Consider the following 72,089-nt stretch of genomic DNA (forward strand, 5'->3'; position numbering starts at 1 on the left):
ACACACACACACACAGTCCAACCTGGGCCCCTTGGCTGGGCCAGAAGATAGTCTGTTGTGGTCCTGCTGTATTGTTGGTGCACGTAGGGGTGGGGTGGGGTGAGTTGAAACTGCTGGATACCAAGGGGGCGTTGGAGAGGGGGGACACCTCCCGTTGTAGAGAAGAGAAGAGAATGGTGGGGGGGCTCGGCCGTGCTTCCTCTTAGCTTGCCTCACGAGTCCAGTCTGGAGCGAGAGGAGAACCAGCCTCGTCCTGGGTCACCTCTCTGTCGACTAGTCCGTGAGCGCGTGCAATTAACACTCGTGCCTCGCGCTGTCCACTTCCCTCGCAGCAATGTAGCCACGATAGCACACAACTAAAGTCTACAATGTTCAAACTCGCTCTCCAAACAGTAAAACAGTCACAGGGGAGAGTGTCTCCTAAATAAACTTAATCAAAACGTGACTGAACCTGGCGTTCGTGAAGTCACTTTGCAGAAAACAAACACAGGTGCGAGCTGCGGTGAGCTAACTAGCGGTTAGAATGCGCTTCACCTCCTACTGGCAACGTGAAGCGCCCAAATGTCCTTAAACGTAAACTAATGTACTATCTGTCACTTATGACGCACTTAAAGAAGCATAGAGTAGTTACTTCTTCGATCTGCAACTATGGTGAACTCTATCTCCCGTGTAATACTACCGACTGCCTGTCAATGCTGGAGCTCTTTTAACGCTTTTTTTCTACCTGCCGGCGGAAACGGAACTGCCCGTAACCATGGCAACCGTAACCGTAGCAACGGTTAAACAACTTCAAGAAAATACATTTCACCTTCCCAAACAACACATACGAAATAGAAATAAATAATAATAATTAATCCCTTAACAGAAATTATCTATCTATAGAACTAAAAGGGACAATTTACACCAATATGAAAACCTTCAGAACACCTATCAAATACACAGTAATGAAAACACAGTTGTTCTACTAACTGTACTGTGTGTTATGAGAGTAGAGTATGTGTGTGTGTGGCCCTTTAATAGGTGACAGCATGTGAGGTGAGTGACGTCAGTGAGCGTGTGGGCGAGAGAAGAGAGGGAGCGGGGTAGCGTGAGTGCGGGGAGGGACTAGTTGGTTTTGTGTTGGATTGGCTGTGTGCAAGCAATCAATAAAGCAAGATTTGCAACTAATCGCTGGACTCATCATTCACCCTAAAGTCGTCCGCTGTGGAGACCCACTGCCGGGTAAGGTGAAGGGTGTTGCCCCGAGCATACATCGGCCCTGGAGAAGTGTCTCCCCTGCGCTCTTCGACTACGGTCTCGTTCTTCTGCTTCGTCTCCTTGTGTGCGCACACTGGACTCAGGTCCGCATGGAGCTGGAGGGGGCGTGGCCTCCAGCTCCGGCTGAATTCCGGGAGGTTTTCGGGAGAGGCGCTGAATTTCGGGAGTCTCCCGGAAAATCCGGGAGGGTTGGCAAGTATGTGTTAAGGTGGTATTCTTAAATAAATGTCGGTGTTGAGCAGGACCGATAATCAGCATTTCCGTTTTCTTGGCGTTGAGTTGCAAAAAGTTAGTTGACATCCATTGTTTAATTTCATTAAGACACGCCTCCAGCTGACTACAATCTGTTGTGTTGGTCAGCTTTAGGGGCATGTAGAGTGGAAAGGAAAGGAAACTAATATATATATATATATATATATATATGTAGTTTCATTTCTTTCTTCCCATGAGTTGACTTTCCAGTCCGGTCAAAGTCCTCTGGTTTAGAAATGTCAGCTGCAGACGATTGAACAATCTTTGGCTTTAAATATCTGCTCCCGAGTGCTGCTTCTCATACATGACTTATGACACATACCAATACGGTAAAAAAGGTTAAATAATTAATTACATTTCATACAATTCATATATCACAAGATCAAGATGAATATGAAACCAAGTTTGTTGAATACAAATGAAATAAGGTCTAACTTTATTTTCACTAATTCTTATTTGGACTTCTTGTCCTTTTGCATTATGATTTGAAATATAACAGTGACGTTTTGCCTCTTGGTTAAGAGTCACAATATTATTTATCTATTCTGCTTTACATTATTCCATTCCTAAATATTGCTCAGCAGCTTCCACCACCGTCTTCATCATCATTCTTTATTTCTCGTCCCAACAATATTTCTTTCATCAGCGCCAATGTTGTTTAGTGCATTTCAGTCTTGTAACTTTGCACTTGTTTAACATGTTTTTGGACAGCACGTCCCACATGTGCAGCACTATGCTCCCCACCCCACTTAAAACACATTAGCTTAGCATCTTTAGCACATTTACCATAAGCATGTTTGTCAGGTTCAAACACCGATGACATCTATTAAACAAGACAAGAAGCAAGGAATTAAACAGAGACAGAATTACATTTGGCTCAATTGAGGAGAGCGCGTACACCTGTACCCTTGTACAGTGTTCCAACACGGTCTGACGAAAGATTGTACGTCTCTTTTATTTGTATTTTCCCTGATTACATGGCAACAGCTGTTTCTAAGGGAGTGGGGTCGTAAACAGCTATCGCCTTTGATTACAGAACAGTTCAAAGAAAAGGGCGCCTGGAGGGGAGTCTGGTCCTGCTTCCTCTCCGCTTTGTAGTTCTCGGGTCAAGACGACATCTTTCTGTGGATTACAATACATCAAAGAAACAGAACACCTTCATGTTGCTTCCCATTCTACACAGTGGAGTTTTACATGCCTTCTGCTTGGTAAGATCAAAGACAACTTTTGTCTGCTTGCCGGGAACTCATGGCCACACAATGTTTTGTGATAACTTGGATACAATTATTCTGACAATGTTCTCCTCCACACTTTGCACATCTTTGTTTCCATTGACATGGTTGTATTGTGTGTCCACTTCTTTCAGATCTAAAAGGAACCGTAGCGTTTGTGGGATAGATTCCCTCACTTTGTCATTCCTACATCACATTCACTAACACCAGTCAAATAAACTGTCACTTCTCCCTCCTCTTAAAGTCTCAAGTCTTTTAGCATCTATTATTTTCACATCTTTACTCTTTTTTTCCCCATTTCGTCCATCTCTTCTCTCACGATCTGCCAATAAAAGCTTCAATCAATCAAAAAAACATTTCTAGATTTGAAATGAACCCTCTGAATACTGCTGCTGTTTGAAATCGGTATTAGTTTATTTTGAACATGCATGTAGAGTAGCTACAATTTCACATTACAATATGTCCAAAAAAGGAGTAGGAAGAACTAATAAAAATAATACATGCACTTGACTGGAAGCAAAATACAAAACAAAGACAATGTAATCTAGAAATGGTTGAAGCATATTGACATGATTGTGTCACACACGTTACAAGTGGTGATGTCATTAGAATGTCAGCGTTATGACAGTTTATTTCAAATCCTGCAGCTTCATTTGCTGTTCTCACCAGCACACTGTTTCTTACTCCGGTTCTTTCTCTCCTGTGTGTGTTCTCAAGTGTCTTACAAGCGATTGTCCTTCAGTAAAACCTTTGTTGCACCTTGAACAGGAATATGGTTTTTTTCCAGAGTGTATTCTCATGTGTTTTTTCAATGGGGATGTTGTACAAAACCTCTACCACACACTGAACAGATAAAGGGTTTTTCACCAGTATGCCTTCTTGTGTGTATTACCAAGTCTTCCTTTCGGATGTATCTTTTATTGCAAATTGAGCACATAAATGGTTTATCTCCAGTGTGTATTCTCATGTGTACCAGAAGGTTTGCTCGAAAATTGAAGCTTTTGTTGCACCTTGAACAGGTATAAGGTTTTCACCAGTGTGTAATCTTGTGTGTATTTTCAAACTTTGCTTTACACAGAATCTTTTGCCGCAAACGAAAGGTTTTTCTCCAGTGTGTGTTCTCATGTGTCTTTGAAAATCTTTATTCTCTGGAAAACCGTCACGGCAAATTGAACAGAAAAAGCGTTTTTCGCCTGTGTGTACTCTTGTGTGCCTTTTCAGATGACAACTGTATTGAAACGTTTTGTCACAGTAAGAGCACTTCAATGGTTTTTCTCCGTTGTGTATTCTCATGTGCAGTACAAGGTCGGCTTGTTGAGAAAAGTTTCCGTTGCATTTTAAACAGGCGAAAGGATTTTCAGCAGTGTGTCTTTTCGTGTGTCTTTTCGTGTGTCTTTTCAAAATTTTCTTGTCAGAAAATCTTTTATCGCAAACTGAGCAAGTGAATGGTTTTTCTCCAGTGTGTATTCTCATGTGTTGTACGAGCGTTGACCGTTCCGAAAAGCTTTTTTTGCAGTTTGAACAGGAAAACGGTTTTTCTCCAGTGTGTGTTCTCATGTGTCTTATCAAATTACATTTTGCTGTAAAACCTTTACCACAGATTGAACAGGGAAAATCTTTTTCCTCACTGTGTGTTCTCATGTGTCTTTTCAAAGTATCTTTTTGTGTAAAACTTTTACCACAGATTGAACAGGGAAAATCTTTTTCCTCTTTGTGTGTTCTCATGTGTCTTTTCAAATTATCTTTTTGTGTAAAACTTTTACTACAGATTGAACAGGAAATATGTTTTTCTGGACTGTGTAATTTCATGTGTCTTTTCATATTATTTTGGCGATTAAAAGTTTTGTCACAGTGAGAGCATTGAAAGTGTGTGTGGTCAGTGTCACATGTCTTAATATCACCTTTAGAATCTTTATCATCACCTTTGAACTCGTCTTCACTCTTCACAGTGACACCAGTCAATGGCATCTTGGGGACATCAACTTTCTCCAGTTCTTCAATATGCTTTTCCTCTTGACTGATGCTATGTTCCTCCTTTTCTTCTTTAATGTGCGGGTCTTGAGGCTCCACCTCTTCCTCTTTGATGTGGGGGGGCTGTGGCTCCTCTTGCTTCATCCTGGAGGTCCACTCCTGCTGCTCAGGGAGATCTGCAGGGCACAAAAAGACAAACACAGGGTTTAGAAAAGTTGTCCCGCACCAGAAAACAAAAAAACAAAAAACAAAAACAAAATAAAATAAACAGCAGTTAACCCTGACATACAAACAAAGAAAGCTGCTCGTACACCTGAAGGACAAAATTGAACAGGACAAAAAATGTAAATATAATTGACGAAATCCTGTGCAAATCGTGTAAGAAATCAAAAGTGGGAGAAACATAAAGGAGGTTCATTACAAAAGAGAAATAACTGAACCACTCACAAGAAACCAATCTTGCAACATGCTTCAAAAAAGCTGGCACAAGTGGCAAAAAAGACTGAGAAAGTTCCATGAAATGCTCAGTCATTCACAAACAAGGATGGGGCGAGGGTCACCACTTTGTCAACAAATGCGTGAGCAACTTGTCGAACAGTTTAAGAACAAAATTTCTCAAAAGCCCTTGCAAGAATTTTAGAGATTTCACCATCTACGGTCCGTAATATCATCAAAAGGTTCAGAGAATCTGGAGAAATCACTGCACGTAAGCCATGATATGACGGACCAGGCGGTGTCTAAAATGTTCATACCGTGACATCCCTACTCCAAAACCAGGAGGGTGTGCCTGGGCTAGGATGATTTCACCCTATCGTAGTGAGGGGAAAAAAGTGTTTACCGTATTTTCCGCACTATAAGGCGCACCTAAAAACCACAAATTTTCTCAAAAGCTGACAGTGCGCCTTATAACCCGGTGCGCTTTATATATGGATAAATATTAAGATTCATTTTCATAAAGTTTCGGTCTCGCAACTACGGTAAACAGCCGCCATCTTTTTTCCCCGTAGAAGAGGAAGTGCTTCTTCTTCTACGCAAGCAACCGCCCCCATAGAACAGGAAGCGCTTCTTCTTCTACTGTAAGCAACCACCCGCCCGCGTAGAAGAAGAAGAAGCGCGCGAATATTACGTTTCATTTCCTTTGTGTGTTTACATCTGTAAAGACCACAAAATGGCTCCTACTAAGCGACAGGGATCCGGTTCATGAAAAGACGCAATCTCTCCATCCGCACACGGATTACTATTTCACAGCAACTGCCTAAAGACTTTCAAGAAAAGCTGGCTACTTTCCGTGCATATTGTAAAAACAAGATAGCTGAAAAAAAGATCCGGCCAGAGAACATTATCAACATGGACGGACGAGGTTCCACTGACTTTTGATATTCCTGTGAACCGCACTGTGGATACAACGGGAGCACGTACGGTGAATATTCGCACCACAGGGAATGAGAAGTCATCCTTCACTGTGGTTCTAGCTTGCCATGCTAATGGCCAGAAACTTCCACCCATGGTGATATTCAAAAGGAAGACCTTGCCAAAAGAGACCTTTCCAGCCGGCGTCATCATAAAAGCTAACTCGAAGGGATGGATGAAGAAAAGATGAGCGAGTGGTTAAGGTAAGTTTAAGTTTACGCGAAGAGGCCGGGTGGCTTTTTTCACGCAGCTCCGTCCATGTTGATATACGACTCCATGCGCGCCCACATCACGCTGGTTTTTAATATATTATTAAAGTTTGACTGACCTATCTGACTGGTTTTTTGACATTCCTTTAGCGCAGTTAGATGCGGCTTATAACACGGGGCGGCTTATAGGTGGACAAAGTTTTGAAATATGCCGTTCATTGAAGGTGCGGCTTATAACCCAGGGCGCCTTATGGTGCGGAAAATACGGTAGATGCAAACGAGCAATCCTACTGTCAAAGCCAATGACAGACGAAGTGTAATTTCCCCTCGTTAGCATTGAGGTATTGTGTGGAAGCACGACTGCTGTGGATCGACTACCACCAGTCCAAAATAGTCGGAATCCCCCACGTCAGCATTCTATTCAGTTGTAAACAAATGGCACAAAATGTCACAGAAGGTGACCAGAATGTGTTTAACTCCTGTAATTTGTTGGAAGCTAAATTGCACAGTATTTTAAGAATGGTTGAAAGGACAGTGTTGTATGTGGGAGATAGGTGACATGGCTAAATCTATTGGTGGCATGTGAATCTCTCTACAGCACTAATATGTTGAAATAAATGACACACCGGATGTGCTGAAGGAAGTTTTAAGAGGAAATATATTTTCATATTTTGCTGGGTTGCAAGTGATGTCACGTCCGTGCTCGGACTCAAGCACATGAAGGGCAAACAAAGACATTTTCTAAAAAGAACAATTGAAATCAGAGTGAAAATGTTGCATAAATGTGCTGTTCTTACTCATAAATCTCTCGTAGGCTGCCTTATTCAAAGCACAGACATACTGTATCTTGATAACGAACACACGCTACAACAAAACACAAATCCATTCCATGTGGAGGTTTCCTAAAGAAAAGTGTTGATAGAAAAGTAACTACATCCAAATAAACATTGATGTTATTTTTTCCATGATGTCTGGCTTGTATATTCCCCACTAAACCTTTCAAATACACTCACATGCCATATTGAATGTTTGCCTTCATCTGACCATGTGATGTAAGGCAGTGTTTTTCAACCTTTTTTCAGCCAAGGCACATTTTTTGCGTTTAAAAAATCCCGAGGCACACCACCAGCAGAAATCATTAAAAACCGAAACTCAGTTGACAGTAAAAAGTCGTTGTTGCAATTGTTGGATATGACTTTAAACCATAACCAAGCATGCATCACTATAGCTCTTGTCTCAAAGTAGGTGTACTGTCACCACCTGTCACATCACGCCATGACTTATTTGGAGTTTTTTGCTGTTTTCCTGTGTGTAGTGTTTTAGTTCTTGTCTTGCGCTCCTATTTTGGTGGCTTTTTTTATTTTTTGGGTATTTTCCTGTCGCAGTTTCATGTCTTCCTTTGAGCGATATTTCCCGCATCTACTTTGTTTTAGCAATCAAGAATATTTCAGTTGTTTTTATCCTTCTTTGTGGGGACATTGTTGATTGTCATGTCATGTTCGGATGTACATTGTCTTTGCTCCACAGTAAGTCTTTGCTGTCGTCCAGCATTCTGTTTTTGTTTACTTTGTAGCCTGTTCAGTTTTAGTTTTGTTCCGCATAACCTTCCCTAAGCTTCAATGCCTTTTCTTAGAGGCACTCACCTTTTGTTTATTTTTGATTTAAGCATTAGACACCTTTTTACCTGTACGCTGCCTCCTGCTGTTTCCGACATCTACAACGCAATTAGGTACCGGCTGCCACCTACTGACATGGCAGAGTATTACACGGTTCCTCCAACAACAACACATCATTTGCAGACTATAATTACTGGTTTGCAAAAAATATTTTTAACCCAAATAGGTGAAATTAGATAATCTCCCACGGCACACCAGACTGTATCTCACACAGTAGTTGAAAAACACTGATGTAAGGGACACGGCCTGTAGGTCACATTGTTGCAACCCAGCAAATTCATTGTTGTTGTTAATGAAGCATTTTTATAATGGTTGTGTTAAAAAGCAAGTATATCTCCACCTCTAGAGAGAAAATGGTTGACCCTGGATGAACATCAGTTACAAACATTGTATTAGAGGATATGTGGATGTTGTGCTTACTTGGACTGTGATGAAGCCGTGAGGACTCAGGTGGTTTCTCTTCATGGTCTTCGGTCTTTACAGAGACACCAGTCAGTGGAAACTTGGTGAGATCAGCCTCCTCCTGCCCAAGAAGACACTCTCTCTCCCCTTCTTCTTGAATGTAGGGGGGCTGTAGATGCTCCTCTTCTTCAATACCTTGGGGATGCTGTGTATCCTCCCTTTCCTCTTTAATATTAGGGGGCTGTGGATCCTCTTCTTCTTTTACATGGGGGGGCTGTGGATAGTCGCACTCCAAAGTGAAGCTGCCCCCCAGCAGAGGAGGGAGACATGTTACTTGATGTCCAATCAGCTGATGGATGTCTACAGGACACAAACAAAACACACATTTTAACTCATGCATGTTACATGTCATATAAGGTTGCAGCTATTGAATATTTTGACTAACAAATGTATTCAATTAATCGAGTAATTGGAAAAACATATTTGCTTGATTAAAAAGCTAGTATAAATACATAAGAGAAAATAAGGAATTACTCCTAATATTGAACCCTTTTAAAATGACTAAAACTAAATGACAAATTAAAGTATGTTCATGGATTTGCATTTATGAACCCTCAACTTAGAACAGCTTAATAGAAATTAGATAAATATTGGCCGCAAGATTGTTTTTGCAGCGTTCAAGCAAAAACAAAGACAATTACCGCATTAAAGCACATCAGACATTACTTATTTATTATTTTATCATCAACCAAAAGTGAGACAAACACTTCTTGCTTCAGTCAGTTGTCTCCGAGTAATGATAAACCATTGATTCATGAAAAAATAGTTTATTTTCCATCTCTTTAACATCCGTTACTGATACGGAATTTATATGAAAAATAGCAAAAGTCGTATGAATTTATAAGACTGGAGACAAACACCAATTTACAAATTACAGACCTCCTTCTTTATTCACAAAAAAATGTTAAGTATTGAAAACTTTTTAACAAAAAATTGGACAAATTCATAAATAAAAATGAAACACTCACAGAAAATCAATCAATCTAATTATTTAATCGAAAAAACAGAAGAGATCACCAATGCAATATATAGCGAAAAGTGTGCTGCTGTAGTGTTTTAACAAAAGCATTTGACACAATCAATTATAATATCTTAATAAATAAATTAGAACGTACTGAATGTAGGGAAGCAACGGTAAACGGTATAATGATAAACCGTGGTAAAAATCCAGATGGTTAGTAATAAATACAGTTTTAATTAGGAATGTCCGTTAATGGCTTTTTGCCGATATCCGATATTGTCCAACTCTTTAATTACCAATACTGATATCAACCGATACCGATATATACAGTCGTGGAATTAACACATTATTATGCCTAATTTGGACAACCAGGTATGGTGAAGATAAGGTACTTTAAAAATATATATATAATAATAAAATAAGATAAATAAATTTAAAAAAAATTATTGAATAAAAAAGAAAGTAAAACAATATAAAAACATTACATTGAAACTAGTAATTAATGAAAATTAGTAAAATTAGCTGTTAAAAGTTAGTACTATTAGTGGACCAGCAATCATGTGTGCTTACGGACTGTATCCCTTGCAGACTGTATTGATATATATTGATATATAATGTAGGAACCACAATATTAATAACAGAAGAAACAACCCTTTTGTGTGAATGAGTGTGAATGAGTGTAAATGGGGGAGGAAGTTTTTTTTGGGTTGGTGCACTAATTGTAAGTGTATCTTGTGTTTCTTATGTTGATTTCATAAAAAATAAAAAATAAAAATAAAAATAAAAAAACAATACCGATAATTTCCGATATTACATTTTAACGCATTTATCAGCCCATATCGGCAGGCCGATATTATCGGACATCTCTAGTTTTAATTTTTAATTGCAATAATGGAGACGGATGCATTTGTCTCACACTAAAAGTATACAGTGAAGGAGAAAAAATCAGCTGCTGTGACAGAGTTAATAATGTGAGGAAACATGCAGCAGGCGATGTGTCGGGAACGTTGTCACAACTTGTTTATAAACTCTTTAGTTTGTTTACTGGGATCCTTTATTTAACTGCAAGCTTTATTAGTGTTCAAATAACAAATACTAGCTAAAATGTTTTGTCATCTCATCGAATTGAACGCATGCTGAGAAAATTGTGTATTCGATGTGCGAGGTATCACTCCTGTTTATTTTTTGTAGGCCAAACTGTGGGTGTTGTTGGAGAAGAACAAAGCTTGTTTATTAGACTTTATTTTCATTAGCCAAACTGTTTTGTTTTATTTTGATATCAAAAAGTAAACAATGCTTTTTTGACATTACTGGTGTTTTTTTTATTTCATAAAGTTTGTATTTTAAAAAACATTCATGTCACTTAGCCGGTTGTTAATATTTTATGGTGTATAGTTAATTACTATACGACATATTCCTGCTGCTAATATACATACATTAGTACATATAAATGTACTAGGGGTGTAATGGTACATGTATTTCTATTGAACCGTTTCGGTACGGGGGTTTCGGTTCGGTGCGGAGGTGTACCGAACGAGTTTCCACACGAACATATTAAATAGCGTACTGCACGTTGTGTAAACAATACTCAAAATGTCGGACATTTGAGGCATTTAAGAAACTCCGCCCGGACAGCCCCGCAAAAGAGGACATGTCCGGTGAAAAGAGGACGTATGGTCAGTCTATCCTAGCCCGGTCGCTGCTAGCATGCTAGCAAAAGAGGACATGTCCGGTGAAACTGGGCTAGGATAGACTGACCATACGTCCTCTTTTCACCGGACATGTCCTCTTTTGCGGAGCTGTCCGGGCGGAGTTTCTTAAATGCCTCAAATGTCCGGCATTTCGAGTTATGGTTGTGTGTATTTTCAATGTACGTTCAGGGTTAAGAAGGGGTTAAAAACAAAAAATTGTGCGGGCAGCAGCATTGGTGAGGGAGGGGCAGAGACAGAGAGAGTGAGAGAGTTATGATAAACGCGCATGCGTCGCCAGGCTCTGCTTTTTATCCATAAATTTATCAGATTTAATTTTTTAATATCTATAACAGGGGTGTCAAAAGTGTGCCCCGGAGGCCATTTGCCGCCCACAGCTAATGTTTTAAAGGCCTACGGCACATTCTAAAAATACTATTAAAATAAACAAAAACAAAACAAAAGTGAAATAAAAAAGCTTGAAGGTTAAATGTAATTTAGAAAAAGTTGCAATGTTGACTAATAAAACAAAGCTGTTTTCTTTCTTTCAAACTGTCATTGCTCAAAACTTAATATTGAATCAAAATCAATGTTATTATGAATTATTGACCTATCCAAGGTTCCGATTACTTCATATCAAATATTCCACTAAGAAAAATATTTTTGGTGGAAGATTTTGCAAATTTGGGAAATAAATAATCCAAAAATGTATATTTTGTTGTTTTCTTACTGTACCGAAAATGAACCGAACCGTGGCCTCTAAACCGAGGTACGTACCGAACCGAAAATTTTGTGTACCGTTACACCCCTAAAATGTACATTACCTCTCTCTATCAAAATGTAAAAATAGAGGTATCAAGTAATGAGAAAAAGATGACATGTTGATACTATTATGGAACAAAAAACAAATACTTGTCTTTAAATATATAGATAACGTTTATCTATAACCTTTTTATTAGACATTACATGATGACATCGCGTTGACACCCCACCCAACTCTGTTTTACCTAACATAATGAATAATCATGATATGAATATTGATAAAAATAACCTTAATAATATTTTGGCATAATCGTACAGTTCTATGTGTAAGACTAGATTTCATACATGAACACTATTTTTGTCTATATGGAAAAAGTGCAGTTACATCTTATGGCCATCAGATGCCACCTTGCAAAATTCTTACATTTGTTTTTTTTTTACCTCTTATGTCCATAAAGAGCTATCTTGCACAATTTTCACATTTATTTTATTTATTTTCTACCATATTACTTTGCTTGTAATGTTTGTGTTGCATTCATATGCACATTCAATTTATACTTGAGGTCCATGAAACAGTGTTTTTTATCTACAACGATGTTTCGTCTACAAAGGAAATCAATGTGTTGTTTTTTTTATATATAAAAGTTGGTTTAAAAGATTTCAGTACTTTTTGAACATTTTGAGCACATTTAAAAATACCGGGATAATGATGATAACCGTGATAAATTTGGTCACAATAACCGTAAGAAATGTTCATACCGTAAATGTTCATGTTGCTGCTGACGTTTAAACGTGTCTTTTTAAACCAGGGCTCTTTATTTCACATGTTGTTCTTTGAGGTTTGTTAGCTAAAGGATTTTGAGCATAGCTAAATATTTTTCAAAGATTAGAGATTTTAAATATCTTATATTATTTAAGGCTTTTTTTTTTCTTATCTCAAAACACCTCAATGTGGGAACCTATAATGTAAAACCAACTTTTCTTAGCTGTTGGTACCGTTGTTTGTGTATTTGGGATCCTCATCAGGCCCGAAAATGTTAAATGAAGGCATGGTGGAGCTATTTAGTTATTTCGATGGATATTTCCATTTATGGGTTAGTTTATGGACCAAGCTATATATCGGGATATGAGTTTTGATCCATATCGACCAGCCCTACACTAGTGTTACCGACAGTGCTAGCACAGTTTAGGGATGTTCTGTTCGTAATTGAGCGTTACCGTAGGCCTAATGATGGCAATATGTTGATATGTATGAGTGCACATGTGTACCTTGTTTGAGTGTTCATAATGAAATTGTGATATTTTGTATTGCTCCTAATTTTTCATTTTAGTAGCACCGTGGCACAGTGGAAAAAGCTAAGCGTAGAGCCCTGATTCCGCTTTGGCAGTTCTAGTGGATCTTCTCAGGTCGGCACAAGCGGCGCTGTACAACGCCCTGTCACCTGACATGAAGGCGGAGTCAAGGCCTGGCTCGTCTTCAAGGGCTTCTGATTAGGGAACACCCTGGATGCACTTACCCACAATTCTCAAATCAGTACTTGATGCAACAGTCCTGCGTCTGTGAAGGACTTCATGGTAGAAGGCATCCCACTGTGTATATTGAAAGGAGTCCTGCAATCGGGGGAGGGCGTCCTTGGGCCAGGCGATGATGGTCCTCTTTGTGGGCTTTGTTTGTTGAATGAGGGGGGTTTATGCAAGGATGGGGAGTAGGTCTGACCTACCCAGGTGGGGGAGCAGTACAGCTTTGTAGGCATGCTAGATGTTTGAATACACTGGAGCAGTGGTTCTTAACCTTAATGGAGGTACCGAACCCCACCAGTTTCATATGCGCATTCACCGAACCCTTCTTTAATGAAAAATAACTAATTAATGGTGAATATGTTCCCCATACTAAAGTGTTACCATGTTTTTTTTACTTGTGCACAAAATGAACCGTGCATGAACATCACCTTGTTCAAACAACAAAACCAACACAGTGCATAAACTCACAACAAATTACACACCTGCAAACCAGTCAGCTGTTGCTGTATCCGTAATACACCGATAGGGAGAAGTTTGTATTTACACGATGAGTCGGGTGTGTTTTGACCTCCGCCGAAACCCTGAGGCCGACTCACCGAACCCCTAGGGTTCCATCGAACCCAGGTTAAGAACCACTGCACTGGAGTATACGCTGGGCATTTTATGTGTTAAAGGGGAACATTATCACAATTTCAGAATGGTTAAAACCATTAAAAATCAGTTCCCAGTGGCTTATTATATTTTTCGAAGTTTTTTCAAAATTTTACACATCACGCAATATCCCTAAAAAAAGCTTCAAAGTGCCTGATTTTAACCATCGTTATAAACACCCGTCCATTTTCCTGTGACGTCACATAGTGAAGCCAACACAAACAAACATGGCGGAAAGAACAGCAAGCTATAGCGACATTAGCTCGGATTCAGACTCGGATTTCAGCGGCTTAAGCGATTCAACAGATTACGAATGTATTGAAATGGATGGTTGTAGTGTGGAGGCAGGTAGCGAAAACGAAATTGAAGAAGAAACTGAAGCTATTGAGCCATATCGGTTTGAACCGTATGCAAGCGAAACCGACAAAAACGACACGACAGCCAGCGACACGGGAGAAAGCGAGGACGAATTCGGCGATCGCCTTCTAACCAACGATTGGTATGTGTTTGTTTGGCACTAAAGGAAACTAACAACTATGAGCTAGGTTTACAGCATATGAAATACATTTGGCAACAACATGCACTTTGAGAGTGCAGACAGCCCAATTTTCATCAATTAATATATTCTGTAGACATACCCTCATCCGCGCTCTTTTCCTGAAAGCTGATCCGTCCAGTTTTGGAGTTGATGTCAGCAGGCCAGGGAAGCTAGGGTTTTAGCTCGCTCGTCTGCGGGAACAAACTGCCGCCATTGCTTGCCGTGCTACCAAGGTCCTTTGTCCCTGAATTGCTCACACACTCCGACAGATTCAATGGGGATCTGGCGGCAGATTTCTTTGACTTTATCGTTGGAAATGCATCTGCTTTGAGTGTCTCAGGATATCCACACATTCTTGCCATCTCTGTCGTAGCATAGCTTTCGTCGGTAAAGTGTGCGGAACAAACGTCCAATTTCTTGCCACTTTCGCATCTTTGGGCCACTGGTGCAACTTGAATCCGTCCCTGTTCGTGTTGTTACACCCTCCGACAACATACCGACGAGGCATGATGTCTCCAAGGTACGGAAAACAGTCGAAAAAACGGAAAATAACAGAGCTGATTTGACTCGGTCTTTGAGAAAATGGCGGATTGCTTCCCGATGTGACGAATATTAGAAAGGCTTTAATTCGCCAAAATTCACCCATTTAGAGTTTGGAAATCGGTTAAAAAAATATATGGTCTTTTTTCTGCAACATCAAGGTATATATTGACGCTTACATAGGTCTGGTGATAATGTTCACCTTTAATAAAATGTTGGTAATACAGTCTTAAGATTTACTGTATTAAAGTTTCCTGCAATAATATGGACGCTGTTGGGGTGATAAAAGGGATAAAGAAATGTCATACATATATTTTAAGACAAATCTTTTGTATTTTAATTAATTTTGCATAACAATTCAGTTTTTTGTCATTACATTACGACTTTTAAATACATGTTTTCACTTTTGCTGAGTTTAAACATGGTAGTGTTATTTAATGTATCACCTATCGGAGTGTATTTTGAAGAGAAATTTGACGGCGAGCAGCAGTTTGAGTCTCCTCACTCATCTTTGCACCGATGCATGCATTGACCTGATCACTGAGGTAAAGCAAACTGGGTCGCCTTTTACGTAACCATCCGCAGTTAAGTAAAGGAGAATGTGCGCTCAAAATAAATTGAGTGACTAATGTACAGCTGCAGATAACGATTATTTAAGTATTCGAGTAATCTTTTGAATATTTTGTTCGATTAACAGGAAAAACCCACTTTATAGCCTAAATGCGTATGTCGGGTATCAATACTTTAAATCTGGGGCCAGCAACCTGCGGCTCTTTAGTGCTGCCCAGGACCATTTTTAAAAAAGGATTGAAAATGCTAAAAGACGGGGGGGAAATTATTTTTTCGTTTTAGTATGTTTTTTGTTTGAGGACAAACATGACACAAACCTTCCCAATTGTTAGAAAGCCCACTGTTTAATATGTTTGTGTGTGTATGCTTCACTCATGAGAGTATTTGGTGGACATCGTATTGTCCTACTAATTTCGGCAGTTCTTGAACTCACCATAGTGTGGACTGTGTTGTTTTTACATGTTTGTTTAACATGTAAAATCTTCCACTCCTCCTTTGTCTCATTTTGTCCACCAAACGTTTTACGCTGTGCGTGAATGCACAAAAGGTGCGCTTGGTTGATGTTATTGACTTGTTGGAATGATAATGAGGCATTTTTGGTCACTGCATGACTGCAAGCTAATCAATGCTAACATGCTATTTAGGCTAGCTGAATGTACATATTGCATCATTATGCCTCATTTGAGCTCATTCAATATCCTTTACTTCCATCCTCTTTGTATATAATTTAGTTTGGAATGTCTCATGACACATTATCTGTATGTAACATTGGCTGCATTTCAGATAGTTGTTTGTGTGCCATGTTGTTCCAGACCACAGCAAACATTACCTAGTTTGCCAAAGATTGTAATAAATCTATTAAAAGAAGACCGTCTGCCGTTTCCTTTAACTTGGACACACACATCTATACCTTTGGCCATTAAAAGTCAGTCATTTCCAGGAGTTATCTCACCTTTTGAGTAGCCTCTGATTTACTATGTAATGTTGTAAAAATGTGTAGAATAAATACTACATTTCAACATTTCTGTCAACGAAGATTTGCTTCAGCCTGCGACACATAGTCATTTTGATAGTAGGCTATTATGGCTAATATCATACTTGCCAACCTTGAGACCTCCGATTTCGGGAGGTGGGGGGTGGGGGGCGTGGTTAATATATATATATATATATATATATATATATATATATATATATATATATATATACACACACACACAGGTAAAAGCCAGTAAATTAGAATATTTTGAAAAACTTGATTTAATTCAGTAATTGCATTCAAAAGGTGTAACTTGTACATTATATTTATTCATTGCACACAGACTGATGCATTCAAATGTTTATTTCATTTAATTTTGATGATTTGAAGTGGCAACAAATGAAAATCCAAAATTCCGTGTGTCACAAAATTAGAATATTACTTAAGGCTAATACAAAAAAGGGATTTTTAGAAATGTTGGCCAACTGAAAAGTATGAAAATGAAAAATATGAGCATGTACAATACTCAATACTTGGTTGGAAATCCTTTTGCCTCAATTACTGCGTTAATGCGGCGTGGCATGGAGTCGATGAGTTTCTGGCACTGCTCAGGTGTTATGAGAGCCCAGGTTGCTCTGATAGTGGCCTTCAACTCTTCTGCGTTTTTGGGTCTGGCATTCTGCATCTTCCTTTTCACAATACCCCACAGATTTTCTATGGGGCTAAGGTCAGGGGAGTTGGCGGGCCAATTTAGAACAGAAATACCATGGTCCGTAAACCAGGCACGGGTAGATTTTGCGCTGTGTGCAGGCGCCAAGTCCTGTTGGAACTTGAAATCTCCATCTCCATAGAGCAGGTCAGCAGCAGGAAGCATGAAGTGCTCTAAAACTCGCTGGTAGACGGCTGCGTTGACCCTGGATCTCAGGAAACAGAGTGGACCGACACCAGCAGATGACATGGCACCCCAAACCATCACCCAACCATGCAAATTTTGCATTTCCTTTGGAAATCGAGGTCCCAGAGTCTGGAGGAAGACAGGAGAGGCACAGGATCCACGTTGCCTGAAGTCTAGTGTAAAGTTTCCACCATCAGTGATGGTTTGGGGTGCCATGTCATCTGCTGGTGTTGGTCCACTCTGTTTCCTGAGATCCAGGGTCAACGCAGCCGTCTACCAGCAAGTTTTAGAGCACTTCATGCTTCCTGCTGCTGACCTGCTCTATGGAGATGGAGATTTCAAGTTCCAACAGGACTTGGCGCCTGCACACAGCGCAAAATCTACCCGTGCCTGGTTTACGGACCATGGTATTTCTGTTCTAAATTGGCCCGCCAACTCCCCTGACCTTAGCCCCATAGAAAATCTGTGGGGTATTGTGAAAAGGAAGATGCAGAATGCCAGACCCAAAAACGCAGAAGAGTTGAAGGCCACTATCAGAGCAACCTGGGCTCTCATAACACCTGAGCAGTGCCAGAAACTCATCGACTCCATGCCACGCCGCATTAACGCAGTAATTGAGGCAAAAGGAGCTCCAACCAAGTATTGAGTATTGTACATGCTCATATTTTTCATTTTCATACTTTTCAGTTGGCCAACATTTCTAAAAATCTCTTTTTTGTATTAGCCTTACACAATATTCTAATTTTGTGACACACGGAATTTTGGATTTTCATTTGTTGCCACTTCAAATCATCAAAATTAAATGAAATAAACATTTGAATGCATCAGTCTGTGTGCAATGAATAAATATAATGTACAAGTTACACCTTTTGAATGCAATTACTGAAATAAATCAAGTTTTTCAAAATATTCTAATTTACTGGCTTTTACCTGTATATATATATATAAAGCTAGAATTCACTGAAAGTCAAGTATTTCTTATATATATATATATATATATATATATATATATATATATATATATGTCTTAATAAGGTTATCCAAAAAATAGTGCTCGATACCGTAGTAGAGCGCAATATATGTATGTGTGGGGAAAAAAAATCACAAGACTATTTCATCTCTACAGGCCTGTTTCATGAGGGGGGGTACCCTCAAATCTCCTGACGATTGAGGGTACCCCCCCTCATGAAACAGGCCTGTAGAGATGAAATAGTCTTGTGATTTTTTCCCCCCACACATACATATATATATATATATATATATATATATATATATATATATATATATATATATAAGAAATACTTGACTTTCAGTGAATTCTAGCTATATATATATATATATACATACACATATTTTATATATATATATATATATATATATATATATATATATATATATATATATATATATATATATATACACACACACATATGTATAAATAAAAGAAATACTTGAATTTCAGTGTTCATTTATTTACACATATACCCACACATAACACTACTCTACTCATTGTTGAGTTAAGGGTTGAATTGTCCATCCTTGTTCTATTCTCTGTCACTATTTCAGAACACACACATTATACAAATATACATTATAAAATCAATAAGAAAACGGGAGCTCTAATTTGGGAGTCTGAATTAGGATCAGAAGTTCCTATATAAATATTGCGTACTCACTTCGCCATTTTGTATTGATTACTGCAGCTGTACACTGCATACTACAAATACAAACTACAACTCACAAACACTTTAGAGTTAGGCTCCACCATCAGAATGTGTACTTAAACTTATAAAGATCACATGGATATTATTCAGTGAGTTGATTCACCAAAACTAACCTGTTATACAGGAGGAAAAAGCACACAATTGTTTCAATTGTTCACAGACTGGTCGCTCTCATCAGAATGACAAGACACTTCCGGTCTGCAGGTGATAGCATTCAATTGGGAAGAAACGCCCTACTGCCCCCTACTGACCAATGTGAATACTGATAAATGTGTAATGACAGCTCCAAAAACGCATTCAAACCACAAAATAAACTAAATAAATCAACACAAAAATGTGACACATTATGGGTGGGTCACATGTGCATGTACAACAGGCTGTCAACACGTCACTCAGGTCCTCCGCCTGAATTCCGGGAGAAAATTTGTCCCGGGAGGTTTTCGGGAGAGGCGCTGAATTTCGGGAGTCTCCCGGAAAATCCGGGAGGGTTGGCAAGTATGGGCTAATATAGACATTTGCATCATGTGTTGCCTTCATTATAAGACTTATGTACGGCTTTTAATTTTTAGCGGCTCCAGACAGATTTGTTTTTTGTATTTTTGGTCCAATATGGCTCTTTCAAGGTTTTGGGTTGCCGACCCCTGCTTTAAATAAACAATGATTTGTCTCCTTTCCTGAAACTGTCCTGTTTGCATGAACAATATAAAAACAAAGCAGTGCAACATCCTCACAAAACAATAAACAATCAATCCTTCTAAAGACATAAATATTCAAGCATTGTGTTAATAAATAAACATAAAGCTTGCAAACACGTGAGAGTAAGAATGAAACAAACCTGTACTGAGTAAGACAAGTTGATGTTTCTTGAGAACCGCGTCCAGTAGTTGATGTTGTTTTGTTGAAGAAAGTTCCTCCTCGTACTCTGCTATCATTCCTTCGCACATTTTCACACAATCACGACACTTTACACTCACATTTGATCTTTATAATAACCCCCGAGTCTCTTTGTTAGCAGCTAGCAAGCTAAGCTAACTAGCGCTAAGCTAGCACGTACGTAACGTATCCAAACACAAACTATCATGAACGACGTTTAACTCCATTAAACGACATAAGTGTACACATTCGAACGGATTAAGAACGCAGGACTCTAAAGACTACAATAACGTCTTCTTCATCAAGCGCCATTTTGACTTACCCTCGTCCTGTTTCATTCGCGCGCTATTGTCAGATCTCGCGAGAAAGCCCAAAACGCCCTCCAGCACTGCGCATGCGCTCTTCTTAAAGCGACAGTACGACATATCTGGGGGACATCGCTACACATTTCATAACGTTTTTTTGGTCGGAAAAACAGTTTTTAATTCACCTGGTTACTGACACACATTTAATTATATGATAGCGCTGGTGTTATGATCACTTTTATAGTCACAGAGCGCCTCCACAGCTGAACTACATGAACTCCGCCACATGGTGGCGCCATTCTTTGAATAGCCGCTTTTGAAACATTGAGAAACTTATTTGGGTCTAAAAAAAAAAAAAAAAAAAAAAGAAAGATGCACCAGATGCAAGGTTTTACTTCCAAAGTTCCGTGCATCAATCAATCAATCAATCAATGTTTACTTATATAGCCCTAAATCACCCAATGAGATGACAATGAGAAACCTTGGAGGGGACCGCAGATGTGGGCTTACATGTTAAACAAGTAAAATTAATGTGTTGGGCATTGTTTTATCCAGACGCATACATTTGTCCAAACGTGGCCAAGTAGACACATTGTGGGTTTCCTGGACGTCGTCTACATCGCTAAAAGAAAAATCTAAGTAAGAGAATCCCTCTGCCATCTTCCACTATATTTTAAAAATATATATAAATCGCCCGCTTGAATATTCCCTCTTCTCTCGTCGTCATTTGGGATGTGCATGTCTGTTGTGATTTCCCTTCCTGGTTCGATGACCCGTCCTATCTTGCCTCTGATGGATTTTTCCCGTATATTTTGTCCCCTGCCTGCACGAGTCCGGGGGTCAGCAACCCGCAGCTCTAGAGCCGCATGTGGCTCTTTAGCGCCGCCCTCTTGCAGAGATGTGTGAAAATGGAAAAATATGAAAAAAATATATTTTTTGTTTTAATATATTTTCTGTAGGAGAACAAACATGACACAAACCTCCCTAATTATTAGAAATCCCACTGTTTATGTTACACATGCTTCACTGATGAGAGTATTTGCCAAGCCCCGTTTTGTCCTACTAATTTCAGCGATCCTTGAACTCGTAGTTTGTTTATATGTACAACTTTCTCAGATGCTGCCAAAGAAAGACGTGTTTTGTGCCACTCCTTCTTTGTCTCATTTTGTCCACCAAACGTTTTATGCTGTGCGTGAATGCACAAAGGTGAGCTTTGTTGATTTTATTGATATGCTGGAGTGCTTATCAGACGTATTTGGTCAATCCATGACTACAAGGTAATCGATGCTAACATGCTATTTAGGACATATTGCATCATTATGCCTCGTTTGTAGGTATATTTGCGCTCATTTAATTTCCTTTACTTATGTCCTCTGTTTATTTATTTATATTTGCATGTCTCACGACACATTATCTTTGTATAATATTAGCTGCATTTCTGATAATTGTTTGCGTGCCATGTACGTTGTTCCAGACCACAGCAAACGTTACCCAGCTTGCAAAGATTGTAATAAATCCATTAGAAGAAGACAGCCTGCAGTTTCCTTAAACTTGGACACACACATCTATACTTTTGGCCATTCTGAGCCAGTTAATTTCCAGAAGTTACCTCATCCTGTGAGAAGTCTCCATTTTACTAATGATTTCCAATGTTGCAATGTGTAGATGAAAAATTTAAACACAACATTTCTGTCAACAAAGATTTGCGTCAGCCTTTGATAATAGGCTATTATAGGCTGTTATATTTTCATTCTTATTGTTGCTTTTTATTTTTATTCCTATTGTTATATTTTCTATTTTATTTCCATGTATACCCCCCAAAAAAATGTAAAAAGAGAAAAAAAAATTATTAAATTGTTAAATGTATCCAGTGATTATACTATAAAGTTATTTTCCATTTAACTTCACCAGTTTTCGATTATTTTTATTCAAAATCGCTGATCTTTCACATTTGCCGTTCAAAAACTGAGAAGAGATGGTGCGGTGAACAGCAGCCAGTTGAGGCACGTCACTCATTTGTGCCTCACCATGGATTGCAGACTCGGCTAACTGCTGGCCTGCTGTGCAGTGAGACCGTATTGCTATATGAATTATATTATACATTTCCATAGTTTAGTTAGCTGAGGTATATAATGTACAGTGTATTTTGTCAACAACTGTATGTGTGTAACGTATTTCTTGTGCTGCAAAAGACGCACTGTGTGAGGCTCGCAGTAATCCGCCTCCTGCACCCCCGCCGTAGAATTTGCACCCCCTGACGGGAGTGTTATATCAACTAAAGCCCACACTTAAACTTTCCACGTGCAAGATTGAATCTATTTAAAAAAGTTATTTCATAAGAAGCCAAAAAGTGCAAAAACAATAATGTTCGTGTTGGAGGAGTTGTGAATGACTGCAGGGCCACAACATTAGGTACACCTGCAGACTGCAGGTGTACATAATTCACAACTCCTCCAACACAAACATTATTTTTTTTGCACTTTTTGGCTTCTTATTAAATAACTTTTGTAACCTATTTTTATGGGCTTTCCTCTTTGTGATGTTAAGTTCCTGTTATGCGCTGTTATACAGTATATGCCTTGAGCTCTTATTTTGAAGGCGCCAAAAGCGGAAGTGATGACATGTTGGAGTGGAGCGGAGGTTTTTGAAAGAAGGTAAATAAAGTGGTCGTGTAAACTGGAGCCTCCGTGTTTGTTATTTTGTAGTTTCATACAGTATAGGCGACATTTATAAACCCTCGGTTACACTTTTTTAAATAGATTCAATCTTGCACGTGGAAAGTTTAAGTGAGGGCTTTAGTTGATATAACACTCCCGTCAGGGGGTTCATTAATCCAGCACAACAGCGGCGCATGGACTTCATTTATAAGTAAAGGTAAGACCATAATCACATTTTTTTATTAAATGTGCTTTTTTGTGTGCTACAGTTTGTATGTGTAAAGTTAAAGTACCAATGATTGTCACACACACACTAGGTGTGGTGAAATTTGTCCTCTGCATTTGACCCATCCCCTTGTTCACCCCCTGGGAGGTGAGGGGAGCAGTGGGCAGCAGCGGCGCCGCGCCCGGGAATCATTTTTGGTGATTTAATCCCCAATTCCAAGCCTTGATGCTGAGTGCCAAGCAGGGAAGAATGCTGGTATGAGCTTTTAAACATAACCCGTTAACTGCTGCCAATCAAATGGTGAATAAGATTCTCTTTAGGGTTCATATGTTTGTAAATCTGACTGTGATGAAGTCAGTGCCTCACCCCCCAGTGGGACGTCGATGACTTACGAACCATGTTCAAGAACCAATTAAGTTAAATTATTCCTATTGAATTAACCCACATATAACTTTTGACCACTTCTGCGCGCTGGTCTTCTCCATTACGGACAATACAGGCTCTACCATACTGACCGTGTCCACGCTCTGGCTGCACCGCTGGCCGTTACTCTTCACCGGGATAGGCCACATTACTACTTTCAGTAATGTGGTAAGCAGTAAAAAAGCAGAGTTACGTCCGGCAGGCTGACAGGGCGGCCGTCGCAGACAAATACCTTCTTCTCACGTCTGCTAAGTTCCACGGCTCTACAGTCTTCTCCAAGCTGGACCTCTGCCAAGGCTACTTGCAGGTTCCCCTAGGCCAGTGTTTTTCAACCACTAGTGTGCCGTGAGATACAGTCTGGTGTGCCGTGGGAGATGATCTAATGTCACCTATTTGGGTTAAAAATATTTTTTGCAAACCAGTAATTATAGTCTGCAAATGATGTGTTGTTGTTGGGTGTCGGTGCTGTCTAGAGCTCGGCAAAGTAACCGTGTAATACTCTTCCATATCAGTAGGTGGCAGCCGGTAGCTAATTGCTTTGTAGATGTCGGAAACAGCGGGAGGCAGTGTGCAGGTAAAAAGGTGTCTAATGCTTAAACCAAAAATAAACAAAAGGTGAGTGCCTCTAAGAAAAGACATTGAAGCTTAGGGAAGGCTATGCAGAACGAAACTAAAACTGAACTGGCTACACAATAAACAAAACATAGAATGCTGGACGACAGCAAAGACTTACTGTGGCGCAAAGACGTCGTTCACAAAGTACATCCAAACATGACGTGACAACCGACAATGTCCCCACAAAGAAGGATAAAAAACAACTGAAATATTCTTGATTGCTAACGCAAAGTAGATGCGCATACTTGCCAACCTTGAGACCTCCGATTTCGGGAGGTGGGGGGTGGGGGCGTGGTCGGGGCGGGGGGCGTGGTTAAGAGGGGAGGAGTATATTTACAGCTAGAATTCACCAACTCGAGTATTTCATATATATATATATATACATATGTATGAAATACTTGACTTTCAGTGAATTCTAGCTATATAATAAATAAATGATAAATGGGTTGTACTTGTATAGCGCTTTTCTACCTTCAAGGTACTCAAAGCGCTTTGACACTACTTCCACATTTACCCATTCACACACACATTCACACACTGATGGAGGGAGCTGCCATGCAAGGCGCTAACCAGCACCCATCAGGAGCAAGGGTGAAGTGTCTTGCTCAGGACACAACGGACATGACGAGGTTGGTACTAGGTGGGGATTGAACCAGGGACCCTCGGGTTGCGCACGGCCACTCTTCCACTGCGCCACGCCGCCGTATATATATATTTATTTATTATATATATACGGTAAATAAAAGAAATACTTGAATTTCAGTGTTCATTTATTTACACATATACACACACATAACACTCATCTACTCATTGTTGTACTTGAAAGTACAATACAATACAATTCCGGGGCAATGACACCTATCAAATACACAGTAATGAAAACACAGTTGTTCTACTAACTGTACTGTGTGTTATGAGAGTAGAGTATGTGTGTGTGTGGCCTTTTAATAGGTGACAGCATGTGAGGTGAGTGACGTCAGTGAGCGTGTGGGCGAGAGAAGAGAGGGAGCGGTAGCGTGAGTGCGGGGAGGGACTAGTTGGTTTTGTGTTGGATTGGCTGTGTGCAAGCAATCAATAAAGCAAGATTTGCAACTAATCGCTGGACTCATCATTCACCCTAAAGTCGTCCGCTGTGGAGACCCACTGCCGGGTAAGGTGAAGGGTGTTGCCCCGAGCATACATCGGCCCTGGAGAAGTGTTTCCCCTGCGCTCTTGGACTACGGTCTCGTTCTTCTGCTTCGTCTCCTTGTGTGCGCACACTGGACTCAGGTCCGCATGGAGCTGGAGGGGGCGTGGCCTCCAGCTCCGGCTGAATTCCGGGAGAAAATTTCTTCTGGGAGGTTTTCGGGAGAGGCGCTGAATTTCGGGAGTCTCCCAGAAAATCCGGGAGGGTTGGCAAGTATGTAGATGCGGGAAATATCGCTCAAAGGAAGACATGAAACTGATATGTTAAAGCACAGTACAATCCATCAAGCGATGCGGCTTCATAGCTTACAAAGTCGTACTAAAACATTTTGATAGGTTTTTGGGCGCTGTGTGTAATCAACTATATTTTCAATAGACCATGTAACATTTTGGTGTTGTTTACTTGGCTCATATTGCAGTCTATATATCTCTTATGTGTGACTGCCATCTACTTGTCACACTTATCATTTCACCATGTACCAAGTAAAATAGCGTCGAGGTTGGTAAGCACAACCAAAATTATTCCGTACATTAGGCGCACCGGGTTATAAGGCGCACTGTCGAGTTTTGAGAAAACGAATGGATTTTAAGTACGCCTTATAGTCCGAAAAATACGGTAATCAAAATATGTTGGAAGTATGTGTAACATTTATGATGAACCAAACGGCTTAAACATTTATTTAGGTTTGGGCACCAAATATCTATCCACAATAAGCACGTATACACATGTTAAGACACAGAAACCACAAGACTTGCAACAGGGGGGCAGGGAGAATGGGTGCAAATGTGCAGTCCACGGTTTGAGTGCTGTTATGTCTACAGGCCTAAGGTCGCTATGCAGGAACTTCCTAGGTGTTGTTAAAGGAGTGAGGAATTCAAAGCGGCTATCACTGCGCTGTCCTCCTGGGATGTTTACGGCACGGCCTCACCAAGTCCATTTGAGGCAGTCGAATTGTAGATAAGGATTATGGTTTCCCAGGCGAGCAGACGCATTCAAATGGCTTGTCCGATTTAAACATCCATTCTGGCTCTCAAGTCAGTCTTTGGCAATCTCGGAATTGATTCGCAAACTGGATAACATTTCCGAAATGAAATGTTATCCAGTTTGCGATTCAATTCCGAGATTGCCAGTCTTGTGTTCCCACAGCCCGACCCATGCCATCCATCGTGACGTATATAAATGTACAACATTCACATACATTACAATATGTATTCAGTATAATGACCACAAAAAAAAATATATATATATAGATTTGCTTGGAAGAGACCGCAGATGTGGGGTTTCCCCCTTGGGGACCGGTGCAATGGATACCGAGTAAATATGGTTAATAATGTTAGAGTTCAGTACATAGGTGGGCCATTATTGAAAACAATCTTTAGGTCATATCTAGGTAGGAAAGTCAGAGTCTTTAGTAGTTTACTGTAGTTGAAGAGAAAATGAAGGCTGCTACAGGACATCATGTTTCATTGACTTGTGACTATCCTGCTTTTTCATGTTTTTGTAGTTTTCCTCTGCTTGGTGGAGTAAAGACTACTGGGACCACAGGGACAAGCAGCAGGTCAAAGTTGAATTTACGCTTAGTAAGTGCATAAGTGTGATGATAAGAAAATATTTTTATAAATGAAAAAGGTCCAGTGGGTCGCGAGTACCCAGAGGTTAAAGTTAAAAAAGTTAAAGTTCCAATGATTGTTACACACACACTAGGTGTGGCGAAAGTATTCTCTGCATTTGACCCATCACCCTTAATCACCCCCTGGGAGGTGAGTGGAGCAGTGGGCAGCAGCGGTGGCCGCGCCCGGGAATCATTTTTGGTGATTTAACCCCCAATTCCAACCCTTGATGCTGAGTGCCAAGCAGGGAGGTAATGGCTCCCATTTTTATAGTCTTTGGTTTGACTCGGCCGGGGTTTGACTCACAACCTACCGATCTCAGGGCGGACACTCTAACCACTAGGCAGGCCACTGAGTAGGTTGCACTCAATACACCCCAAATACTGAGTAGGCAAGTTGGACACTAATATCAGCACATTTTATATGTGCTGGTGTTGTAAGAAAGTCAAAGTTTTGACGGTTTATTTCCAATCCTGGTGCTCTATTTGCTGCTGCTGGTCTCACCAGCACACTTGTGTTTCTGACACTGGTACTTATAAGAGAATCTTTCATCACACACACTGCAACTCAACACTTTCTCGCCGGTGTGTCTCCTCATGTGTATTTTCAAATGTTCATTTTGAATGAAACCTTTCCCACACACCGAACAGGTAAAAGGTTTTTCTCCAGTGTGTATTCTTGCGTGTAGTTTCAAATGTTGCCTTTGATTAAAACCTTTGCCGCAAACTGAACAAGAAAACGGTTTCTCCCCGGTGTGTATTCTTGCGTGTATCTTCAAATGTTGCTTCTGAGAGAAACTTTTACTGCAAACCGAACACATGAATGGTTTTTCCCCAGTGTGCGTTCTCATGTGCACGTTCAACTCGCTACCCTTTGTAAATCTTTGACCGCAGATTGAACAGGAAGACGGTTTTTCTCCAGTGTGTATTCTCGTGTGTACTTTTAAATCGCTACTTTGTATAAAACCTTTGTGACAGATGGAACAAGAAAATGGTTTTTGTCCCGTGTGTTTGATCATGTGTACTTTCAAACCGTTATTTTGTATGAAACCTTTACCACAGATGGTACAAGAAAAAGGTTTTTCTCCCGTGTGTACTTTGGTGTGTACTTTCAAATGTTGCTTCTGGGAGAATGTCTTACTACAAATTGAACACTTGAAAGGTTTTTCTCCAGTGTGTGTTCTCATATGTACTTTCAACTCGCTATTTTTCATATTACCTGGACCGCAGATTGAAGAGGAGGATGTTTTTTCCCCAGTGTGTATTCTCGTGTGTACTTGAAGAGAACGACGGTGATTAAAGGTTTTGTCGCAGTGAGAGCATTGAAAGTGTGTGTTGTCAGTGTGACATGTCTTATCAGCTATAGAGTCTTCATCATCAGTGTCAGCAGAGTGTGACGTTGTGTCCTCACTATCTGACAGCGGAGCTAAGAGCTTGTCTGCTTGTGATCCTCCACAGTGGTCTCCATCAGCTTCTGTTGAGCTGCTGCTTGGAGGCTCCGCCTCTCTCTTCTCCTCACTTTCACTATTGACCTCATCATCTTCACTCTTCACAATGACCGTCAATGGGAACTCCTCCAGTCCTTCAAGATACGTTCCCTCCTGACTGATGCTGTGTTCTTCCTCTTCCTCTTTAAAGTGGGAGGGTTTTGGCTCCTCCCATTCCTTTTTAATGTTGCAGGGTTGAGGCTCCTCCCCTTCTTTAATGTAGGGGCGCTGCGAATCCTCCTCTTCCTCTTTAATATGGGCGGGCTGTCGCTCCTTCTCCTCCTTAATGTGGGGGGTCTCTGGCTCCTCTTGCTCCACCAAGGAGGTCCACTCCTGCCGCTCAGGGAGATGTACTTCATGGACGTCTGCAGGATACAAGAAGACAAACAAAAGCATTAAAGGAGTCCAGCTTTGTTCAGTCACATTAGACAACGTCCCGCACCAGCATGTATTCTGAAAATGTCATCAGTCAACCTGCTGACATTCAAGATCTGGTGAGGGCGGTCGCATTTTTTTCTCCTCCAGTCTTCTCCTTGCTTGCTCTCTTTGTCTTGTCTTGTCTACACTTTTTTTGAAGCCTCTTTCTTCGCGCTGCCCTCCAAATCTAAACATCAGACATGGAATTGATCAGCTGGACTCTCGACTCAATTGACAAAATCTTTTCGACGAGGAAAAGAAGTTCGGGGGAGCCTGGCTGCCCTGATGGAACCATTGCTGCGGGGTACGGGAGAGATTCCTGGGACAAATGGAGAATCATGTGCCTCTCAGTCCTTTCCGTCGAGGACGTGGAAGACATCTACCTATTTGGTACCGTGATCGCGGGGGCACCTGCTCTGGTGTATCGTCAAATTCGTAAGACGATGGCAGCCACTCAAGGAGCCCAAAGGCTGTTCGTCGCAATGGAAGGATTGGGTCGGGCTGTAGGATCACAGTCTGGGGCGATTTCTGAACTGAATCGCAAGATGGATCACATCATGGAGAAGCTTGTTGAAAGGGAAAAATTGGATATATGAGAGCCAACATGGACGAATAGAACAGACAAGCCATTGTAATGTCTGCTCGCGGAAAAACACAAATCCTAATCTACGATTTGACTCCCTCGAATGGCCTTGACGCTGCAACAACAGGAGCAGGCTGTTCTGAAAACATCCCCGAGGTCTCTCAAAGATGGACGCTTTTGACCTCCCTCCCTCCTCAACGACACCTGGAAGTCGAACTTTGCTTGCGTTGCATGCAGAATGGCCCCGGGCCTATGGACACAACACCACTACACCAAAGACAATGGGCATATACACAAACACACACCTCACCCCCACCCAACGCCTTCACCACCGCTTGATTCCACTTCGGGGTGATGGACGGCTAAGTAGCGCTTTATAGCAGCAGGCCGGCCTCCAGGGCCCCAACCCCCCCCCCCCCCCCCCCCCCCCCCCCGTTGCGAGTTGTTGTGTTTATATGTAACTTGTTTATGTGTGCTATGGCTGATGAGTTTTTTATTCCTTGGACTCAGTCTGGACCCCCTCCCTAGGGTCCAGCCTTTGACTGATATTTTTTACTCTTCCCCCCTTTCCCAATATCACCTTTCCCCCACCTTTTTTAAGGAGCGCCGTAAGTGGCTGATCCGTTGGCGGTCCTGTTCTTGTCTCCCTATAATGTATGTCTGCTCTTAGTGGGACTGTGCCGAAAATGAAATTTCAGTTCTTATATGTCTTGTACATGTTAAAGAATGGACAATAATAAAGCATCCTGATCCTGAATCTTGGAGATGTCATCACCAAACCCAAACCGTACATCAACTAATAACAGAAGCAATACAACAAGTCATGAAAAAAGACCAAACAAACATCAGTAAAGTCTTACATACAAACAAGACAGCTGCTTGCACACAATGGAGCTTCTTTACCAAAGGTTTTTTCTGACAATAAATGTATATATTTGAATGTTGTAAACTGATTTTTTCTTTACATTAAATGATGCTGACAATTTGTATTGAACAAAAAATTGCTAGCAAAATGTGAGTGTATAAAAATGCAGTTATAATATTAAACTGTATACATTTTATTAAAATAGTTAATCAAAATTCAGTTCATAAAAGTACAGTGCAGAAATATTAGTTGTTTCAAAACTCATGTTTTTATTCATTTGATTAAACAATTTTTTGGTTGATTTTTTTATCATTGTTTAACCTACTTTGGTGGAGCTTGAGCTGGGGTTTTAAAGGTACTTTTCTAAATAAACCGTGACATTGACCTTGATTGACTTCTGGTACATTAAAACTAAAATCATCGATAGTGTCACGGAAGCAGCAAATGAGGTGTCAAGTTTTCGGTCATGTGACACGGGTCTTGCCAAGCTGTTGCAAAAATTCAGTTTTTGCAGCTCAGGGATCCCAGTCAGGTATACAAAAAGAGGAGTTGAAAAATGGTCAAGGGGCTCTTTTGGGGGTATTGGCCCCTGAAGTTGAATAGATTTGACCATGTTTAAGATGCCTTGGAAGGCAGCGTCTACATAGAAATTCTGTAAAAATGCAAGAAAACTTACCAATGGTTTCTATCTATTAGATCAGGGTGTCAAACTCATTTTTAGATGGGGGGGCCACATGGAGAAAAATCTACTCCCTATCACGGCACGATAACTTAAAAATAAAGACAACTTCAAATTGTTTTATTTGTTTATAAATAGAACAAGGACATTCAGAAATTGTACAAATCATAAAGTTGTTTTTTTTTTTTTTACAATTACCTTTTGCGGTTAATAGTATACATACTTTATTTGTCGTTATTTATATTTTCTAAAATAAATGATGTGATAATGTTCATCAGTCAACTCATTGGTGTTAATTTTCAATCTAACAAGATAAAAAACAAAATCAAATTACAGTATGTTATTTATGTAGTTTGATCATTTTCCTCCTTTATTTTGTACATATGTAGCATCATCTACAAAGATACAACTAATTGCTATAGCGACATCCAGTGGACACATTTAGAACAGCTGTTTCTTTCATTCAAAATTTCAGGTTAATTTTTATACTTACCAAACTCATCCTGCGGGCCGAAAAAACCTGTTTTGCGGGCATGATCTGGCCTTCGGGCCGTACGTTTGAAACCCTGTATTAGACGCTATAAACTGAAAGCCACACCTTTTTTCACGACTGTACCCCAGCATCAAAAGTTCAATGTTTTTGTTGAGAAAATATCTTCACCTTATCCATACAAGCTATTCCATAATGTACATCATCTAGAGTTTTTACATCAGTTTAGGGTTGCGAAATTCCGGAAATATTCAAAGTTGGAAACTTTCCATGGGAATTAACGGGAATTAATGGGAATAAACATTGAATGCAACATGCTAGATCTTGCAGCATGATTATTAGCTAAAACAACCTGATTTAATGCAAATTCAGTAGAATTTCAACCCTGCACGGTGCATTCCTCCATCACATGTGAAGTGCATTCTTCCATCACATGCACAGATAATTCCCAGCATGCTACACACTACAGGCCACACTAGTATTTGAGCCAAAGGACTTCATCCAGTCAGGTAAGTGTTGATGATATTACCATACCTGCCAACTTCTGAAATCAGAAAAACCTAGTAGCCAGGGTCCAGGGGCCGCAGGCCCCGGTAGGTCCAGGACAAAGTCCTGGTGGGGGGTTCAGGCCCCCCGACGCAAAATGATTATTAGCATTCAGACAGGTTAAAATGTTGCTAAAACCATCACTTTTCTATCAGTCACAGTGACTTTTCAAAACAAAAATATTACAGCAAAAATCATATGGGTTGATTGACATGTTTATTCTGTAAGCTAACTTCAATAGTTTGAAATTATTTTGTTTTGAACATGTTATCGTTATCACAAATAAAAAGATATACTGTACACAGAAATTATTTTTGATTTGATTTATTGTTTATGTAATAAAAGATTTACTTAAAATTTTATGTTTTGTGAGTTTTTTTATGCTACGAACTGTACTTACCGGCGATGTAAACCGAAGGAGACATTTCCGTAATGAAAGCTGCAACACCCTTTTTAGATCCCATCATCGCTGCAGCATTATCGGCAGCAAAGCAAACCAAATTCTGCCAAGGAATTTTGTTTGAGTCTATTTCTTATGCGAGTATTTTGTAAATGTTTTCGCCTGTGGAAGCCGTATTGCATTCCCTCAAAGACAGAAGTACTGACAATACTTTTCCAATGTCGTCATCGAAATATCGAACACAAATGGGGTACAGTTTTACATCGTCATAATCGGTGCTGCCGTCAGTCGACATGCTAAATGGTTCCGTCTTCATGACATCGGCGATACTTATTGAGAATTCTGTTCCAAGACACTGAATAATGTTTGATGTTTTGGTTCGACCACATCCATATTTTTTGGCGATTTTCGAGTCGGGAAACATTTTCCGAAATAACTGTCCCATGTGATCAGCCAGTGCGGTTGGAAGTCCATGCTCAATTATTGCCTCCGTAAATAAAACTTCGGCATTTATCACATCCAAAGAATCTGTTTGGGCGACGAAAAACTTTGAAAGTTTTCCACTTGTATCGCTAGCAACGGCATTAGACTTGTGTTTTTTTGTCCCAACGTGGTCTTTTACATCGCTAATTCCTCCGTGTCCGATCGAAAAATCTTGTCTGCACAAGGTGCAATTCGCGTAGTTTTCACCCTTTTTGGAACGGATAATTATTCCCGGATAGGCTTTTGAATATTCTTCACGGAATGACTGCAGTTTTCTTTTCGGTTTAAGACTCGTTTGCGATTTTTCTCCGGCTGATTCCATGATCGTTCGCTCGTTTGGAAACAATGGCAACTGGTGCCTCGTGCTTGGCAGCGGTGCTATAAATAGCCTCGCGCATGGCATTCGGAATGGCTCGATAGGAAGTTACGGGAAGCAGTGTCGATTGACATTGTTGCTACGCGATTTCGTGAATAAAACTTAAATTTTTTTAATTTTTTTTAATTAATGAAAAACCGTATTTTTTATCACTGCAACCGTAACCCGGAATAGGTTGATGAAAACCGTACTGATTACGGGAAAACCGGAGTAGTTGGCAGGTATGTATTACTGGGGTAAATATATTTGATCTATGGTATTTAAGATTAATAGAGGTGTAATTGGTTGTTACTGTATGACTGTAGACTACACCAGCAGACTTCCACTCAAGCTAGCTAGCTGTTCCTGTACTTGTTAAATGATTTTGGTGGCCAATATCTCTAGCTAGCTAGGTTTATGTACCACCACCAGTCTCATAATGAACCGAAAATATTTCTCCGTTAGCTGTGATGCTAATATTCTCTATGTTAAATCCCATTAATTTATGCTAACAACGTTAGCGGTCCGATTTACCTTTTTTGTGATCTGTAAAGTTCAACCAGCAAATACTAGGCTTTGAGGAACGTTCCGGTGTTCTCATATTTCCGATGTTTTTGGTTTTTTTTTACATTTAACATTGGAGTCAATGAGAGATGTAGCTGACTTTCTAGGCTTTGAAGGCCAACAGAAGCAAAATGGGACACATGACCTCCATAAAAGTGACATTTTCTGAGAGAGGACATGTGTGTCAACGTTTTCCCTGAAACATATGACAGTGGGATAAAAGATGTGACCGTGAGGACAGGTTGTTCACAAAAAAAAAGCCTAATTTCGCAGCTTCCAACCTCTAGTAAATTAGAGTGTACGCCATCCGCTTTAATGGGGAAACCTCGATAGTGCTCGCCTCCTTCCGATGGCCATCCAGCCAAAACCAAACATTGCCAGTAAAAGTGTGTGAACAAAGTGAGACGTTAAGCACTGAGCTACGTGAAAGTATGCCTGGGCTACAAGAGGAGGTAATCTCGTCTTTTTGGCGTTTGTCGCAAAGCAATCCTCCATTATAAGGGTATGTACCCATTTAATAGGCCCATTTTTTTATTTGCTCATAAATAGCCTCGCCATGGTAACACAAAATGTTCCCAACTATAAATGCCGCTGTCGGCGCGAGCGAGACCTTTCCGATGGTTTCCCCCAGAAAATGTGTTAGTTAAGGTGGTGTCTCTCCGGGGGTGGGTGGGTCTAAGGATTGGTGTAACTCGGCTTGTTGCCATCCCGTCTCCACCTTGTCGCTGCCACCACAGCCTGGGGGGTAATAGACTATAGACTGCGGTGAAGTAGGCCGGCTTCGTCGCGTGAAGAAGCCTACAATTTTTGGTTGTGTTTTCCGCTCCATTTGCTGAATGGCGATATACGATATATATCTCGATATTTTTTCAGTAAAGTCCTAGTTACCTGAGATACTAAGTATGTCATTATTATGCCACATGCTGACATATGTTCAACTCATCATGCTTAATTTATTACAGCATTTGGGAAGCCTGTAGTTGATTTTTATTATGTAAATGTTATATTTTTATCAACATGTGATAGCAGGGACCCTGCCATTCAAAACTAGGCTGCTACATTACTAATGATTAATGTAACTATAGCTGAAAAAATAGTGCAATAGGAGAGACTATTCATCCCTGAACACCATGGAGTTCATGTACCGTATTTTCCGCACTATAAGGCGCACCTAAAAACCACAAATTTTCTCAAAAGCTGACAGTGCGCCTTATAATCCGGTGCGCCTTATATATGGGTTAATATTAATATTAATTTTCATAAAGTTTAGGTCTCGCAACTACGGTAAACAGCCGCCATCTTTTTTCCCCGTAGAAGAAGCGTGCGGTGCTTGCTGGGATATGTGACGTTTCATTTCCATTTGTGTGTTTATGTAAAGACCCCAAAATGGCTCTTATTAAGTGTGTTGTCTGTCTAATTATAAATAATGCAGACGAGGCGTGTTAACTGAGTTCTCAACGTTTACTCACAGCGTGCTCATAACCACATTCTAACTGCCAGCACATACAACAACGCTTCTCAGGGCTACCGCGCATGCTCGTCACTATCGTTGCATGCTGGGTAGTGTAGTTGTTATATTTGCTAGCTCATAACATCACATTAAGAGACACGCTTACGCGCTTAATTCAATACTCGCCGTCATTCCGGGTGGATTGACAAAAGACCTCCAGCCGCTAGATATTGGTGTCAACAGGTCATTCGAAGCTAGACTGCTAACTGCGTGGGAACAGTGGATGACGAAGAAGCGCGCGGTGCATGCTGGGATATGTGACGTTTCATTTCCATTTGTGTGTTTATGTAAAGACCCCAAAATGGCTCCTATTAAGTGTGTTGTCTGTCTAATTATAAATAATGCAGACGAGGCGTGTTAACTGAGTTCTCAACGTTTACTCACAGCGTGCTCATAACCACATTCTAACTGCCAGCACATACAACAACGCTTCTCAGGGCTACCGCGCATGCTCGTCACTATCGTTGCATGCTGGGTAGTGTAGTTGTTATATTTGCTAGCTCATAACATCACATTAAGAGACACGCTTACGCGCTTAATTCAATACTCGCCGTCATTCCGGGTGGATTGACAAAAGACCTCCAGCCGCTGGATATTGGTGTCAACAGGGCATTCAAATCACGACTGCGAACGGCGTGGGAACAATGGATGACCGAAGGCGAACACACCTTCACTAAGACAGGCAGACAGCGCCGGACGACATACGCCAACATCTGCCAGTGGATCGTAAATGCCTGGGCAGATATTTCGGTCACAACTGTGGTCCGAGCTTTCCGGAAGGCAGGATTCACAGAACTGCTGGACAACAGTGACACTGACTCCGATGACTTCGACGAGACGGAACCGGCCATTTTGGATCCCACATTCGCCCAACTTTTCAATTCGGACACCGAAGACGAAGAATTCGAAGGATTTACGAATGAAGAATAACTTCAGAAAGTGAGCGCTATGTTTATTTTGTGTGTTGTGACATTAACGTTCGAGCAACATTATGTTGCTATTGCTCTGCACTATTTTGAATTTTACTATGTTTGTGATTGCACATTTGCGTACATTTTGGGACAGAGTTGTTAGAACGCTGGTTTTTAATATATTATTAATGTTTGACTGACCTATCTGACTGTTTTTTTGACATTCCCTTTAGCGCAGCGTAGGCGCGGCTTATAGTCCGGGGCGGCTTATAGGTGGACAAAGTTTTGAAATATGCCATTCATTGAAGGTGCGGCTAATAACCCGGGGCGGCTTATAGTGCGGAAAATACGGTAGGCTTTATGACGCAGTTACATTATTATATCAACTATCAGAGACAGTAACTCTTCATTTAACATAATGTCCTTTTTTGCTGCTTCAACACAGCTCAATCAACACAGAAAAAGGTAAAGTGAAATAACTCAGTTGTTAACTGTAGGTCAATAATGCTTGTCTTTCTTTCAGACAGACATACACACGCATGCACGCACACACACCGCACAGTGAGCTAACGTTACGCTAAAAGCTAATTAGCCTTCACCTCAAGGACTGCGAGCAAGCTGAGCTGCCGCTTATGTTTCTAGAAGGTCAACGGGCTGATAGTGATGTTACTAGTAGTTGACTGGGACGTGTTTATTATGATTTGGGGAGAGTCCGCTGCCTTATGCTCACCTGCTTAACACCTATCTGCTCACCACACTGACGCCATGCGCTCTGAATACGCACTGCTGATTGGCTGTTACCCCTCTGCGCGTAACCAATCAGATGGTTCTGTGGGTGGGACAATGCTGGGTGCTGCAGAGAGACTTACTGACAGAGGCAGAACTAAGCGGAGCAGCTTGTTAAGACTTTAGTTTAGGCGGTGGGTCTCTGTTGTTAAGGCGGCCACCTAACAACAAAGCGCTGCGGGAAACCCTGCATATGTAGAGGTTCGTTGTCCGGTTCGGAATAAGACAGACAAGCTTTGTTAGAAAGTTGAAGTATGAGCAATAACAATAAGGGCTGCTTGCATTGCCTTTGGGCATTCACACATTTAAACATTGCTGTACAATAGAGACGTAACTAAATAAACTTTGAGATTTTTTTTTACGATATCTGGCTTGAATATTCACCACTAAACCTTTAAAATACTCTGACATGTGCCCTGCTAAAGGTGAATAGATAATAGCCTTATTGAATGTTTGCCTTTCTTTTGACCACATGAGGTAAGGAGGACAGCCTATAGGTCACATGGTTGTATCTCACCAATTGGTGACGCTTAATCAAGTATTTTATTTTATTTTTTTAAAGTAAATATATTTCCAATGACATCTGAAAGTTGTGCTTACTTGGACTGTGATGAAGCTGTGAGGACTCAGGTGGTTTCTCTTCATGGTCTTCAGTCTTCACAGAGACAACAGTCAGTGGAAACTTGGTGAGATCAGCCTCCTCCTGCCCAAGAAGACACTCTTCCTCCGGAGTGATCCAGAGATCCTCTTCTTCCTCTTTAATGTGGGGTGGCTGTGGCTCCTCCTCTTCCTCTTTTACATGGGAGGGCTGCTGGAAGTCTGTTGGGTAAATAAGTAAATAATATTAAGCGAAAATAAATGTAGTTTTTGACTGACACTGTTAACACAATGAGATTACTTGTGTTCTCATGTGTGTTGAGTTAAAAGTGTGTAACCAAACAACCAACAAAAACATGTGAAAGTTTTTTTGTCCCAGCCACTAAAATCCCAGCAAAATCAGTTCAGTTAGCACTTCAATGTTTTATTCAATTGCATGCTAACAGTTAACAACATCCATCCATCTTCTTACGCTTATCCGAGATCGGGCCGCGGGGGCAGCAGCCCAAGCAGAGAAGCCTAGACTTCCCTCTCCCCAGCCACTTTGTCCAGCTCCTCCCGGGGGATCCCGAGGCGTTCCCAGGCCAGCCGGGAGACATAGTCTTCCCAAAGTGTCCTGGGTCTTCCCCGTGGCTTCCTGCCGGTCGGACGTGCCCTAAACACCTCCCTAGGGAGGCGTTCGGGTGGCATCCTGAGCAGATGCCCGAACCACCTCATCTGGCTTCCTCTCCATGTGGAGGAGCAGCGGATTTACTCTAAGTTCCTCCCGGATGACAGAGCTCCTCACCCTATCTCTAAGGGAGAGACCCGCCACCCAGCGGGCGGGGTTAAGGGGGGAGAAGTATATTTATAGCTAGAATTCACTGAAATTCAAGTATTTCTTTATATATATATATATATATATATATATATATATATATATATATATATATATATATATATATATATATATATATATATGTATATATATATATATATATATATATATATATATATATATATATAAGTGTGTATATATATATATATATATATGTGTGTATATATATATATATATATATATGTGTATACCGGTATATATATATATACACACACACATATATATATATATATATATACATACATTTATATATATATATATATACACATACATATATATATATATATACACACATATATATACACACACATATATATATATACATACACATATATATATATATATATATATATATATATATAAATAAAATAAATACTTGACTTTCAGTGAATTCTAGCTATATATATATATATATATATATATAAATAAAAGAAATAGTTGAATTTCAGTGTTCATTTATTTACACATATACACATATAACACTCCTCTCTACTCATTGTTGTATTTGAAAGTGCAATGCTTTGCAGCCAGTAGCACAGCCTTTGAAGGAGCATAGGTATGGGCAGTGTAATATTCTGGGTTGGAGTCAATAACCAGGCGAGGTGATGAAGTTACGTCTATTTACTTCATACTTCAGAACCGACTCCCATACTTGCCGTCAGGGTGCGCAATACAACGTAAACCGTTGGCCAACCAAAAAGTAACCACAGAACACTATACCCAACATTCACCAGGAGATGGCAACAAACAACTTAGACCACTCTATTACAGGCAGCATCTGTGAAATTTAATTTGCAGGAAAGGAGTGAGTTTAGGGTTGAATTGTCCATCCTCGTTCTATCCTGTCACTCGTCGTCGCCATGACTGTCTCTTCTTCGTTCTTCGTCTCCTTCTTGTTGTGTGTGCAGTTGTGCACTCTCCAAAAGCCATAGATGTTATAACGTGACTGGGCCGGCACGCTGTTTATATGAAGGAAAAGCGGACGTGACGACAGGCTGTTCTCACTGAGGTCCGCACAGACCTGGATGGGGCATACATGTTGTCCGGCTGGAAATTGGGAGAAATTCAGGAGAATGGTTGTCCCGGGAGATTTTCGGGAGAGGCACTGAATTTCGGGAGTCTCCCGGAAAATTCGGGAGGGTTGGCAAGTATGATTATCGGACATCGCTAGATGAAACTATATTTGGTGAGTTTCACAATACGAAGGTCCTGAGTTCAATACCGGGGCTCGGGATCTTTCTGTATGGAGTTTGCATGTTCTCCCCGTGACTGCTTGGGTTCCCTCCGGCTACTCTGGCTTCCTCCCACCTCCAAAGACATGCACCTGGGGATAGGTTGATTGGCAACACTAAATGGTCCCTCGTGTGTGAATGTGAGTGTGAATGTTGTCTGTCTATCTGTATTGGCCCTGCGATGAGGTGGCGACTTGTCCAGGGTGTACTCCGTCTTCCGCCCGAATGCAGCGGAGATAGGCTCCAGCACCCCCCGCGACCCCGAAAGGGACAAGCGGTAGAAAATGGATGGATGTTAATACACATTGTTACATCAACCTCTCATACATATTGTGTCTGAAACTATATCGTTTTCATGAACAATATAAAAACAAAGCATCATCCTCTCAGGACAATTCACCTTCTTATAGACAATCTTTTTAAGAATAATGTTAGTAATCAAATAGAAAGTTAGTAAACGTGTGAGAGTAAGAAGTAAACAAACCTGTTCTGTGTAACACAACTTGATGTTTCTTAAAAAAAACGTCCAGTAGTTGATGTTGTCGCTCGTTCTCCTCTTTTGTTGGAGAAAGTTCCTCCTCGTACTCTGCTATCGTTCTTTCGCACATTTTCACACAATGACAACACTTTACACTCACATCTGATCTCTGCTTAGCGACGTGTTGATAACTTCTGCGTCGCTTTGTTAGCAGCTAACATGCTAACCTAGCTATCAAGCTAAGCTAGCACGAGAAAAGACAAAGTGCGCTCAGACTAATAGATACCGGGCACAAACAAATATTAACCGTGTTTACCCTATTACAACATTTTCTTGTACATGTACGCACAGATTAGGAACACATAACTATTACAAACAATAACGTATTCTACATCAAACGCCACCTTGCCTATTCCTCCTCCTGTCTCGCGGTGTTGTCAGGTCTCGCGAGACTCCAGAGGAAACGAGAAACTTCTTCTTCTTCATTTTACGGCGGGTCGCAACCAACGCTATAGGTGCATACCGCCATAGACAGATTATAAGTAGACACAGCATGGAGTGCTACTGCATGCTGGCGCTGACGAGACGCGGGGCCGCCATCTTGGAGTGGTGATCCGCTCCACTCAGTGCAATTCATTTGGCAGGAGCAATGAACTGTCAGCGCATTTAATTCATCTTACCTCACTGAATACCACTGATTTTCACGCGCTTTTTTGTCATACGTGTAGCTATGATAAAGGACACAGGTTTTATTATTCATAGTTTGCTTAACAGTAATAGAATATTCTTATATGCTATAAATGACCAGACGTCCAAGATCAAAACTGGGAATATAATCCCAGAGAAGGGGAAAAAACGGTCAGCTATTTTTAAATTGAAGAAACAATATGATTAGGTTATAACAACATGTGTATATCCTACATAAATACTGCATGAATACATTAGATATCTATATATCACACACCCCACCTACACAACCTGGACTGTGTAATTAATTTAATTGACAAGCAATTCTATTATGGTCATACTCTTGTTTGCTAGCGGCTACGATTTCAGTACGATTGAAGATCTTTGCTCCTTCTCAACTCTGTGGTAATATTCTTTTCACAAAATACAACCAATAGTACATTAATGTTACATCTTACTAGTAAAAAGTAATCCCCCGATTCCTATTTTCAACAGTCCGCTCATTTGAGCAGGAAAACGCTGAACACCACCTTTGTTTTCTACCTGTCAACTGTCAGTTTAGGCTGCTCGCCGGCTCCTCATCACCACTTAATAATGGCGGCCCAATTTCTCGCGTTACAGCAGCCAATGCTGCGTCTACTTATAAGATGTCTATGCATATTGCCACCTACTGTAAAATGTAGTGGGCGGAAGGACAGAACGGGGACATCCTATTAGGAACCTGTAGCATACTTGCCAACCTTCAGACCTCCGATTTCGGGAGGTGGAGGGGGCGTGGTTGGGGGCGTGATTAAGAGGGGAGGAGTATATTTACAGCTAGAATTCACCAAGTCAAGTATTTCATATATATATATATATATATATATATATATATATATATATATATATATATATATTGTATTGTCCATATTGAATTGTCCATCCTTGTTCTATTCTCCGTCACTATTTTTCTAACCATGCTGAACACCCTCTCTGATGATGCATTCTGCTTCGTCTCCTTGTTGTGTGCGCAGTTGTGCACTGCACTCTCTAAAAGCCCTAGATGTTATTGTCACATATGCATGTACAGTAGATGGCAGTATTGTCCTGTTTAAGAGTGTCACAACATTGCTGTTTACGGCAGACGAACTGCTTTGCGGTAGACGAAAACGTGACTGCTGTTGTTGTGTGTTGTTACCGCGCTGGGAGGACATTAATGAAACTGCCTAACAATAAACCCACATAAGAAACCAAGAACTCGCCCTCCATCATTCTACTGTTATAACGTGATTGGGCAGGCACGCTGTTTATATTGTGGGAAAGCGGACATGAAAACAGGCTGTCGACTCGTCGCTCAGGTCCGCATGGAGCTGGAGTGGGCGTGGCTTCCAGCTCCGCCTGAATTTCGGGAGATTTTCGGGAGAAAATTTGTCCCGGGAAGTTTTCGGGAGAGGCGCTGAATTTCGGGAGGGTTGGCAAGTATGCAAGTATGACCTGTAGAGAGCAGCAATACGCCAAATATGCAGTGGTGTGCCGTCTCTGCTGGCCTAACATAACCAAAAATCAGATAAAATAATTTTTTTATTTACTTTCCCTAGATATCTAAAAGTATTCATATTCTCTTCATGTCATATTATGCTCCTTCCAGCGCTGTTGTTTTTAGGTTATAGAGTTTTTATCCAATCAGAATTCAGCTAGCTTATGTTGCCATGCTGTACCAAATCTGCCCGAAGCCTTCAGAATCAACAATGCAGTCTGTTAACTGTCAGTGAACGGACACGAACATTTGACAGACAGTTGTGATAGCCAATCAGATCACGAGTTGTTGTCAGTAAGGCCTTCTAGCTGGCCTAAGGTAGATATATATTGTGATGTTATGAGCTAGGTAACATAAGAACTCCATTACCCAGCATGCCACAGTAGTGAAGACCATAACTGCGCAGAGCGGGATGTTTTTGATGAGCACGCTGTGGAGTAAACTTTAAGAACTCAGCCAACACGCCTCGTCTGTATCTTTTATGATTAGACAAGACAACACATATGTTTGCAAGGCCATTTTCAAGAAGGATATTTCAAGAGAAACTACATCTTGTGAGATTATGTCGGCCAACCCCAGAAGCTCGAATGGGTGCTGCAGACTGTAAATTCAAATATTTTATTTCTTTATTTTTTTTCATGTATAATATGTTTCTGCAATTTTAATTTTGACAGTACCACATGAGATATTTTTTAATTGCTGATGCGGGCTTATTTATTTTTAAATGCGCCAGAAAATAACCCGTTTTGTACACTGTTGGTGGTGAATCAATGCACAGTAGGGTGTAAAGGTGTTTCTGTATAGTATTTCTCCAGTAACAGGTCCCATTTTTATAGTCTTTGATATGACTCGGCCGGGGGTTTGAACTCACGACCTACCCATCTCATGGCGGACACTATAACCACAAGGCCACTGAGCAGGTCAAAACGCCGTTTTAGACGCTGTTTTCAAGAAACGTCAAGTTGTGTTACACAGAACAGGTTTGTTTACTTCTTACTCTCACATGTTTACTGACCTACATGCATCAATGATTTCAAGTAAACATTTATTGTTCAGTCATATTTCAATAACCAAAGTAGTCAAATAAAAAAATATGTATGCCCTGGCACACGAATATCATCATTTCATGACCGAAGCAAAAAACTTTTCACACTTTTATACTGAAATAAATACACCTACAACGTATTAAGTAATAATATAGAAAAAACTACCGGCAGCGGTAAAGTTTAGATCAGGGGTGCTCATTACGTCGATCGCGAGCTACCGGTCGATCTCGGAGGGTGTGTCAGTCGATCACCAGCCAGGCATTAAAAAAGTAGTCCTAAAAATGAGCGATCATAAATCTTCACTATGACGTCACTTTCGTCACTTGATTGACATTCACGGCACCCGAGGGTCTTCTGAGATGACGCTGGCTGCTGCCAGCTCATTAAAATTACCGACTGGAAGGCGAGAAACACTTTATTTCAACAGACTCTGGCGCCGTACCTGTCGTCAAAACTCCAAAGACCGACTGCACAGTTGCGCTAACAAAACGAGTCTCAGAAAGCTGGCGTGCACAAGCTAGCAAGCTACGGAGTTTGCCGACAATGTATTTCTTGTAAAGTGTATACAAAGGAGTACGGAAGCTGGACAAATAAGATGCCAAAAACCAACCATTTCATGTGGTATTGGACAGAAAGGAGGACTTTTTTTCTCCTCCATTCGAAAATGCGGACATTATCATCACCACTGTCAGATTCCTATCAATGCAAGTCATCAGAATCAGGTAATACACCAACTTATATTCTTGTCTTCATGAAAGAAAGGAATCTATATGTGTTAAACATGCCTGTATAATCTTTAAACACCTTTAACTTATTAACAATATTAACTATATGTGTTAAACATGCTTGTATTATCATTAAACACCTTTAACTTGTTAACAATATTAACTATATGCGTTAAACATGCTTGTATTATCTTTAAACACCTTTAACTTATTAATATTAACTATATGTATTAAACATGCTTGTATTATCATTAAACACCTTTAACTTGTTAACAATATTAATTATGTGTATTAAACATGCTTTCATTATCTTTAAACACCTTTAACTTGTTAACAATATTAACTATATGTATTAAACATACTTGTATTATCATTAAACACCTTTAATTTATTAACAATATTAACTATATGTATTAAACATTCTTGTATTATCATTAAACACCTTTAATTTATTAACAATATTAACTATGTGTGTTAAACATGCTTGCATTATCATTAAACACCTTTACCTTATTAACAAAAACATATATTTCATAAATAAGTAAATATAAATTATATATATGAATGAGGTAGATCCCCACGACTTGATCAATTGAAAAGTAGCTCGCCTGCAGAAAAAGTGTGAGCACCCCTGATTTAGATCCATGAAGGAAAGAAAAAAGTGAATGAATGTTTGTAACTGAATACATTTATATATGCATAAAAAATAGTTTTCTTTTGTATTATTTTTTTTAATGAATTAAGTAACATTTATGACAACCTTTTTCCAAAACACAATATAGAATGTGAGATATAACAGGATAATGCATATATTTATCATTTGTTTTCAAAACGCTTACAAAAAAGTGGCACCCCAAAAATGTACTGTGGGACCCCATTTTTATAACATTTTTAATAGATCCATGAAGGAAAGAAAAAAGTTAATTAATGTTTATAACTGAATACATTTTACATATGCATATATATATATATTTTTCTTTTGTATTTTTTTTTAAAATGAATTAAGTAACGTTTAGGACAACTTTTTTTCCAGAAAAATAAATAAATACAGAATGCGAGACATAAAAGGATAATGCATACATTTATCATTCATTCATTTTCTACCGCTTGTCCCTTTTTCGGGGTCGCGGGGGGCGCTGCAGCCTATCTCAGCTGCATTCGGGCGGTAGGCGGGGTACCGTATTTTCCGCACCATAAGCCGCCCTGGGTTATAAGCCGCGCCTTCAATGAACGGCATATTTCAAAACTTTGTCCACCTATAAGCTGCCCCGTGTTATAAGCCGCATCTAACTGCGCTAAAGGGAATGTCAAAAAAACAGTCAGATAGGTCAGTCAAACTTTAATAATATATTAAAAACCAGCGTGATGTGGGCGCGCATGGAGTCGTATATCAACATGGACGGAGCTGCGTGAAAAAAGCCACCCGGCCTCTTCGCGTAAACTTACCTTAACCACTCGCTCATCTTTTCTTCATCCATCCATCCCTTCGAGTTAGCTTTTATGAGGACGCCGGCTGGAAAGGTCTCTTTTGGCAAGGTCTTCCTTTTGAATATCACCATGGGTGGAAGTTTCTGGCCATTAGCATGGCAAGCTAGAACCACAGTGAAGGATGACTTCTCATTCCCTGTGGTGCGAATATTCACCGTACGTGCTCCCGTTGTATCCACAGTGCGGTTCACAGGAATATCAAAAGTCAGTGGAACCTCGTCCATGTTGATCATGTTCTCTGGCCGGATCTTTTTTTCAGCTATCTTGTTTTTACAATATGCACGGAAAGTAGCCAGCTTTTCTTGAAAGTCTTTAGGCAGTTGCTGTGAAATAGTAGTCCGTGTGCGGATGGAGAGATTGCGTCTTTTCATGAACCGGAAACCTGTCGCTTAGTAGGAGCCATTTTGTGGTCTTTACAGATGTAAACACACAAAGGAAATGAAACGTAATATCCGCGCGCTTCTTCTTCTTCTTCTACGAGGGCGGGTGGTTGCTTACAGTAGAAGAAGAAGCGCTTCCTCTTCTATGGGGAAAAAAGATGGCGGCTGTTTACCGTAGTTGCGAGACCTAAACTTTATGAAAATGAATCTTAATATTAATCCATATATAAAGCGCACCGTACGGTGCGCTTTAAAGCGCACCATAAGCCGCACTGTCAGCTTTTGAGTAAATTTGTGGTTTTTAGGTGCGGCTAATAGTGCGGAAAATACGGTACATTTATCATTTGTTTTTGAAATGGTTACAAAAAAAGTGGGACCCCAATTTTCATGACTTGATGGGGTCCCTGGGGCCCCATTTTGATAATTCCTAGCGCCAACACTGAAATGTATTAAAATAACATAAGAGACTGACTTTCCTTCAGCGTGTCGCATATTGTCTCCAAGTGAATGTGGGAACTGTGTTCGAAAGAGGAATGGACGAGTCCGAAGTTGGCTTCTGCGCATGTCCAATTTATCGAGGTCAAAGTTCGTGAGGGATAAACAAAGCCAAGCGACTTTATTTTAGTCAAGTTTATGGTTTGTTTTTGCTCTTTTGTGTGAATAGTAGTAAATATATTTCAGAATTATTGTTTATTCCGTGTCGTGTATATTTTTCAATATGCCGAAGACAATTTGTGTAGTTGTGGGATGTTCTAAAACATCAAGTGTTGTCTTCATTATAACACTTATATAAGGCTTTTAATTTTTTGCGGCTCCAGACAGATTTTTATATTTTTATTTTTGGTCCAATATGGCTCTTTCAACATTTTGGGTTGCCGACCCCTGGCTTAAATGTACAAAACCATAACTGTATCGTGAATCAAAAGTCCACACATTCAATGTTTCCTTTGTGTAAAATGTGTTTTGTTCTTTTGACATTTGTAGTACAAATGAACAAATATATATAAAAGGTGATCAAAATAAGATGCTCCAAACAGTGTGCACATTTTCAATCAAAGAAAATGTTTATTTTTACAAAAATACACAAACTTTTATATCATTACATGTATTTGACTGAAATAAAAACACTAATGTAAAACATTGTGGAGGGAAAGTGCGATCAGGGGCAAAGGTCACCGCCTCTGTCAATGGTGTCGAATTGCGGGACGGCGAGACACAGCTGGCAGGTGATTAGATTTCACAGGTTGTACGTGTTAATCCAATCATCTGCTGTCTTTAACAGTGAGCGGCCAGCGGAGGAGGAAGCGTTGGGAGAGACTGGAGAGAAAAGCTTCTAGAAAGATTGTGCTTGAATATGCATGGCCAATAAAACTTTGTTAAAACGGCACGCCTGGCTCCTGTGGAACGGGTAGGGATCGACTTCCACAAACATCTAATCTATAAATGGTAAAAGCATAACAACATGATTGTGTTACACACACAAAACTGATCTCACACATGTTATTTGTGGTGATGTTAGAAAGTCAAAGTTGTGGCAGTTCATTTAAAATCCTGCAGCTTAATTTGCTGCTACACACTTGTGTTTCTTCCACTGGTACCTATAAGAGAATCTTTTATCACACACGCTGCAACTGTACGCTTTCTCACCCGTGTGTCTTCTCATGTGCACGACAACTGTCGATTTGTCGCAAAAGCTTTTGTTGCAGCTCGGACAAAAATACGGTCTCTCGCCCGTGTGTATTCGCGTGTGCCTTACCAAATGTTGCTTCAGGGAGAATCTTTTACCGCAAACTGAGCACATGTAGGGTTTTTCTCCCGTGTGCACCCTCATGTGTAGTTTCAAGTCACTGTTTTGTATGAAACTTTTATCACAGATCGAACAGGGAAAATGTTTGTCGTCGGAGTGTATTCTCATGTGTACTTTCAGACTACACATGTGTTTAAAGGTTTTGTCACAGTGAGAGCATTTCAAGTGTGTGTTGTCAGTGTGACATGTCGTATCAGCTATAGAGTCTTCCTCATGGATGTCAGAAGAGTGTGTTGTTGTGTTGTCATTATTTGACAGTGGAGCTAAGAGCTTGTCTGCTTGTGATCCTCCACAATGGTCTCCATCAGCTTCTGTTGAGCTGCTGCTTGGAGGCTCCACCTCTCTCTTCTCCTCACTTTCACTATTGACCTCATTATCTTCACTCTTCACAATGACAACAGTTAACGGGAACTCCTCAAACCATTCAACAAGCTCAACCTCCTGACTGATGACCTGTTCCTCCACTTCTTCCTCTGTATTGTAGGAAGGCTGTGGCTCCTCCTCTTCCATCTTGGAGGTCCACTCCTGCTGCTCAGGGAGATGTTCTTCGCAGACATCTGCGGGACACAAGAAGACAAACACATGCTTTAGAAAAAGTCCGGCTTTTCTCAGTCACATGAGACATTGTCCTGCACCAGCATATGTTCTGATAATGTCTCTGAGGATCTCAGCAGTCACCATGCTAACCTTCAAAATGGCATAACCATACCATTAGAGATGTCCAATAATATCGGACTGCCAATATTATCGGCCGATAAATGCTTTAAAATGTAATATCGGAAGATATCGGTTTCAAAATGATCGGTATCGGTTTCAAAAAGTAAAATGTATGACTTTTTAAAACGCCGCTGTGTACACGGACGTAGGGAGAAGTACAGAGCGCCAATAAACCTTAAAGGAACTGCCTTTGCGTGCCGGCCCAGTCACATAATATCTACGGCTTTTCACACACACAAGTGAATGCAAAGCATACTTGGTAGAGATGCGCGGTTTGCGGACACAACCGCGGAGTCCGCGGATTATCCGCGGGTCGGGCGGTTGAAATAAAAAAAAATTAGATTTTATCCGCGGGTCGGGCGGTTGAAATATAAAAAAATTAGATTTTAAATAGATTCAGGCGGGTGGCAGTTAAACCAATTCGGAAATATATATACATAGTTAAATGTTGTTACCCACATACGAAAAACGAGCAGGCACCTGCAGCATATGCCACAACAGAAGAAAAAAAAAAAAAAAGAGATGGCAACGCCGGCAGCAAACGTGGTACGCGACAAACTAAAAAAGGGAATACTAAAGACCAGGGGAAAAAAAGGCCAGAAAAGTTCAGCGTGGACTCGTTTTTATGAGGTTGTAAATCAGGATGATAGTAATGCTGGCTACGTGATTTGCAAGAGCTGCGACGCTGTTTATGTCTACGACAGTCACAAAACCGGGACATCTAACATGGTGCATCACATTTGTGCAAAACCCCGAACCTCCACAAACACCCTGAGCATGAGCAGTTTCGTCCGCCGTGATCCCAGAAGAGTGCCACAGGATGTTAAAACAAGATAGAACGCAGCTGCCTGCAGCAGTTTGAGTGGCGCGAGCGCTCTTGGAGGTGCGCTCAGCGCGGCTCCCAGATGATTGCGCACTGGTGTGCGTCTGGGCCGTGACGGCGTGGCACGCATTGAATGTCTCTGCTAAATTGGATCAGTCTCCTTTCCTTAACAGGCAAAAGCTTTATAACCTCACTAATGCCTTGCATCGTCTATATTAGATATAGAACAACGGGCGGGTGCGGTTTTGATTAAATGTTAGTTCGGGTGGATGCGGATGGTTGACGACTTTTGTGATGCGGGTGCGGATGAAATAATTGCCTATCCGCGCATCTCTAATACTTGGTCAACAGCCATACAGGTCACACTGAGGGTGACCGTATAAACAACTTTAACACTGTTACAAATATGCGCCACACTGTGAACCCACACCAAACAAGAATCACAAACACATTTCGGGAGAACATCCGCACCGTAACACAACATGAACACAACAGTACAAATACCCACAACCCCTTGCAGCACTAACTCTTCCAGGACGCTACAATAAACACCCCCCGCTAACAACTAACCCAACCCCGCCCACTTCAACCTCCTCATGCTCTCTCAGGGAGAGCATGTTTCAAATTCCAAGCTGCTGTTTTGAGGCATGTTAAAAAAAAAAAAGCACTTTGTGACTTCAATAATAAATATGGCAGTGCCATGTTGGCATTTTTTTCCCATAACTTGAGTTGATTTATTTTGGAAAACCTTGTTACATTGTTTAATGCATCCAGCAGGGGCATCGCAACAAAATTAGGCATACTAATGTGTTAATTCCACGACTGTATATATCGGTATCGGTTGATATCGGAATCGGTAATTAAGAGTTGGACAAAATCGGATATCGGCAAAAAAGCCATTAACGGACATTTCTACATACCATACATCAGGGAATAACAGAAGCAATACAAAAAATAAAAAAATAAATAAAAAAAATACAACAATAAAATCTAACATACAAACAAGACAAGCTGCTCGTACATCTGAAGAGCAACAACTTTTGAGACTTATGTTGAAAATGTTGCATTATGTACATACAGTACAGGCCAAAAGTTTGGACACACCTTCTCATTCAATGTGTTTTCTTTATTTTCATGATTATTTACATTGTAGATTGTCACTGAAGGCATCAAAACTATGAATGAACACATGTGGAGTTATGTACTTAACAAAAAAAAGGTGAAATAACTGAAAACATGTTTTATATTCTAGTTTTTCAAAATAGCCACCCTTTGCTCTGATTACTTTTTCACACACTCTTGGCATTCTCTCGATGAGCTTGAAGAGGTAGTCACCTGAAATGGTTGTCATAGTTTTGATGCCTTCAGTGACAATCTACAATGTAAATAGTCATGAAAATAAAGAAAGTGCATTGAAATGAGGAGGTGTGTCCAAACATGAGGGTAAAAGGTTTTAGCAACAGAATTGTGTAGTAGCATCAGACTGGCCTAGTAGTACTAATATACTGTATGTATATATATATATATATATATATATATATATATACATACACACACACACACACACACACACACACACACACACACACACACACACACACACACACACACACACACACACACACACACACACACACACACACACACACACACACACACACACACACACACACACACACACACACACACACAGGTAAAAGCCAGTAAATTAGAATATTTTGAAAAACTTGATTTATTTCAGTAATTGCATTCAAAAGGTGTAACTTGTACATTATATTTATTCATTGCACACAGACTGATGCATTCAAATGTTTATTTCATTTAATTTTGATGATTTGAAGTGGCAACAAATGAAAATCCAAAATTCCGTGTGTCACAAAATTAGAATATTACTTAAGGCTAATACAAAAAAGGGATTTTTTGAAATGTTGGCCAACTGAAAAGTATGAAAATGAAAAATATGAGCATGTACAATACTCAATACTTGGTTGGAGCTCCTTTTGCCTCAATTACTGCGTTAATGCGGCGTGGCATGGAGTCGATGAGTTTCTGGCACTGCTCAGGTGTTATGAGAGCCCAGGTTGCTCTGATAGTGGCCTTCAACTCTTCTGCGTTTTTGGGTCTGGCATTCTGCATCTTCCTTTTCACAATACCCCACAGATTTTCTATGGGGCTAAGGTCAGGGGAGTTGGCGGGCCAATTTAGAACAGAAATACCATGGTCCGTAAACCAGGCACGGGTAGATTTTGCGCTGTGTGCAGGCGCCAAGTCCTGTTGGAACTTGAAATCTCCATCTCCATAGAGCAGGTCAGCAGCAGGAAGCATGAAGTGCTCTAAAACTTGCTGGTAGACGGCTGCGTTGACCCTGGATCTCAGGAAACAGAGTGGACCGACACCAGCAGATGACATGGCACCCCAAACCATCACTGATGGTGGAAACTTTACACTAGACTTCAGGGAACGTGGATCCTGTGCCTCTCCTGTCTTCCTCCAGACTCTGGGACCTCGATTTCCAAAGGAAATGCAAAATTTGCATGGTTTGGTGATGGTTTGGGGTGCCATGTCATCTGCTGGTGTCGGTCCACTCTGTTTCCTGAGATCCAGGGTCAACGCAGCCGTCTACCAGCAAGTTTTAGAGCACTTCATGCTTCCTGCTGCTGACCTGCTCTATGGAGATGGAGATTTCAAGTTCCAACAGGACTTGGCGCCTGCACACAGCGCAAAATCTACCCGTGCCTGGTTTACGGACTATGGTATTTCTGTTCTAAATTGGCCCGCCAACTCCCCTGACCTTAGCCCCATAGAAAATCTGTGGGGTATTGTGAAAAGGAAGATGCAGAATGCCAGACCCAAAAACGCAGAAGAGTTGAAGGCCACTATCAGAGCAACCTGGGCTCTCATAACACCTGAGCAGTGCCAGAAACTCATCGACTCCATGCCACGCCGCATTAACGCAGTAATTGAGGCAAAAGGAGCTCCAACCAAGTATTGAGTATTGTACATGCTCATATTTTTCATTTTCATACTTTTCAGTTGGCCAACATTTCAAAAAATCCCTTTTTTGTATTAGCCTTAAGTAATATTCTAATTTTGTGACACACGGAATTTTGGATTTTCATTTGTTGCCACTTCAAATCATCAAAATTAAATGAAATAAACATTTGAATGCATCAGTCTGTGTGCAATGAATAAATATAATGTACAAGTTACACCTTTTGAATGCAATTACTGAAATAAATCAAGTTTTTCAAAATATTCTAATTTACTGGCTTTTACCTGTGTGTATATATATATATATATATATATATATATATATATATATATATATATATATATATATATGTATATGTATGTGTATGTGTGTTCGCTCTTACAATAACAATGTCGCTACAGTTTGGTTATTATCCAGGTTTCGGAACATAAATAAAGTATTGGTGACAGTTTTTTTAATGCATTTTTAAAGTGATTTAGTGGTAGAATGTATTTCTCCCATTAGCTGCATTGCTAGCTACATAGAACAAGCAGATTTTCACATGTTGGAATGCAAAAAAATACAACTTTCGTATTCTTGTATGTCATAATGATTGTGAATAGGCAAAATTCCAAAAAAGTGCAGTTCCCCTTTAAGTTGTGTTGCAGCTTTATATTATTGTGTTGTTGCATTTGTATTAGTTGTGGCTTTTGCGATCGTGCTGTAGTTTTTGTGTTGTGATCTACGATATTGTCTTGTGGCGGTTCTGTTCGTTATGACCTTTTTCGACCACCCTGGATATCCGCGATTTTTGTTTTGATGACATCACAGACGGGCAAATCGACCTAGCCCGAAACGTCCTAATCATTGAAATTGCTCATCTTCATATCAAGTCTGCTGTTCTTAAATCCATTCTTCACATTTTTCATCCGATTCAAACCGTTCCAACTTCAAACCGTTCAGCCTATTCGAGAACCGCGGGCTTTCTTTTGACAAATTCCCCCAAAATCCCAGAATTCTAGGTTCTCCCGAACATTTTTCCCCATTGAAAAGGAATCGGCCATTTTTCAAACTTCCACCATTTCCACATTTTTCAACCTATTCATACTATTCAACCCTCAACACACTCCACCATCCTGGAAAATCAAACTACTTGTTTTCTAAGTTAAAAAAAAATGCCAGGATTTTCCAGAATTCCTGGTTTTCCAAAGCCCTATTTCCACCTTTTTTTCTGTCGAGTACTCATTCAACATTTTTCAACGCATGTCAACCGTTCCACCTTCAAACCATTCCTCTTAATTAGGACAAAAAACTAAATTGTTTTTTGAACTGGGAAAATTCCCGGTTTTCCCGAAATTTCGTAATACCATTTTTTAATTCAACATGTTACTACTTCAACATTTCTAGACTGATTTGAAAAATTCCAACACCAACCATTTCAACTCATTCACACTATTCCATTTTTTTTACTATTTCAAAAAAATTCCAGCTTTTCCAGAAATTCACAATTTTTTTGGAAAAATTCCCATTGAAATCAATGAGACATTCTTCAAAGTTCCACAACTCCCACATTTTTTGTCCGATTCAAACTGTTCCAACTTCAAACTGTTCAGCCTATTCGAGAACCGCTGGCTTTCTTTGACAAATTCCCAATAAATCCCAGGATTCTATGTTCTCCGGAACATTTTCCCCCATTTAAAAGGAATCGGACATTTTTTAAACTTCCACCATTTCCAAATTTTGCAACCTATTCATACTATTCAACCCTCAACACATTCCACCATCCTGGAAAATCAAACTACCTGTTTTCAAAGTAAAAAAAAAATGCCAGGATTTTCCAGAATTCCTGGTTTTCCAAAGCCATATTTCCACCCTTTTTTCTGTCGAGTACTCATTCCACATTTTTCGACGCATTTCAACCGTTCCACCTTCAAACCATTCCTCTTAATTTGGACAAAAAACTAAATTGTTTTTGAACTGGAAAAATTCCCGGTTTTCCCGGATTTCCGTAATACCATTTTTCAATTCAACATGTTACGACTTCAACATTTCTCGACTGATTTGAAAAATTCTAACACCGACCATTTCAACACATTCCCCCTTTTTTTTATTACTATTTCCAAAAAATTCCCACTTTTCCAAAAATTCACAATTTTTTGGGAAAAATTCCCATTGAAATCAATAGTAATAATAATAATGCATTACATTTTATATCGCGCTTTTCTATGAGACATTCTTCAAAGTTCCACAACTCCGACATTTTTTTGTCCGATTCAAACCGTTCCAACTTCAAACTGTTCAGCCTATTCGAGAACCGCGGGCTTTCCTTTGACAAATTCCCCAAAAATCCCAGAATCCTAGGTTCTCCGGAACAATTTTCCCAATTATAAGGAATTGACAATTTTTCAAACTTCCACAATTTCCACATTATTCAACCTCCATCCATCCATTTTCTACCGATTATTCCCTTCGGGGTCGCGAGAGGGGGGGTTCCGTAGTTGTATCTGTGTACTGTTATTTTATTTCATTATTTTGAGAATTTTGTTTTTCTTTTCCTTTCTTTTATTGTAACTGGATCTGCATATGGTCTGTAACTGGATCTGTGTACAGTTATTTTATTTTATTATTTTATTTTCCTTTTTCCTTTCTTTTATTTGTAATTGGATTTGTGTACGTTTTGTAACTGGATCTGTGTATTATTATTTTACTTTGAACTTTTGAAAAGGACCGCGGGAAAACTAGCCTGGCGTTGGTGAGTCAGCTAATGGGGATCCTCAATAAACAATAAACAAACAACACACGCTATGACGCCAGCTAAAGCTATTTTGCCCATAGACATGTTATAAGCGTACGCAGCATGGAGCGCTACTGCCTACTGGCGCTGACGAGACGCGGGGCCGCCATCTTGGAGTGGTGATCCGCTCCACTCAGTGCAATTCAATTGTACGGAATATGTACTGTATTGTACAATCTACTAATAAAAGTTTCAATCAATCAATCAAAAAAAAAACCTGAAGGCTTAAGTGGGAAACGCACAGCCCGCCACTGATTCCAAGTGTTATTTCATGATAACGATGACATCTAAAATTAGTAAACATATAAAAAGTCAAAATTCTACAAACCTCTCACTTGGGGTTTCTTGAAGACGGCGTCCAGTAGTTGACGTTGTCGCTCGTTCTCCTCTTTTGTTCGAGAAAGTTCCTCCTCGTACTCCGCTATCGTCCTTTCCAACACTACAAATATTTCCTCGACGGCCGCAGTTAGTCGCTGGTTCACCAACAACCTCAGCATGTGTACTTTACACATTTTGACACAATCGCAAACACTTTACGTGTTATCTGATGAGCGACGTGTTGATCAAACTCCCGCGGTTCTTTGTTAGCAGCTAGCAAGCTAAACTAGCCGGAGAAGCCTCAGAAGTTCACTTCGACGAGTCGAGTTTATCTTAACGTGAGGAATAATTAAGTATAGTTTATCTTATGGCAGACGAATTACAATAACAGTAAAGATGAACGCAGACTTAAAGACAACGTCCAAACATTACTTCTGCGGCCGTCCTTCACGACCCAGTCGGTTCCGAAAAACTTGATCGGTTTGCGCATGCGCGAAGTCTTCTTCTTTTTCTTCTTCTGTGGTTTAATGACAGTTGGCTGGCCCACCTTATGGTGCGCATTACTGCCACCTTTTGATGTGGCGTGTGGACCGTGATGGAAGCCTACTCTATATTCTTGTATTTAACCCAGTCTTTAAAAAAAAAAAATATATATAATGCTCTCCTTTCAGCCTCTAAGGTCTGTCTATGGCTTTGTATGGTTGTGTGTGTTGTGAATGTGTTTGTTTTTGTCGTCTTACTTGTTGTATGTTTGTTCCATATGTCCCTTGTTGGTTTGACCCGAGTGGGGTGGGAGGGTGGTTGGGTGGTTTGGGTTTTAAATCAGTCACAATTGACCAGAACACAACACAAGGGTAGAATGTATACTATCCATGTAGAGAGAAAAATACTTCAGGCTGTGATGTAGTGGAGGGAATACAACCTGTTTGAGTCCACTGCAACAAAGCCAGCTATTTTGACTACCACATTCACCCAATGTTGTATAATTGCAACAATTATATAACAAGCTCTAAATTAAATTTGATGCATCTGTTCCACAATAACTGCATATGTACATGCTGTAGACATTGTAATGACGACCCAAAAAAATATAAAATACATTTTACTTACTTGAATCTGATGAAATCGGTCCAATGAAACAAATAGATGTTGTTCAAAGGAAACCTTGAGAGGTTGTGTGAGTTCATTGCCAGAAGGCGTGACTTATAAACAAATGTACGATCCAATAGCCTTGTGAGACTGAACAATAGGACCCAATGACTATGTAAATGTGGTTAAAAAAAAATAAAAATAAAATATATATATATACATATACATATAAATATATATATATATATATATATATATATATATATATATATATATATATATATATATACAGGTAAAAGCCAGTAAATTAGAATATTTTGAAAAACTTGATTTATTTCAGTAATTGCATTCAAAAGGTGTAACTTGTACATTATATTTATTCATTGCACACAGACTGATGCATTCAAATGTTTATTTCATTTAATTTTGATGATTTGAAGTGGCAACAAATGAAAATCCAAAATTCCGTGTGTCACAAAATTAGAATATTACTTAAGGCTAATACAAAAAAGGGATTTTTAGAAATGTTGGCCAACTGAAAAGTATGAAAATGAAAAATATGAGCATGTACAATACTCAATACTTGGTTGGAGCTCCTTTTGCCTCGATTACTGCGTTAATGCGGCGTGGCATGGAGTCGATGAGTTTCTGGCACTGCTCAGGTGTTATGAGAGCCCAGGTTGCTCTGATAGTGGCCTTCAACTCTTCTGCGTTTTTGGGTCTGGCATTCTGCATCTTCCTTTTCACAATACCCCACAGATTTTCTATGGGGCTAAGGTCAGGGGAGTTGGCGGGCCAATTTAGAACAGAAATACCATGGTCCGTAAACCAGGCATGGGTAGATTTTGCGCTGTGTGCAGGCGCCAAGTCCTGTTGGAACTTGAAATCTCCATCTCCATAGAGCAGGTCAGCAGCAGGAAGCATGAAGTGCTCTAAAACTTGCTGGTAGACGGCTGCGTTGACCCTGGATCTCAGGAAACAGAGTGGACCGACACCAGCAGATGACATGGCACCCCAAACCATCACCCAACCATGCAAATTTTGCATTTCCTTTGGAAATCGAGGTCCCAGAGTCTGGAGGAAGACAGGAGAGGCACAGGATCCACGTTGCCTGAAGTCTAGTGTAAAGTTTCTCAACCAGCTATTGGTTCAGAGAATCTGGAGAAATCACTGCACGTAACATTGAATGCCCGTGCCCTTCGATCCCTCAGGTGGTACTGCATCAAAAAGCGACGTCAGTGTGTAAAGGATATCACCACATGGGCTCAGGAACACTTCAGAAAACCACTGTTGGTAACTACAGTTGGTCGCTACATCTGTAAGTGTAATGTAAAGCGAAAACCATTTGTCAACAACACCCACAAACGCCGCCGGCTTCACTGGGCCCGAGCTAATCTAAGATGGACGGATTGTAAATAATGTAAATAATTCAATGTATATACTCTGATGAGGAACTTGTGTGAGGACTGTATTATGCTGATTGTATATATTTGTACCATGAATTGATTAACGTGGACCCCGATTTAAACAAGTTGAAAAACTTATTGGGGTGTTACCTTTTAGTGGTCAATTGTACGGAATATGTACTGTACTGTGCAATCTACTAATAAAAGTTCCAATCGATCAATCAAGTAATAAAGATTAAAAAATAAGAATTGAAATAAACAGACTGCTAGCCAATAAAAACAATAAGAAATCCTGTACAATATACAAAACAATATACAACATACTGTACAATATACAGAACAAAACAAGAGTACCAGAGTAATAAAGTAACAATAACAATCAGTGTCGGACGTATTGCACTCGAAGGGTAATATTGCACAGTAGGATATTAGGGTAGGATATTGTATCGGGGTGAATTATTTATTACAGTCAGAACACGTAGGATACAAAGCATTATATACATTTGTAATCCAACTCTTTTTATTGACATTTTCAAATAGACAGAAAAGAGTGCAAGTCGAAACAGTACACTTTTAAAGTCAGTTAATTCTTCACACCTTTCCCTTAAAGGGGAACATTATCACAATTTCAGAAGGGTAAAAACCATTAAAAATCAGTTCCCAGTGGCTTATTTTATTTTTCGAAGTTTTTTTCAAAATTTTACCCATCACGCAATATCCCTAAAAAAAGCTTCAAAGTGCCTGATTTTAACCATCGTTATATACACCCGTCCATTTTCCTGTGACGTCACACAGTGATGCCAATACAAACAAACAGCAAGGTATAGCGACATTAGCTCGGATTCAGACTCGGATTTCAGCAGCTTAACACTGTCTGATAAGATAATTGGATACATATAACAATTTAATTACATTTTTTTTCTTTTACATTTTTTTTCTTTCCATGATGGCAGGTGAGGCCCCGCCTCACCTGCCTCTAGTGACTGCACGTCACTGACGTCTTCTCTATGTAGTATCTATGCACCTGTCCTGGGCATGACATTAAAGTGCATCCGGCAGTGGAGGCTCCACTAAGGGGTCTTGGGGCACTAGGAGGTTAACCCCTTTACTACTGTTACCCCAGGTGGCCCTTGGCAAAGGCCTAGTACCTGACTGAACCCTAGCCAGGGATACGGTGAAGACCTCAACGGCGGAGCAGGCGGAAGACGGTAGATTTAAGAACTACCACAACGGCTGCGATGGCGGAAGAAGGCAGCCCCACATCTATGTGGGCCCAGTTATGGGGAAATAACAACCCAAGACCTCAACGGTGGAACAGGCGGAGGATGATTGTTAACCCTATGGAGCGTCACAAAGGCTGGGATGGCGGAAGAAGGCTGCAGCAGAAAACGGTCCCCAGTCGTCTTGGACTCCATGCCAATGGACCCTAACCCGGATCTGTCAAGGATCGTGTGGTGACTGTCTGTGCACCAGTCTCGCCACGTTAAACAAAGTCACGCACAGGCATCTTCCATAAAGGGATACCCCCCTACCAGGAGGATCGTTCGAGTGACCGCCGATGATGATGAGCATGTTTTGGACTCCCCACCACACTTACAAGACTTTAGCTTATCATCTTTAGCACATTTACTATAATCATGTTCTCCTCCACACTTTGCACATCTTCGTTTCTATTGATATCGTTGTATTGGGTGTCCCGTTCTTTGACATCAAAAGCACAACTGGCACTCATCGAGGGCGGACGCTCCCCTTTCCTCTCCCTTATCTCTCCTGCTTGCTTCTTTGTCTTGTCTTAACTTTCTTGTTGCCTTTTTTTGCACTGCTCTCCAAATCTAAACATTGGAACTGTTTAACTGGCCTCAACGAAATTGACAAGATCTTGGGTTTGGGGGAACCTGCTTGTCGTGACGGAGCGGTTGTTGCTGGACACACGACGGACTCTTGGGAGAAGAAGGAGTGCCGCGTGCCTGGCTACCCTTTTCTGTCGAGGACGTGAAGATATCTACCAGTGACGTGCAGTCACTAGAGGCAGGTGAGGAAAGAAAAAAAATGTAAAAAGAAAAAAAATTAATTAAATTGTCATATGTATGCAGTGATTATACTATAAAGTTATTTTCCATTTAACTTCACCAGTTTTAGATTATTTTTATTCAAAATCGCTGAATTTTCACATTTGCCGTTCAAATACTGAGAAGAGACGGTGCGGTGAACAGCAGCCAGTTGAGGCACGTCACTCAGTGCCTCAACATGGATTCAGGACTCGGCTAACTGCTGGCCTGCTGTGCAGTGAGACCGTATTGCTATATGAACTATATTATACATTTCCATAGTTTAGTTAGCTGAGGTATATAATGTACAGTGTATTTTGTCAACAACTGTATGTGTGTAACGTATTTCTTGTGCTGAGCGATCATAAAGCGGCTGCAAAAGACGCACTGGCTGAGACTCCAGTAACCCCGCCTCCTGCACCCCCGCCGTAGAGTTGTTATATCAACTAAAGACCACACTTTAACTTTCCACGTGCAACATTGAATCTATTTAAAAAAGTTATTTCATAAGAAGCCAAAAAGTGCAAAAACAATAATGTTCGTGTTGGAGGAGTTGTGAATGACTGCAGGGCCACAACATTAGGTACACCTGCAGACTGCAGGTGTACCTAATTCACAACTCCTCCAACACGAACATGATTGTTTTTGCACTTTTTGGCTTCTTATTAAATAACTTTTGTAACCTATTTTTATGGGCTTTCCTCTTTGTGATGTTAAGTTCCTGTTATGCGCTGTTATACAGTATATGCCTTGAGCTCTTACTTTGAAGGCGCCAAGAGCGGACGTGATGACATGTTGTAGTGGAGCGGAGGTTTTTGAAAGAAGGTAAATAAAGTGGTCCTCGTGTAAACTGGAGCCTCCGTGTTTGTTATTTTGTAGTTTCATACAGTATAGGCGACATTTATAAACCCTCGGTTACACTTTTTTAAATAGATTCAATCTTGCACGTGGAAAGTTTAAGTGAGGGCTTTAGTTGATATAACACACCCGTCAGGGGGTTCATTAATCCAGCACAACAGCGGCGAATGGACTTAATTTATAAGTAAAGGTAAGACCATAATAACGTTTTTTTTATTAAATGTGCTTTTTTGTGTGCTACAGTTTGTATGTGTAAAGTTAAAGTTAAGTTAAAGTACCAATGATTGTCACACACACACTAAGTGTAATGAAATTTGTCCTCTGCATTTGACCCATCCCCTTGATCACCCCCTGGGAGGTGAGGGGAGCAGTGGGCAGCAGCGGCGCCACGCCCGGTAATAATTTTTGGTGATTTAACCCCCAATTCCAACCCTTGATGCTGAGTGCCAAGCAGGGAAGAATGCTGGTATGAGCTTTTAAACATAACCCGTTAACTGCTGCCAATCAAATGGTGAATAAGATACTCTTTAGGGTTCATATGTTTGTAAATCTGACTGTGATGAAGTCAGTGCCTCACCAGCCATCAACCTCACCGCACGTCACTGATATCTACCTATTGGGAATTATGACAACAGGACATCTGCTGGTTGGAGTAAGCGTTGCTCTGGTTTGTCGACAAATAGGAAGTTGGTGGCAGTCTTCAAAGTACCCCAAAGCTGCCACAAATGATTGGAGGATGCGGGAAGAACTGTGGACACTCTTGTGATTTGGATCACATGGGACTGTCTGCCCCGCAGGATGAATTTTGAGGACCAGTCATAGACAATTTAGAGTGAAAAGCAAATTTAATTTTCACTCGCATACAAAACATTCTAACTTGGATTGTTTCACTGTCTTTCAAGACTCTCCCGAAGGACAGTGTGGCGAAGACACAACAAACTCCCTTCTTGTCTCTCATGGACACACACCTGTTGTTGTTGACTTTGGACTAGTGACTGCTGCACGACATCAAGGCCGCGGAACAGAGACACACACATGCATGCATCCACAAAAAATATGCGCCACACACACATACCCAACCCCCCATCCAACGCCCTTGATGCGAATCCCATAGGGATGATGGACGAATGGGCAGCGCCTGAAGAGATGCAGCCTCCCACCATGGCCCCCCACTCCCTCCCCTCTGTTGCAAGTCTTGAGATGTATTTTGTAATATGTATATGTGCTTTGCTATGGAGGTTTTTTCCCACCTTAGGAGCCCAGTCTAGATTGTATTTTTTTTTACTCATCCTCCCCCAGCTTTGACCTTTTTCCCCATCTTTTACAGCATTCCTGTTCTGTAACCCTGTACACTGTTTGTCTAATCTTGAACGGGTTTGTGCTGAAAACAGAGTTTCGTTGTACTTGTGCAATGGTAATAAAAACCTACCTACTAGAGATGCGCGGTTTGCGGACACAACCGCGGAGTCCGCGGATAATCCGCGGGTTGGGCGAAATAAAATAAAATTAGATTTTAAATAGATTCAGGCGGGTGGCGGTTAAACCAATTCGGAAATATATATACATAGTTAAATGTTGTTACCCACATACGAAAAACGAGCAGCACTCTTTGAAACAGGCAATTATTTATCAGGCACTGCACTGCAGCACACCACCACACAACACAACAGAAGAAGAAAAAAAAAAGATGGCAACGCCGGCAGCAAACGTGGTATGCGACAAACTAAAAAAGGGAATACTAAAGACCAGGGAAAAAAAAGGCCAGAAAAGTTCAGCGTGGACTCGTTTTTATGAGGTTGTAAATCAGGATGATAGTAATGCTGGCTACGTGATTTGCAAGAGCTGCGACGCTGTTTATGTCTACGACAGTCACAAAACCGGGACATCTAACATGGTGCATCACATTTGTGCAAAACCCCAAACCTCCACAAACACCCTGAGCATGAGCAGTTTCGTCCGCCGTGATCCCAGAATGCCACAGGATGTTAAAACAAGGCTTACAGATGCATGTGTGGACCTGTGCACTAATGATATGCGCCCGTTTGATATAGTATATACATATTAGATGTGTATGTAACCAAACAGGAAATGGGTGTCAGACTATGTGTGGAATTTAACTGGAGGGTTTTACCGCAAGTGTTGGCGGTGCGTGTTGAGAGGAGCGGTGCTGTCAGACAAGGGCGAGGCAGGCAGGGTTTGTCCAGGGGCGGAAGTGTGGTTGGGAGGCAGGAGGAGGATCTCTGGCGGCGGTTGTTTAAGTAGTCGTCCCTCTCATCAGTGCCGGGTGTGTTGATTGAAGATGGAACGCAGCTGCCTGCAGCAGTTTGAGTGACGCGCGCGAGCGCGCTTGGAGGTGCGCTCAGCGCGGCTCCCAGTTGATTGCGCACTGGTGTGCGTCTGGGCCGTGACAGCGTGGCACGCATTGAATGTCTCTGCTGCATTGGATCAGTCTCCTTTCTTTAACAGGCAAAAGCTTTATAACCTCACTAATGCCTTGCATCGTCTGTATTAGATATATAACAACGGGCGGGTGCGGGCGGGTGTGGTTTTGATAAAATGTTGGTTCGGGTGGATGGCGGATGGTTGACGACTTTTGTGATGCAGTTGCGGATGAAATAATTGCCTATCCGCGCATCTCTACTACCTACCTACAATAGTTGCCAGGTTCAAACACCGATGACATCTATTAAACAGACAAGAAGCAAGGAATTAAACAGAGACAGAATTCAATTTGGCTCAATGAGGAGAAACGCGTAGACCTGTACCCATGCACAGTGTCGTCTCACGCTCTGACGAAAGGTTGCACGCCTCCTCTTTTATTTGGACTTTCCCTGATTACATGGCAACAGCTGTTTCTAAGGGAAGGGGGGCCGTAAACAGCCGTTGCCCTCGGTCACAAAACAGTACAAAGAAAAGATGCCTGGAGCTTGCGTCAGGTCCTGCTTCCTCTCCGCTTTGTAGATCTCGGGGTCAAGAAAAAATCTTCCTGTGGATTACAATAGATCAAAGAAACCGACACCTTCATGTCGCTTCCCATCGTACACAGTGGAGTTTTACAAGCCTTCTGCTTGGTAAGATCAAAGACAGCTTTTGTCCTCTCGCCGGGAACTCATGGCAACACAAAGTTTTGTGATAACTTAGATACAATTATTCTGACAATAATGGTTGGGGGATAGATTCCCTCATTTTGTCATTCACAGCTCAGCAGTCATTGTTTTATCAAACACCAGTCACATTAATAAACTGACACTTTTCACTCTTTTACTAATCTCAAGTCTTTTAGCATCTCTTATTTTCCCACCTTTATTCGGTTGTTACTTTATCCATTGACATTTCTAGTGGTGCATTTGAAATGACTCCTCTCAATGCTGCAGCTGTTCGGTATTGGTCTTATTTTATTTTGAACATGGATACAGTTTCAGTGTACTCATCACATATTTACAATTCCGCCATGTCCGAAAAGAAGTAGGAAGAAATAAAGTTTATATTAATGTATGTACTTAACTGAAATAAAACCACAACAATAAAAACAATATATACAGTAATGTATAAATGATAAAAACATGACATTGGGGGCGTGGCAGTGCTGACGGCGAGACACAGCTGGCAGGTTGTCACGCAATGATGTCGAACACGTTACATGTTGTTAGAAAGTCAGTTTATTTAAAATCCTGCAGCTTCATTTGCTGCTGCTGTTCTCACCGGCACACTTGTGTTTCTGACACTGGTACTTAAAAGAGAATCTTTCACCACACACGCTGCAACTCAACACTTTCTTATCCGTGTGCGTTCTCATGTGCACTGCAAGTTTTGCACGTTCGTAAAAACTCTTGTCGCAGCTCGAGCAGGAATACGGCTTCTCGCCCGTGTGTGTTTTCATGTGTAATTTCAAATGCTGTTTCAGGCAAAATATTTTACTACAAACCAAGCACATCAAGGTTTTTTCTCCGGTGTGTATTTTCATGTGTCTTTTCAAATCTTGATTTTGGATAAAGCCTTTGCCACAGACTGAACAGATAAAAGGTTTTTCACCGGTGTGTATTCGTGTGTGTATTATCAAATTTGCTTTCTGGGAGAATCTTTTACTACAAACCGAGCACATGAAGGGTTTGTCCCCGGTGTGTGTTCTCGTGTGTACTTTTAAACATTGGCTGTCTACGAAACCTTTACCGCAAACCGAACAGATAAAAGGTTTCTGTCCGGTGTGTATTCTTGTGTGTTTTATCAAATGCTGCTTAAGAGAGAATCTCTTATCGCAAACTAAGCAAATGAATGGTTTTTCCCCAGTGTGTATTCTCGTGTGTACTTTTAGATTACGACGGTGATTAAAGGTTTTGTCACAGTGAGAGCATTGAAAGTGTGTCTTATCAGCTTTAGAGTCTTCATCATCAGTGTCAGGAGAGTGTGACGTTGTGTCGTCACTATCTGACAGTGGAGCGAAGAGCTTGTCTGCTTGTGATCCTCCACAGTGGTCTCCATCAGCTTCTGTTGAGCTGCTGCTTGGAGGCTCCGCCTCTCTCTTCTCCTCACTTTCACTTTTGACCTCATCATATTCACTCTTTACAGGGACACCAATCACTGGGAACTCCTCCAGTCCTTCAAGATGCTTTCCCTCTTGACCGATGCTGTGTTCTTCTTCTTCCTCTTTAATGTGAAGCGGCTGTGGCTCCTCCTGCTTAATGTGGTGGGGATGTGGGTACTCCTCTTCATTTTTAAGGCAAGGGGAATGCAGCTCCTCCTGCTCCATCCTGGAGGTCCACTCCTGCTGCCCAGGGAGAAGATGTTCCTCACAGACGTCTGCAGGACACAAGAATACAAACACATGCTTTAGAAAAGTCCTACACCAGCGTATGTTCAGATCAGTGACGTGCAGTCACTAGAGGCAGGTGAGGCGGGGCCTCACCTGCCATCAAAGATGTCGGTTTTGGATGACCTTGTCAAAGTGGTCCTCCTCCATGCTGGCATGCAAGGTACTTTTAGGACCAGTTGACTTTAAAACACAATCACCATTTCATACAGGATATATAAGTAAGTAAGTAAGTAAATTTTATTTAGAAAGCGCTTTTCATAGATTAAATCACAAAGCGCTGTACAAAACCTAGGTGAAGTAAAACAACAGTTCAATTTAAAACAGGGGCAACATCATAAAAAGGATACAAAGTGGATTAAAAATTACAGTTAAAAGGTGCATTAACTAAAAAGAGAAGTTTTCCAATGTTTCTTCAAAATTTCAACACATTGGTGCAAGTTGTTCCAGAGTCTGGGAGCTACAGCCTGGAATGCCAGGTCTCCACGGGTTTTAAAACAAGTTTTTGGAATCTTTAGAAGACCCTGGACTAAAGACCGGAGGCTGCGCCCTGAAGAGTAGAGGCATAACAAGTCAGTGATATACTGAGGGGCCCCACCATGCAACGCACGGAATGTCAGGACTAAAATCTTAAACTCGATGTGGAATTCAACAGGAAGCCAATGAAGACTGGATAAAACGGGGGTGATATGGACTTTTCTGGGTGCACCGGTCAAAAGTCTGGCAGCCGCATTTTGTACAGTGTGAAGTCTCTTTAGTGTTGACTTGTTGAAAACAGAATTGCAATAGTCAATGCGAGACGAAATGAACCAGTGACGTGCAGTCACTAGAGGCAGGTGAGGCGGGGCCTCACCTGCCATCATGGAAAGAAAAAAAATGTAAAAATAAAAAAATAAAAAATAAATTGTTATATGTATGCAGTGATTATACTATAAAGTTATTTTCCATTTAACTTCACCAGTTTTAGATTATTTTTATTCAAAATCGCTGAATTTTCACATTTGCCGTTCAAATACTGAGAAGAGACGGTGCGGTGAACAGCAGCCAGTTGAGGCACGTCACTCAGTGCCTCAACATGGACGGACTCGGCTAACTGCTGGCCTGCTGTGCAGTGAGACTGTATTGCTATATGAACTATATTATACATTTCCAAAGTTTAGTTAGCTGAGGTATATAATGTACAGTGTATTTTGTCAACAACTGTATGTGTGTAACGTATTTCTTGTGCTGAGCGATCATAAAACGGCTGCAAAAGACGCACTGGCTGAGGCTCCAGTAGCCCCGCCTCCTGCACCCCCGCCGTAGAATTGTTATATCAACTAAAGCCCACACTTAAACTTTCCACGTGCAAGATTGAATCTATTTAAAAAAGTTATTTAATAAGAAGCCAAAAAGTGCAAAAACAATAATGTTCGTGTTGGAGGAGTTGTGAATGACTGCAGGGCCACAACATTAGGTACACCTGCAGACTGCAGGTGTCTCTAATTTACAACTCCTCCATCATGAACATTATTGTTTTTGCACTTTTTGGCTTCTTATTAAATAACTTCTGTAACCTATTTTCATGGGCTTTTCTCTTTGTGATGTTAAGTTCCTGTTATGCACTGTTATACAGTATATGCCTTGAGCTCTTATTTTGAAGGCGCCAAGAGCGGAAGTGATGACATGTTGTAGTGGAGCGGAGGTTTTTGAAAGAAGGTAAATAAAGTGGTCCTCGTGTAAACTGGAGCCTCCGTGTTTGTTATTTTGTAGTTTCATACAGTATAGGCGAGATTTATAAACCCTCGGTTACACTTTTTTAAATAGATTCAATCTTGCACGTGGAAAGTTTAAGTGAGGGCTTTAGTTGATATAACACACTCGTCAGGGGGTTCATTAATCCAGCACAACAGCGGCGAATGGAGATTTTAAGATTTAAGTATATGTTCTTATTTGTTCAATATCTGATACGACCCCTATAGTATCTATCTATTTATCTATCTATCAATTAAAGTACTTTCCTTTGTGCGCTTAATTTACATTAACTGCATTGTGGAGACCATCAATAAACAACTTTAAGTTACAATTTTTTTTTTAATCATTAATTTGAAGGACTGTTTACCTTTCTGTCAAACTCTATTTAAACATTCATGGATGACATAATAATATTTAAATAAACTAGAGGTGTACAAAGTGCGGCCAGCGGGGCATTTGTGGACGGTAGCTTGTTTTTTTAAATACACGATACTTATGACAAAATGTGCCATAGCCATCCATCCATCCATCCATCCATCTTCTTCCGCTTATCCGAGGTCGGGTCGCGGGGGCAGCAGCCTAAGCAGGGAAGCCCAGACTTCCCTCTCCCCAGCCACTTTGCCCAGCTCTTCCTGTGGGACCCCGAGGCGTTCCCAGGCCAGCCGGGAGACATAGTCTTCCCAACGTGTCCTGGGTCTTCCCCGCGGCCTCCTACCGGTAGGACGTGCCCTAAACGCCTCCCTAGGGAGGCGTTCGGGTGGCATCCTGACCAGATGCCCGAACCACCTCATCTGGCTCCTCTCCATGTGGAGGAGCAGCGGCTTTACTTTGAGCCCCCTCCGGATGGCAGAGCTTCTCACCCTATCTCTAAGGGAGAGCCCCGCCACCCGGCGGAGGAAACTCATTTGGGCCGCTTGTACCCGTGATCTTGTCCTTTCGGTCATAACCCAAAGCTCATGACCATAGGTGAGGATGGGAACGTAGATCGACCGGTAAATTGAGAGTTTTGCCTTCCGGCTCAGCTCCTTCTTCACCACAACGGATCGATACAGCGTCCGCATTACTGAAGACGCCGCACCGATCCGCCTGTCGATCTCACGATCCACTCTTCCCTCACTCGTGAACAAGACTCCGAGGTACTTGAACTCCTCCACTTGGGGCAAGATCTCCTCCCCAACCCGGAGATGGCACTCCACCCTTTTCCAGGCAAGAACCATGGACTCGGACTTGGAGGTGCTGATTCTCATCCCAGTCGCTTCACACTCGGCTGCGAACCGATCCAGTGAGAGCTGAAGATCCTGGCCAGATGAAGCCATCAGGACCACATCATCTGCAAAAAGCAGAGACCTAATCCTGCAGCCACCAAACCGGATCCCCTCAACACCCAGACTGCACCTAGAAATTCTGTCCATAAAAGTTATGAACAGAATCGGTGACAAAGGGCAGCCTTGGCGGAGTCCAACCCTCACTGGAAATGTGTCCGACGATTAATTTAAATTGTTGACGATGCTCCTCCACTTAAGTTATTTCAAGTGTTCTTTCATGTTAATAAAAATACAAAGTTCAAGCCACGTACAGTTGACACTTTCATTGTTTTGTTTTTTTCTTATACATTTCCATGATCAGAAAGGAGCAGATGGAAGAATAATATTATTATATTTATCTGCACCCCTTTTTAACACAAATTATTTTAGATGACTTTATCACTGTTCCCTCCACCAACACCCCAACTCCAACATGCATTTCAATTTTCGTTTAAGCATTTTCTCAATGACACGTCCAATCAAAATAAAAAAATCAGTTTGATATAATTCCAGTTGCCTCTTTTTGTAACTCTTTTTTAAATTGCAACTTTTTAAGTCTTTCTTTAGAGAATTCCATGCTTTCACACCAGCAACAGACAAGCACTTTTCTTTCAGATTTCCTAACTTGGATGTTTAAAATCATACGGCCTTCTGTGGTTCTCATCTTCAGACGTGAACACAAATAACTTTTGTAAGTCCTTCGGAAAAATTGTATTTCTAGCTTTGAACATCACTAATGGAGTATGCAATTTTACAATGTCTTAGTTTTAAAAATCCTGCTCTAATGAAGAGTGGATTTGTGTGATCTCTAGGGGTGTAACAGTACGTGTATTTGTATTGAACCGTTTCGGTACGGGGGTTCTGGTTCGGTTCGGAGGTGTACCGAACGAGTTTCCACACGGACATATCAAGTAGCGTAACGCACGTTATGTAAACAATGCACACCGAGGCACAACACACGGCATGCTAGCAGCTAACGGGCTAGGATAGACTGACCATACGTCCTCTTTTCACCGGACATTCTCTTTTGCGGAGCTGTCAGGGCGGAGTTTCTTAAATGCCTCGAATGTCCGGCATTTTGAGTTAGGGTTGCGTGTATTTTCAATGTATGTTCAGGATTAAGAAGGGGTTAAAAACAAAACAAATTTTGCGCGCAGCAGCATTGGTGAGCAGTGTTGGGTTAGTTACTGAAAACCAGTAACTGGTTACAGTTACTAGTTACTTTATTTAAAAAGTAACTCATTTACTAAAACTCAGTTACTTACACCAAAAAGTAATGCGTTACTGTGAAAAGTAACTATATAGTTACTTATTTTTTTCTTCTTTTTTTTTTAAAGCTCCCATTAATGCCCTTTTAGCCTTCATTTCAGTACTGTTATTGCACTGGAGAATAATACAATCTGTTGATCAACTTGACATGCATTTTTATTTTCCTTTTAACATAATTAATGAAAAACAGTGCAACATAAAAAGGCATTCCTCCTTTCTTTAAACTTGGACCAATGACCATGAATAAAAAACAAGTTAAAGTGCAACATAAGAAGGCACATCATCTTCCTTGAAACATAGGTAGTGAAATAAAGGCTGACATCTGGAGTGATGCTGCTGTCTTCCACACTTGGAGCCATGGATTGTAGAATCCTTGTTTTCAGTGGCAGGATCATTGACACAGATGGTGAAGTTTCAGTGCTCAGTAGAGATGGAACACTTTTGAGGGGTTTAAGCACCTGGAGGACCTCATCTGCCACTCTCACATCATCATCAGACAGGGTGACATTTGTCTTCAGGGTGTTGTGGGTCAATGCAGAGTATATAGCTGCCTGCTGCTCCAACATATCATAAGTGGAGTTCCACCTCGTTGGGACATCATGTATGAGCTTATGAGTAGGCAGCTTTAGCATTTCTTGCTTTGTCTTAAGCACATGAGCAGCTGTTGTGCTTGGGTGGAAGGAGGAAACCTCCTTCCTGATCCTCCCAAGGAGGCGCTCCATCCTATTGACTGAGATTCCCTTCTGTGATGCCAAATTCACTACATGTGCAAAGCACCTATCTGTGGTCTCAGTCTTGCCTCATTCACTGTAATTATTTGATTTTTGGCATTATCACGTGTGACTGTGATATCTTTATCTTCCATTCTTCCACTGCTTGTGTCAGTACCTGCACAAGGTGACTCTCGTAGAGGGGGCGTGTCTTCTCATCTCCCAGTCTGCTGTGATGAAGTGAGCGCTTATAGTTCCCCTGGACGTCCACCCGTCTGTCATGAGCGCAACAGATGATGCTCGGGATAGTTCATCCACAACTTTTTTCTTCTCCTGCTCATAAAGATCTGGCACAGTCTTATCGCTGAAGTGGGTGCGCGACGGGATGTCGTAACGTGGCTCAAGCACATTCAGCATGTGTTTAAAACCCTTGTTTTGCACAACCGAGTCTGCACTTATAAACACACCGATTCAATGGCGCGGGGCGTTCAAGCTCCTCCATTACTCCGCTCACCATGACCACGCTGTGTGTGGACTGAACGTGCCAACAACTTTTTTTTTTGTTTGTTTCATATATCAAACCGCGGATCACGTGTGTGCCTCCCCTCCCCACACCCACACCCAGATACACACATAGACCGCGCCTCTTTTCTTCTCTCCGGCTTGTGACAGAGGAAGATTCAGAAGAACGACTCCGCAGTGCTTCTGTTTCTAGCCGATACTACATCAAAAGTAACGTAAAATAACGCAGTAACGCATCATGTAGTAACGGTAACTGAGTTACTGAATATAAAAAATAACGCGTTAGATTACTAGTTATCGCCGAAACTAACGGCGTTACAGTAACTTGTAACGCGTTAGTCCCAACACTGTTGGTGAGGGGCAGAGACAGAGAGAGAGCGAGACAGTTATGATAAACGCACATGCGTCGCCAGGCTCTGCTTTTTATCCATAGATTTATCAGATTTAATTTTTTATTATCTATAGCAGGGGTGTCAAAAGTGTGCCCCGGAGGCCATTTGCGGCCCACAGCTAATGTTTTAAAGGCCCACGGCACATTCTAAAATTACTATTAAAATAAACAAAAACATAACAAAAGTGAAATAAAAAAGCTTAAAGGTTAAATGTAGTTTAGAAAAAGTT

General features: G+C 40.8%; 3 protein-coding genes across 4 annotated transcripts in view; all 3 read right to left on the minus strand.

The window, feature by feature from the left end:
- Positions 1–3,257: 3,257 nt before the first annotated feature.
- Positions 3,258–20,432, minus strand: LOC133611934 (uncharacterized). Its single transcript, XM_072913696.1, has 3 exons — positions 20,131–20,432; positions 8,428–8,769; positions 3,258–4,888 (listed from the first exon to the last, which is right to left on the minus strand). Exons 1-3 carry the CDS (start codon positions 20,237–20,239, stop codon positions 3,705–3,707), a joined length of 1,635 nt encoding a protein of 544 aa, XP_072769797.1. The 5' UTR covers positions 20,240–20,432; the 3' UTR covers positions 3,258–3,704.
- A 4,766-nt stretch (positions 20,433–25,198) lies between these two features.
- Positions 25,199–56,188, minus strand: LOC133611936 (uncharacterized). The gene is made up of 5 exons (XM_072913742.1): positions 55,732–56,188; positions 47,853–48,655; positions 40,456–40,663; positions 37,866–38,084; positions 25,199–29,041 (listed from the first exon to the last, which is right to left on the minus strand). The coding sequence occupies exons 1-5, from the start codon at positions 55,913–55,915 to the stop codon at positions 27,672–27,674; spliced, it is 2,784 nt and encodes a 927-aa protein (XP_072769843.1). The 5' UTR covers positions 55,916–56,188; the 3' UTR covers positions 25,199–27,671.
- Positions 56,189–64,313: 8,125 nt separating this feature from the next.
- Positions 64,314–72,089, minus strand: part of LOC140678997 (uncharacterized) — a 9,578-nt gene continuing 1,802 nt past the window's right edge. Inside the window, exons 2-3 of one of the 2 annotated variants that reach the window (XM_072913706.1) lie at positions 71,125–71,221; positions 64,314–65,919 (exon numbers count right to left, since the gene is read on the minus strand). In XM_072913706.1, the coding sequence (XP_072769807.1) occupies positions 64,802–65,869 (1,068 nt within the window). In that variant the 5' untranslated portion in view covers positions 65,870–65,919; positions 71,125–71,221 and the 3' untranslated portion in view covers positions 64,314–64,801. The remainder of the gene's footprint in view (positions 65,920–71,124; positions 71,222–72,089) is intronic. The other variant, XM_072913705.1, reaches the window with a different exon arrangement.

The sequence above is a fragment of the Nerophis lumbriciformis genome, linkage group LG08, assembly GCF_033978685.3.
Source record: "Nerophis lumbriciformis linkage group LG08, RoL_Nlum_v2.1, whole genome shotgun sequence".
In the NCBI taxonomy this organism is placed as follows: Eukaryota; Metazoa; Chordata; class Actinopteri; order Syngnathiformes; family Syngnathidae; genus Nerophis; species Nerophis lumbriciformis.

Bases quoted from the DNA above. Each gene is read 5' to 3' on its own strand.
- LOC133611934 (XM_072913696.1), bottom strand. From the start codon at position 20,239: ATGTGCGAAGGAATGATAGCAGAGTACGAGGAGGAACTTTCTTCAACA. The intron at 8,770-20,130 runs GTTTGTTTCATT...TGTGTCCTGTAG, and splicing joins ACTTGTCTTACTCAGTACAG to ACATCCATCAGCTGATTGGA. The intron at 4,889-8,427 runs GTAAGCACAACA...TGTGCCCTGCAG, and splicing joins ACGGCTTCATCACAGTCCAA to ATCTCCCTGAGCAGCAGGAG.
- LOC133611936 (XM_072913742.1), bottom strand. From the start codon at position 55,915: ATGTGTAAAGTACACATGCTGAGGTTGTTGGTGAACCAGCGACTAACT. The intron at 40,664-47,852 runs TAAGCTGCAGGA...TTAGCATGTTAG, and splicing joins ACAAGTGTGTAGCAGCAAAT to CTGCTAACAAAGCGACGCAG. The intron at 38,085-40,455 runs GTTTGTTTACTT...TTTACCCAACAG, and splicing joins AGTTGTGTTACACAGAACAG to ACTTCCAGCAGCCCTCCCAT.